The 60,948-nt window shown below is 34.8% G+C and overlaps 3 protein-coding genes and 1 pseudogene across 4 annotated transcripts in view; 2 read left to right on the top strand and 2 right to left on the bottom strand.

Moving 5' to 3' along the window:
- Positions 1–3,466: 3,466 nt before the first annotated feature.
- Positions 3,467–4,502, top strand: LOC120157055 (thioredoxin-like protein CDSP32, chloroplastic). Its single transcript, XM_039168316.1, has one exon. It carries the CDS (start codon positions 3,518–3,520, stop codon positions 4,424–4,426), a length of 909 nt encoding a protein of 302 aa, XP_039024247.1. The 5' UTR covers positions 3,467–3,517; the 3' UTR covers positions 4,427–4,502.
- Positions 4,503–4,930: 428 nt separating this feature from the next.
- LOC120157044 lies at positions 4,931–9,141 on the bottom strand (annotated as a pseudogene).
- Positions 9,142–31,053: 21,912 nt separating this feature from the next.
- On the bottom strand, positions 31,054–33,159 carry LOC120157029 (probable nucleoredoxin 2). 2 transcript variants are annotated; one of them, XM_039168295.1, is made up of 3 exons: positions 32,961–33,159; positions 31,845–32,330; positions 31,054–31,746 (listed from the first exon to the last, which is right to left on the bottom strand). In XM_039168295.1, exons 1-3 carry the CDS (start codon positions 33,102–33,104, stop codon positions 31,117–31,119), a joined length of 1,260 nt encoding a protein of 419 aa, XP_039024226.1. In that variant the 5' UTR covers positions 33,105–33,159; the 3' UTR covers positions 31,054–31,116. The 2 variants fall into 2 exon arrangements, with proteins under 2 accessions (XP_039024226.1, XP_039024231.1); XM_039168300.1 differs by having other exon boundaries at positions 31,845–32,327; positions 32,961–33,156.
- Positions 33,160–60,853: 27,694 nt separating this feature from the next.
- LOC120157020 (protein Abitram-like) overlaps positions 60,854–60,948 on the top strand; it is a 1,908-nt gene continuing 1,813 nt past the window's right edge. The window contains exon 1 of the mRNA XM_039168285.1: positions 60,854–60,948. This exon is cut by the window's right edge and continues 193 nt beyond it. Within this exon, the coding sequence (XP_039024216.1) occupies positions 60,928–60,948 (21 nt within the window). The 5' untranslated portion in view covers positions 60,854–60,927.

The following is a 60,948-nucleotide window of genomic DNA, read 5'->3' as shown; positions in this document are numbered from 1 at the left end:
GGTATAATATCAATACTCTCGAGGTATCGGTACCGGGTTTTTTCAAAACATCAAAAGTAATTTTGTATTGGTACTGGGAGTATCGATACTGAGGGTAGAATATTGATACTCTCAATAGGGGTATCGATACTGGAGCATTTTCCAAAACATTGAATGTAATTTTGGTACCGATACTCAGGGAAGTATTTACACCCTAGAAGGGGAGTATCGATTCTATCGTGAATATTTAGGCGGTAAGCCTAGCTTGTTGTAGAAGGAAGAAGGTGGGGTTTTTGTTGAGAGGAAAACTCTCCAATAAGAATACAAGTATAAACCTTAACAATTGTGTGATAACATAAGATCTTAATGAGGTAAGATTCCATTAGACTTATGCTTTGGTTTGATGCTCGGGAACTGATGAGGATATCCGAGTCACTTTATATGACGTTTGTGTGATAGAATGAGGATTATCCGGATATATCCAAACAAGTGCTTGGGCACTTAAAATGCTAGTTGGATGATGTCCTGATGCTATGAGACTCAAACACGTCCCAAGTATTTGATAGGAGTAGACTGGCTTGGCAAGGTGCCGACCCTATGTAACTTGGACCTAGCCTAAGATATCGTAAGATGCTGATGCTATGTGACCCATGTCTTAACTGAAATACCCTTAATAAGAAAATAAGGGTGTGAGTCCTGTGATGTTATGATGAACTCGAGCTACATCATGATGCTTACTTTCATTCTCTGATAAATGTACACATGATTTATAACTATGCACGTAGCATGCTCATATGTTGAATGCATGTAGTATAGTTGGGTTATTTGTGTGGCATTGAGCTTGTGAGCTCAGCTTATGGAATGTGTTTCTATGCGCAGGTTCGTAGGTGCCAATCCGAGGAGCTTGTCGTCAAATTCAGGAGTCCAGACTTGATCAGCTTCTAGAGTTTGTCGTGAGTATTACAGTGACATGTACTATCATAAACCTTTATGTAGTGTCTAGTCATAACTCTTTTGAATTCTATTATTATAGATATTATTATTGAGAGCTTCCCCGTATTTTGTAAACATACTAGATATATTTTACCTTGATGAGATTTATGGATGTAAATAAAATGTTTTTTAAAAAAATTAGTCACTTCGATGGTTACGTGTGATATTCTAATCTATTAGGTTTTTAGATTGTATCGAATTAGGGTGTTACATAGCCTACACATAATTAGGTTATTCTAAGATAAAATTGCTTCAGCGGTAGATTCAATTCTAAGGCTAAAATATAATCACGACTATGGATGACTATCTATATAGTTTATAGAGATGAATTAAGTGATTAACATTTTTTTGGTAAGGTTAAATAAAATTTGATTCAACTAAAAAATATATTTTTTTATTTGGTTCGATTTAAAAAATTATATTCAACTTAATTCAACTCGTAATTTTATAAATTTGGTTCAAAAAATTAAACTTGAGTTCAATTATAAAATAAACTCAAGTAACTCAAAACTTTTAGTAATTAGTAGATTGATTTTTAAGTCTGATTCGAGTCTCTCAACTTTACATGATATATGATTATATAAAACCATTTAAATTAGGATCAAATAGTATCATGAAATTATAAATATTTACAGAAATTTAACTCAAAATTTTATTTAAATAAAATTTGAGTTATAAAACATGTCTCGTCAATTTAATTAACTCAAAATGTTTTAATTCGACTAAATTGAATACTTACCCCTTATTTTCCGGCATCCCAAACAGCATAGAATAGCATATTTTATGCCTACCCAAACCTAACATCGGCTTCAAAATTTATTCAAATCCATCTATATTCAATTATAAATAATTAATTAAAATCAATGTTTAGTTTGTTTATATTATTTTTCAGAAAATATTTATTTTATTTTTAATTCAGCATTTAACAATTTTATTTTGTTTCTTTATTTTTAATACATTAAAATTTTAGTTTTGTTTTAATACTTACATTATAGAATTATATGTCATCATAAATTTAATTAATTACATCATATAAATGATATAATATATTAAAATATAAAAAGGGCCCGTTCAAAAGTATAAGGCCCAAATGTTGTGACGTCTAAGACCTAGGGTGGGTTTTAAAGTAAAAGTTCGATACTAAGGCCTGCGATTTCCCCCGAAATTTCAAAGTTGAAATTAAGACTCAAATAGTTTATATAGGATGAGACATTAGAGTCTTTAAGCAATATCATGGGATCGAATACTAGCGTTTATGTATTTAGTAAATTTGGTTAGGAGGATCGCTCTCATAATGTAACTCGATAAAATTCGATCTGAATTAATTGATTAATAAATCAAATATCAATCATTAATTAAAAAAAACCCCAATGGTTTATTTAGTATAGGAGCCCATTCGATTTCATTTTCACACCCTCAGATATTTGAACTCTCACCTCTTAACAGCAACCTCAGAATGATTGGACAAGCATAAATCAACCCAAGTGATGAAAAAATCTAGGTCAATTTTTTATTAGTACCTATACTATACATATGTTATGAATTTAATCTATGTACTCTGATTTAGTCAGTTTTAATCCCTCTATTCCGATTTAAATAATGTAAGAATAATATGATTAAATTATAAAGACTCAAAAGTATCAAAATGAAGAATTAGGCTTACACCATAAACAAGTATCTAAAGTATACCATATTTTTCACCTAAGTACATAAAGTATTTTTGGTCAAAATACTTTAAGTTATCATTTCAATCAAAATAGATACATAAAATATTTTTTTGGTCAAAATAGGTACTTAAAGTATTCAAGTATTTTTATATAAGTTCTAAAAAGTTGACGTGTGATATTAGTAAAATAATACTTTAAGTACTTAAATAAAAAAGATAATATATTTTAGGTACCTATGTTAACTAAAAATATTTTAAATACCTACTTCGACAAAAATGATATCTTTAAGTACTCACTTTTATTAAAAAAATACTTTAATTAATTAAATAAAAATAAAATACTCTAAAATTTTATTTATAATATAAAAAATTAAATCTACAACTTACAAAGAACAGTCGCATTTACTTTAATATAGTAACCTTTATTTATAATTTATTTAATGACTATTTCAATTTATTTTACACAAAAAGAAAAGTAAAACTACTACATAAATCCAAATCCTACTGTCCTTAGCACAAACGTAAAATCAGGAAACCACTTACAAAGTTACAAACAATAGACTTTATAATTATTAGAATACATGATAATAGTAAATTAGAATATATAGATTAAATTTAAACTTTATGTATAATACAATGGCTAGCACAAGAATTTAACCAAAAATTAACATCCAAAGTGCTCAAAACTCAAAAGTCATGTCCAATGATAATGCAGAACATAAAAACAAGAAGATATGTGGATAAATGAACCCAACTAAACCAAAAACGAGTGGTTGCCATTTTTGGTCGACAAGATTTTTAGTGTATTTACATCCTAATCCCTAAACCTATTCTATTTCCCAAGAAGCCCAGTTGAGAGCTTTGAGAAGAGAGACTTCAATGGCTGCTGCAGTCACAAATCTCTTAACTAAGCCACCACCATGCACCGGTCTTCATTTCATCCCGAGAGCCACTTGTCTTAGCTCCCATGGTTCTTTTCTTCCACCTTTCGTTTCAAAGCCGAGACCATTTTCAACGAAATCACTCGAAAGAACCAAACCCCCTCGATTCATCACCAAGGCGACGGCTGCGCCGGGGACAAAGAAATCCCCGAGCGACGAGAGGGTGAAGCAGGTCCACAGCATGGAAGAGTTCGACGAAGTTCTTAAAACGGCTAAAAACAAGCTCGTGGTGGTGGAATTCGCGGCCAGCCACAGTTACCACAGCAGCAAGATATACCCATTCATGGTGGAGCTCAGCAGGACCTGCAACGACGTCGAGTTCATCCTGGTGATGGGCGATGAATCGGACAAGACGAGAGAGCTCTGCATAAGGGAAGAAATAAAGAAAGTCCCACACTTCAGCTTCTACAAAAGCATGGAGAAAATCCACGAAGAAGAAGGGATCGGGCCGGACCAGCTGATGGGCGACGTGTTGTACTACGGTGACAGTCATTCGGCGGTGGTTCAGCTCCACTGTCGGGAGGACGTGGAGAAGCTGATCGAAGACCACAAGGTGGACCACAAGCTGATAGTTCTTGACGTGGGGCTCAAGCATTGTGGGCCGTGCGTGAAGGTGTATCCGACGGTGATTAAGCTGTCGAGGCAGATGGATTCGGTGGTGTTCGCGAGGATGAACGGTGATGAGAACGACAGCTGCATGCAGTTCCTCAAGGACATGGACGTTGTGGAGGTTCCAACGTTTTTGTTCATTAGAGATGGTGAGATTTGTGGAAGGTACGTGGGGTCTGGGAAAGGAGAACTTATTGGTGAGATTTTGAGATACCAAGGGGTTCGTGTTACTAATTAAGATTGGAAATTCTAAAACTATACAAATGTTGGAATTTATGCATTTTCACTAGTGTAAAACCACATCTTTACTTTAACTCTTCATCATTAATTATTTATTTCGGGTTAAAAATGATTTGAAATTTTGCTTAAAACAGTGGGACATATCTTCATAGAATATATTCGAATTGAAAAAACATTACAATTGATAAACATAGTTTAATTTTAAATTCATATTCATTTTCTGCTTAGAACAACATGGACAAGAAATCGCCCTTAATAATGCGGAAAATTCGTCCAAAATGATATACATAATTACAATATATAATGTTATAAGGGCCATTTTTGTAGCAGTTTGATAAGTTCAATAATTATTTTATAATATTTGATGACCAAAAAGATATTTTGACATAGTTCCATGACATCTAATGTAATTTATCATATTTTTCATGTCTAGTTTATGTTGGACAAGCTTGTGTCCAACACCACGGATATATAAGCTTAAACCAACTCGAGTCTTTATTTTTTCCTTGGCAATTCAAGTCTTTAACAATAGGTTTGAATGACAAAATATCGACCTGAAAATAATGCCCTAGGAAAATCTTATGCGTTCTCAAAATAAATAATACTTAAATCTAAAATAATCACAGGGCATGAAACTTGAATGAAACATATCTCGTCCATTGCAGTAGTAAAGAAGCCATTCACCAAGACTGAGTTCGGGTTGAGACCGTGCAGCAAATGCAAGTGCTTTTATCGGTTCGGCTTGTTGCATTCAAGCTTCACGACTGTAGAATGCATCAAGCGTCTTCGCAGGTATACGATGCAGAAGTTCACGAGGAAAGATACGAAGCAGTGTCCATGCTAGATCAAGTGACTGGAAGATGTTGCGAGTATCATAAGCACCTTGCGTGACGAACTTCCTCTCAAATTTGTCCAGGAACTCCAGATAAAGCTGTAGCATTGACAAGAAGGAGAAAATCAAAATGCAATCTCAACACAACTTTATGTTTGATACAGCTGTGCATAGTGTCAACTACCCATCCAAAAACACGAGCGTGCAAAGTAGAGAGAAAGAGAGAAGCAAACCAGATCCTCAGAAGAAAGTGCTTCCTCTCCAACCACAGCTTTCATTGCTTGAACATCTTTTCCGATAGCATAATTCGCATAGAGCTGAAATCAAGAATAGCAGGGTTTCAGTATCAATATTAATAATACTAATATTTAAGCTAGAGGGACCCTTGTTAACCTGGTTGGACACATCAGCATGATCTTTACGAGTCATCCCTTCTCCAATAGCACTCTGAACATACACAACAGAAGGAAAAGCTTAGCACAAACTCCTAATCTGTGCAGTTTCTTGACTCTCATGCAAGATGAAATGATAACTAGTATTAGTCGTACCTTCATTAATCGAGAGAGTGAAGGGAGTACATTAATTGGTGGGTATATCTGTTCAGAAAATATATAATAATAATAAGTTAAAAAAATTACACTTCCAAACTTAGACACTGGCTTTTCATATGGAAATCAAAACCATTTGGCAACTTAGAACTCATTTAGTATGCTCAATTTCTTATCAATTCAATACTGCTGACTATTTATTATTCGTACAACAATTTTTCAGTAATGTCAAAAATGCATATCATTTCAGTCACCTGTCTATTGTAGAGCTGTCTATCAATGTAAATCTGCCCTTCAGTAATATAACCGGTAAGATCAGGTGTAGGATGGGTAATATCTGGTTAACAGAAAATAAACAACCAAATATTATATCAGATACCCAATAAAACTAAAAAGAATACTGTACTGTGCCAGTATGCCTCTTACCATCATTAGGCATGGTCAGAATAGGAATTTGGGTGATGGAGCCTTTTCTCCCTTCTATACGCCCCGCTCGTTCATAAATTGTGGCCAGATCAGTATACATATAACCAGGATATCCACGCCTTCCAGGGACTTCTTCACGAGCAGCAGATACCTAGAGGCAAAGGCACACACAGAGCATGATGAATGATGCAAGTCTAGCATTGGTGGTATACACTGCATTGTAATGGAGTATCAATTTATTGGTTTGTCAGATTTAAGTAATTCTAAGTCCCTGTCACGTGGATTACATTCAGTTTCTAAAGTCACTTTCCAGCTCCAAAAGAAAAAAACATATTGAAGATCTTAAGAAAACAATATTGCCTTTGACTTTAAAAGTATAGAGACATTCGAAAAGCACAAACAAAACACTGTTTGTCAATAAGCAATAACTTGAGAATGAAATTGTGTGCCATATATATCCTCCCAGCTAAAAATTACATAGCATATGTACCTCACGAAGAGCATCAGCATAAGAACTCATATCTGTCAATATAACCAGAACATGTTTCCACATTCATAGCCAAATACTCTGCAGTTGTGAGGGCAATTCGAGGTGTGATAATTCGTTCAATTGTGGGGTCATTTGCCTGTAAACACATTAAACAGAGCAGTTCAAGAGGGGGAAAGGTCATCTTCAATGGGAAAAGGGAATTCAAAATGACATGAATATATAACTTGAATCAATTTAGTGAATAAGAAAAATGCAGGGAGGATTAGATCAATTAATGGAGATTACCAGATTCAAGAAAAGGGTCACTCTCTCCATTGATCCATTTTCCTCGAAATCCCTCTTAAAAAATTGAGCAGTCTCCATATTCACCCCCATAGCAGCAAACACGATGGCAAAATTGTCTTCTTCTTGGTGATCCTAAAAGTTCAATCCACAGAATGGGATGATCACAATTTGAAAGTGGAATAAAAGAAATGAGCAGGCATCTAGCTTCCAAAAAATGTGTATTGGTTCCTTTATGCACCACAAACAAAAATCATTGACATCCAAGAATAAACCATGAACATCAAGCACACAGTCATGTCAACTATATAAAACCAATAGTAGGCTACAGTATAGACATACATCAAGGAGATTATCAGACTTTTCCAATCGCTTAACGAGACCCGCCTGACGACAGATTTGAGCAGCTATCTCATTATGAGGAAGACCAGCAGCAGAGAAAAGAGGAATTTCTGTCCACGGGCAATGGAGTTCATGACATCAATTGTTGAGATCCCTGTCTGAATCATCTTCAGGGTAAGTCCTCTCACTAGGATTGATAGAACTCCCTGAGAAAGACAAGGAACAGAAATTAAAATCAGTAACATAAACTTACTCATCTGTTAACTACCAGAATACCAACGTTTGCTGAATACAATTACCAGAAATATCTAGATATGCCTCAGGCAAAATAGGAGGGCCATTATCAATGGGTTTTCCAGAGCCGTTAAAGATGCGGCCTAGCATATCAGATGAGACAGGTGTTTTCAAACCTGTAAAACATACATTAGAAGTGGCTCAACAGTCGAAAGCCAAAAGAAAATGACTAAACTGACAACCTTACTTCTGTAAAAGGTTTAAGATCCCAAACAATGATGATTCAAGACGTCAATAATGGATGGTTAAAAATTTTCCCTACTTTAGAAAGATCAGCCTCATTCCTTTCTTAACCATAAGATTTCTATGAGAGCTCCAAGAAAATATCAGTCAAATAAGGAAAACAAAAAAGGTTTAGCATCAAAGAACACAAAGTCATAACTAACATTTCAAAATAAAACACTGAGGTTTGAAAGATCCCATGAAGGTAACAATTCTATCTACCATCCCAGTTTTACAAGCCATGACAGAATGAAACCTACAACACCAAAGAATGGCAGACTTATTACCTCTCCTGTAAATTGCACTGTTGTGTATTTGTTATCAATTCCAGATGTTCCTTCAAAAACCTGTAAAGGGAGGGAGGGGAAAGAACAAAGATGCCGCAATCAAAACAGATTTAAAGCCATTCCAGATCCAATTCACACCAAATGCTCTCAAGATTCATATCTAATGGTAATGATATTATTAGATTTAGTAAATGATATATACACATTTCCACCACTATGTTATTCTACTCCACTTTTCTTGATCCACCAAACAGCAATCAAATCTTAGGACCTCTCATCCTATAAAATATGCCAGGACAAACACCTGCACAACTGCTTTCTCTCCATCAACTTCCAAAACTTGACCTCTTCGAGTTGTTCCATCACCTAAACGAATATTGACAATCTCCTGAAACTTCGGACCCTGAAACATATAAAAAATTTATGCATTATATTATCATACAACTAGCTATTAACATTGAAGACAAACTATAGAGATATGAAGGAGCAAACCTACCTTAACTTTGTCAAGAATGACCAATGGTCCAGCAACGCCAGACACGGTTCTATACTCTGCAAACCAACAACCTCGATTTAAACTTTTAGATAATCATCACACCAACAAAATAACAACAAATTCTCACCAAAGCATCCCTCCAGCCTCAGATCATATCAATGAAAAAAAAACAGGAAGTAGTTGTTTGATTAAGAAATTAAAGAATTAAATATCCACCTTACGTTCAAGATTGTGTTAATACACCGAACCATTGAAGACATATTTCATGAATTTAAAAGTATTACATAACCAACCGACTAAAAGATTAAAAACAGAACCACTCCAGAATCATAATTTTTTTATTTGATAATAGATCGAAAAAGAAATCGAGATTAGGAAATGATCAAAATCCAGATTGAAGGCTTTGAATGTAAAATGAATAGGATACCCATTCCGATCTCCAGATTTCCCTCCTCCATGTCAACGAAATTCTTCTCGCGCCCATCTTTGAGTTCAAAGCTGGTTACAAATTTACAGACATCAAGAAGAAGAAAAAAATAACCAGAAACCTATATCACTGAATCGAATAGTCTTTTAAGCAGATCAAAAGAAACTAGAAAATTCGAAATCGTTGTTTCATATCCAAACGCGCTACCGTCGTTTTTTGGGTGGCTAGTGATTGAATCGAAATCAGCAAAGGTTTGACAACACTACATTCTTACCTCGATTACACTCTGGAAAGAGCTAATGAGAGAAATTCATCCAAAATGAGAAGATATATCAAATTTGAGTTGGACAGGTCCACTGCGTAAATGATGATAAACTGTGAACGAGTGAAATGAAAATTAAGGGTAACCACTGACCACCAACTACGATGAAAAAATATTTTGATATTTTATATTTTAATTTGATTAAATATATCATTTAATTATTTAAATTGTTCAATAAAATTATACTACAACAACAATAAAACTCAATTTTCATATGCAATAAGGTAATATGAGGTAGAGTAGTAGACCGTCCTAAACGCCAGGTAAAGAGCAGTTTCTGTGGAAGACTTCTGACAGTCAGAAAATTAAAAATAAAGATAAAATACAATGAATTTATAAATAAATAAATACATAGTTGAACAGACTTCATATACAGTCTTCATATGTGCATCTGTAATGGGAAGTAATCCCCGCAAATAAATCTCTGCGTAAAAATCTCTACATATAGACAGAAAACGTAAATCCCGGCTAAATTTAAAAAGATGAAACATGAAGAGAATGATACACAGTAGTCAGCGATAACAAGCTACAAGAAGGTATAAAGTTAAATGGGTTAAAACCTAAACTAAGATAATACTCCGCTACCCTAATTCTAAGCTTTCATAAATTCCAATGACAGAACCGTATAAAAAGTAGAAGTCATGAAAATTACTACTAAGACATTAAAAAAGAAGACAGAGATGCTACACCCTATGGCTGTGGCCCACACTACTCGGCTACCATGATCTTAAGTATCCATACTTTCCTGTCAGAGTTCATGTCCTCGGTAAGGGCTAAATCCTTCAAATCAGATCTCAAGCAGTTTATCCACTTCCTCCTTGGTCGTCATATCCTTCTGGTACCGTTGGTTGTAATTGACTTTACCCTCCTGACCGCATCAACGGTTGTCGCCTAAGGACATGTCCAAACCACCGTAGTCTTCACTCCCTCAATTTTTTGAATACATGCACCACCCCCAAGGACATCCTAATTGCAGAGTTTGATGTCATGTCCCACAGAGTCCTACCACATACCTATCGAAGCATTCTCATTTTTGCGGCCTCCATCCTCCTTGCGTGATCCTTCTTGATTGTCCAACATTTTGATCCATACAACATCGCTAGTCTTATTGTCATTCTATAAAATTTCCCTTAAGTTTTAGAGGCACTTTCTTGTCACACAAAACTCCAGTAACAGCCCTTCACTTTAGCCATCTCGCCTTTATACAGTGTGTAACGTCATCGTCTACATCCCATCTTTATGTATCATAGACCCTAGGTACTTGAAACAATCCTTTAAGGGGAGAACGTGTCCTTTGATGCAAACTTCTACATCTTCATCGTTTTGATTCCCACTGAAGTTTGAACATAAATACTTTGTCTTTTCAATATTGATCCTTAGACCTTTTTCTTCCAAAACAGTCTTTCAGGTAGTCAATCTACTATTCAGCTCATTTTTTGTTTCAACAACTAGGACAATGTCATCAATAAAAAGCATATACCTTAAAATATCGTCTGGTGTCGCACAATAGATGTCGTCCATAATCAAGGCATAATGAACTTGAAACACAACTGCGAATACAACACAAAATTATATTATGTCAAAATTTAATGAAGATAATAATCTGTCAATTAATATTTTAGAATTATACATTTGATCATGTTACTCAAAAAATAATAATTTAATTAAATACAATATATTTAATTATCTAATTAAATTGTGACGCGAAAACAAATTAAAGAAATTGGGCATTATAAAGAATCAAACCGAGGACGCCTGGTTTAATAGGCCAACCAGCAGCCACTGAACCAAGGGCACTCAATTGCTTAAATTTTACAACAAATAGTATATATCAAGTAAAATTAGATGAAAATTAGACATATATTTAATAAGTTGAATAAAAATATAATATATATTTTATTCTTTTATTAATTTGACTATATTACTAATAAAATATATTTTCTAAATTAATAAAAAAATTAAAAAAATTAAGTTAAAATAAAGATAAAATATATATTTTTAAATTCGGGATATGAAAGAATAAAATATATATTTTATTCTTTTATTAATTTAAAAATATATTTTGTTATTAATATATATATATATATATTAAAATTAATAAAAGAATAAAATATTTTGAAGTAAAAGTATATTATTACTTTAAAATAAAATATATTTTTAAGTATATTATTTGAATAGAATATATTATTTGAATATATATTTTAAACTTTAATAAGATATATATTATTTGTTGTAAAATTTAAACAATTGAATACCCTTGGCCGTGGCTGCTTGTTGGCCTGTTAAAACCTCTGTTTTGAAAATCGAATCGGACTGGCCGGTTCAATCGGGAACCGTTACTTAGTCCGGTTCAATCTAAACCGGTTGAACCGTTATTAGTGAACCGGTCAGAACCGTTGAACCGTTCGAACCGGACCGGCCAAAACCCGGAAAAAACCGGGATTTTTGTTTTTTTTTAAATAAACCAAACAACGTCGTTTGTTAAACGAGCCAAGTCGAACTCGAGTATTGCTGAGCTCGACTCGAACTTGAGAACTTTAAAAGTAAGCTCAACTCAACTCAAACTCACAAGCTAAAAATTATCAAATTCAACTCAAACTCGAAATATAATATTGAAATTTGAACTCAAAAAAAAATTAGAAGCTCGATTGAAGCCTAAAATTAGAGCTTGATTGAAGTGAACGAATAGTTATATAATTTTGTTATGATTTTTTTAACCCCAAATTTATTTTTTAATTATAGTTATATAATTATATTTATTATTTAATATGTTTTACCTTAAATATTATGTTGTAGTTAATTTAAATCATTTTGTTTCACTTGATCTTATGGTTTTTAACTTATATATGCTATGACTTGCTTTGAATATAACTTGTGATATAAAAAATTATTTTTTATTAAATATTTTTGGTATTTTTATTTAATTTTTTAAATAATTATGACGTCGTTCGGTTCTTCCGATCGGTCAGACCGATTCGACCGATTGAACCAGTGAACCGATAACATGATCGGTTCGCTAACCGATCCGATTCTGAAAACCATGGTTAAAACAGGTGTCCCTAGTTTGATTCCTTACAACGCCCAATTTCTTCAATTTATTTTCTTACAAACATAGGGTGACACGTTTCCCTCCGTCTGTAACAAAACAAATTGAAGAAATATAATATTAATCGTTATTTCATTATAGTTCAGATTTACCTGCAGCATAACAATTTTATATAATTTAAAGCTTTAAGAGAGATTTACAAGTGGCTAAATTTTATTTACTATATGTCTATTATTTTTAATCTATTTTATTTTATATATTATTGATGGAGAAATAGATTTTTCCTTCTTGTTTCTTCAATCATGCACGTGGCAACAAAGATGAGGTTTATCCAGGGATGAATTTTTGGTCATCTCGACTAGAAACTTAATAATCCTAATTCGACTCTGATTTTAATATAATTTAACATATTTTAATCCCGACCCGACTTAAAAATTTAGCAAAAACTTCAATTAAACTCGTATTGATCTTAAAAAATAATTAGAACAAATAAACGTATTATATAAAAATAACTAAAATAAAAACAATGTTTTAGTAAATAGATTGAGACACGTATAGAGGGTTTTTAATAAAATATAATTCGATCCGATTCTAAAACTTTTAACAAAAAATCTGTCTCAATTTGCTCCAATCCCGAATATAAAAAACTCACCTCGATAAGGTCATATTGAGTTGAAATCCGTCGGAGACCGGAAAAAATATTATTCTTAATTTTGTTTGCTCTTATAACATGCCTTTTTATTTGTTAGATTTGATGCTACTTTTATAGTTACATTTATTTAGTTATCTTATTAATTTATCTTTGTTTTAAGCCCTCCGACTTGTTATCTTTTATTGATAATCTTATTGGTATTTCTTTGCATCCATCCTTTTCTTCAAATTGTTTGACATGCTCTATAAATGCAACTGTTCGGATTTAAATTCTTTAAGGAGAATAACAATCCCCACCACTACTAAAATAGCTTAATAATTCTTTAGTGAATGATTTTTGTACTTAATTGTTTTAAAGAAAATAATCCTTTTACTTTAATTCTATAAAGAAATTTATAATTTATTTTTATTTAATAAAATTGATCTGGTTACAAAGAGAATGACGAACTAATAAAGCATTTTAAACCCTCTTGGAAAGGGAATTCCCCTCGCATCAACTTCCAAACACTGAAGAATTTCTGCAGATGGTGGATCAAATATCACAAGTTCTTTTCGATACTATATATAACCCATTTTCGAGAGAATGTATATACAAAAATTTCTTTTACGAAGAATATGTTGAAAGTTTATCTCCCAATGATAAGTTCTCAAACTTCGAATATCCGCGATAATTGCTTCCCATAGGGTGAATATTCACACCGCCGGTGTCGCAACGATCATTCGAGTGACTTATCATGTTTCGACTCAAAGAAGGCTTGATATATGAAGATCTATTTGAAAATCTTTTTCTTATTCATTGATTCTCTCCTTAGATAAGATTTTCAAAGAAAACAAGACCGAAATCCATCAAAAATTATAAGAACACAAATAAATAAAATATAAAAAGAAAAAATATTTTAAGAAAAAAATACCCTCTTATTACTCTTAATCTGTAATTTACACTGATTTAGATGATTCCTCTCTCCCTCCATTTTTTGTCTCATTTTTTCCTTCCCCTTTTTCCTCCTAATTACATGAGTGCCTATTTAAAGGTCTCAAACAATCCCTACAAAAATCATAGTATTTTTTTTGTTAATACTATAGACACAAATTAAAAAAAAAATATCTTACCATAATACAAAAAATCCTAAATCACCCTTAATTAGGTAAAGGAAAATTTAAAGTTTAATTTAGTTACAAATAATTAATAAAATAATTAAAATTTTGTAATAAATTAAAAATCTCGTATTAGACCCACAGTCGGTTTTCTACACGTGTTGTCTTCTCTAAAATAAGTATATCTTGAGTTTCTAATTTCTGATTGAAACATTTCAAAATTTATTAGAAAACTATCTGACAATCGGTTCTATTTCAAGAAGACATCATGCCTTAGAAACACTTGAATCCTATCCGAAAATTTATTGTAAATTACTTGATGTATTGGGCCTCAAAATCTACCTCAATAAAAATGTTTTTGAGTTTTGTAAATGTAAAGTTGGACGAAAATTGGGTACTATAACCAGCTTCTATAAGGAAAAAAAATCTTTAGCCCCCTTTTAGTGTCCATTTTGATGTCCCTCCAATGATATATTGACATATGGATCAACTATTAATTTATTAAATAAATTTTAACCTCCAATAAATTTACCGTTAATTCACCATTAACTCTAAAAAAGGAATCTTCCACAATAAACACCTAACATTATTAAATTCATCATTAAAAGGATATAAAAAAAAGCATTTAACAAACTCACCTCTAACGTTAATTCATCGTATTAGAGATGCTTTATCTCCAACAAGTTCGTCATGAAGATGATGATGACCACCATGACTGTTCTTCTTCTCTTCCTTTATAATACAAGGTATTGAAGAATTTGATGTAATTCCACTTATGGAAGCCATGACTAATGATGTCTTTCTTTCTTTTTGCGATTAAAGTGAGTTTATTAGCAGAAAGAGTTTTTTTTATTAAATTATTCTTTCCTAATGGGTGAGTTAGTTGTGGATGATTCCTTTTCGTAGTTAATGGTGAATTGATGGTAAACGTATTAAAGGTTAAATATATTTAACGAGTTAATAGCTGATTTAGGTGTCAACATATTATTGGAGGGGCACCAAAAGAAACACCCAAAAGAAACATCAAGAGGGTTAGAAGATGTTTGTTCTTCTATAAAGTGCAAGACCGCTCTAACATCCAATTCACGGCTCTATATCCATGATTGCATGCGACATTAAATTGATCCTAATGGTATGGAGTTCAGCTGCAACGCTTGCGTAAACTCCCAAATGAGTCGTAAATCCCAAAATTTATTCTCCAACTGTGCTTCTCACAATACCTCCCGCACCTGCAATTTCCGGATTTTCCTGACAAACCCTATCAGTATTTAATTTTATCCTTCCATGTCGTGGGGGTTGCCACACAATTTGAGGATGGATTATCGAGGACCAAATGGAGGTCATATTTGCTAGCAACACCTCCTCCATTGCATTAATGATATTGTGCCAAAGCCTAAGACCGTCGTACGTATCCTCATCTAGTTCAAAAATCATTCTACATCGCACTGTCCACAGCCTCCAAATGATAGTAGCAAACAGAATCTCCAACTCTTGTGTTTCGTGGTATCAAAATTATCTAACAACCAACTTCTCATGTCTTGGGAGAAAAAATTCCCACACAAGTTACTCGGGATACAACGACTCTAAATATCGCGGGTCATTGTGCAGTTCCTCAAAATACGACTCAAATTCTTCAATGGACGGTCACAGATGGAGCACCCAGCCGAATGAGCTACCCCCATGAAGCCCGACGAGCATTAATTAATAATCTATCTCCAGGCCAACCAAATGAAATATTTTCATCTAGTTGGGGTAGGTAGCTGTCAAATCCACACCAAGTTCTCATCCTCCATACCTTATTCCCAACACTTAAGATCCATATATGCCGAGCGGGTTGTGAAGACACCATTCGTGGTATATTTCCAGCAAAAAGAATCTTGCATGACAAAACGTCTTGGGATCGGATATCCCATAATTTTGTTCTCTACATTCATGAGCAGCTGTGCGAATATTTGTTTCCAAGTCCCACGTCCTCTCTACTGTAATGAACTCGCCAACTTTGGTAGACTCATCCACAATGGTGTGAGACATTTTGATATTGGCACATCGGCTGATCCAACCAATTATCCTTCCAAAAGGATGTGTCTTCTCGGCAAAACTCACGACATAATGGATTCAAAAAAAATATTTTACGAGATGATGCACTGGGCAGATTAATTGCTCGAATGGGGTAAATTCTACAGTGGCAACATAGGTCGCCATGCACGCCCGGCGTCCTTATAGGTCGCCATGCACGCCCGGCGTCCTATAAGGACGCCATGCACGCCCGGCGTCCTATAAGATTTGCTGCTTTGGTGGCCGCTGTTGCTCGCTGATGCTGCTTTGGTGCTATGCATGGGCCATGCACGAGGCATGGGATAGGTCGCATGCGCTTTGTTCACGTGGTCTGATCTCGGCAAACCTCTGCATGGGCCATGCACCAAGGATGACCAAGGATCGGTTCATGCATGGGGCACTCGGGGCGACCAAGGATCGGTTCTAGGTTGCCGGCGACATCGCGACATGGTAGGTCGCCATGGAGTCCCGACGACATGGTAGGTCGCCATGGAGTCCCTACGACATGGTAGGTGGTAGGGTAGGTGGTAGGTCGCCATGGAGTCTCCATAGCTGGGAGATTCCTGCATCGCGACCCAGCTTTAACTGTAGCACTCATGCATGCAACGACCAAGCTTTAACTGTATCACTCATGCATGCGTTGCATCCATAGCTAGCTGGGAGATTCCTGCATCCGTAGCTGCATGCGTTGCATTCATAGCTGTATGATTGCAGCGTTAATTAGCTGTTAAATACAACAAATATTGCTGTTCAATTGAAGACTTTCAATGCTCAATAGTTATACGATTCAATCCTAATAATATTTATTCAATAGTCAAATTTTAAAGACTTTGTACAACGATTTTTTGCTTTATATAAATGATATGGGTTTAGGATAGAAGGAGAAGAACAACCAGGAGTATAAGCATAAGCACATATAAACTTTGCCGAGAGAGGAAGGAAAAGAAGAAGAAAATAAGATAAAGGATCAAACATAGTTTGTGAGGTAATTTTTTATTGTTTAATTTAGTTTATTATATGAAATTATTAGTTTGTTAGTTTAGGGTTTAGGGTAAAACTAAAATCTAGTTAATTAGTTTGTTAGTATAAATTATTAGTTGGTTAGTTTAAGTTATATATTATATTATATATAAAAAATTAGTTAATTAGTTAATTAGTTTAAGTTATTAAATATAAAAAAATATTAATTAATTTGTTAGTGTCTTTAAACATATATTAGATTGTTCATTGAAGTTGAAGTATATTATAAAAAAATTAATTAGTGCTTAATTAGTGTGTTATTTTAACTAAGTTATATTATAATAAAGAAATAGTTTATTAGTTTAAGTTATATTATAATATATTAGATTATATAAAATTAATTTGTGGGAGCTATTGCTGTTTAAATAAATTAAACGGTTTACACATACAGGGCATTATTCCCAACATTTGCCCATGTTGAAATTGATTCGAATAAAGAAACAAAGAAGGAAAAGAAAGGAAAGGAGGAAGGCATAAATACGTGAGTAATTTATTATTTTTTGTTGTCTATTTTTTGTTGTTGTGTATGTGTAAATTAGTTTGATAGTAAGTTTATATTAGATTATATAAACTAATTTGTGCGAGATAATTTTTGTTTAAAAAAATATTGTGTTTAAAAATATTTAGTGTTGTTTAAAAAAATATTTTGTTTATTATATTGTATGTGTAAATTAGTAAGGAGTAAAAATTAATTGAATGAAATAATCCGGCCAACGAATTATTACGATATTTTGCCTAACAAATTTGTTTGATATTTTTAAAAAATAAAAAAAATTATCAAACTAATCATGATTATAGTAATAATAACTAAATAATTAGTATCAAATCTAAATCATTAAATATTTATAATAAATAATTATTAGTAATCATGACTAAATCATATTATTATTAAATCATTAAATATCAAATCATTAGATTAATAATAATTATTAAATCATTATTAATAATATTAGTAATTAATCAATTAATCAAGTTAAATAACAAATTTTATTTGATCATTAATATAATAATAGTATATTATATTATATTTAATGATTTAATGTTTTATGAAATTATCTTATCTAATATTTTAATCTAAATTAATTTATTTTTTTATTTGTAGAGAAAATGAGCAACAACTTTTTCACGATTATCTATTATAATGGACAGATTATGGAAAATGAGGTCGGAGTAGCTTTTCAGTCTGAAAAACCAATAAATATGATGTTCAAAAAAGACATCACATTTATAGAAATGAAGCATAAGATAGAAAGAAAAATTCGAGCTGCAGTTGATGGTTTGAGGTATAGGTTTATGATATGCCCCAACCCAGTCAAATATGCTGCAGTTCCACTTGAAGAAGATGATGATATTGGAACCATGGTTGGATTACATGAGTCAACCAATATAGCAGTTATTGAGTTATTTGTTGATGTGTGTAACATATGTGATGTTCCTGGGTCATCAAGAGGTGTGGCTCAAAATCCATCTGAAATGGCTTTATATAGTCAGTTTGAGGAGCCGACGTACAGGTTCCCGAACAGTTTTATGGCACTATTGGAAAGTGTAAATGAAGTCGGGGGGACATCTGCAACAGCAGAGTATGAGACGAGAAACATATCGAAATTGGTTGTTAATATTGACGCTGAAAATCGATGGGGAGAAATTCACGATGATTCAAGCGAAGATGAAGAAACCGAAGAACCCGTTTTGGGCGACGACGAAAATATTTTTGGTAGAGGTGCAATTGATGAAGTTCCGGCACCGTATGAAGCTACTCCTCACATGTACGAGATAGACTATGATGCAATGAGGGCACCTGAATTCCCAGACATGCCACATTTACCTCCGTACCAAATGACTGAATCATTCGATAATTCTGGTGAATTTTCAGTTGGGTGCAATTCAGAGGAAAAAAATGAAGCTACGCTGGCGATTAAAGAGTACTGCATCAAATGCCATGTTGATGTCCATGTTGCAGAGTCCAACCAGAAAACCCTATACGCAAAGTGTGTAAAATATGGCCCAGAGTGCAAGTGGAAGATCAGAGTGTCGAAAAATCAAAGGCACGATGTTTGGGTCATCACGAGGTACAATGGTTCGCACACATGTTTGCGAAACTCCATCGAACAAGACCACCGACTATTGGACTCCGATGTAATATGTGAATACGTGAAGGCGATGGTTGAAAAGGATCCAAGGATATCTTGTTCAGTGTTAGCTGCATCTATTCGAAGCCAATTTGGATATCAAGTAAAATATGGCAAGGTGTGGAATGCGAAAATGAAGGCAATGAAGTTGACGTATGGAGATTGGGATACATCGTACAATGAGCTACCACATTTGCTACAAGCAATGAAGCGATTTATCCCAGGAACTATAGTGAAGTCTCAAACCATGCCCGCATATGACGAAGAAGGTCAACTTCTGCCAGGGAAGAAAATATTTCATAGACTATTTTGGGCATTCAAGGCATGTATGAAGGATTTCCATTTTGCAAACGTATGATCCAAGTAGATGGTACGTGGTTGTATGGTCAATATAGGCATGTACTTTTGATGGCAGTTGCTCAAGATGGTGAGCGAAATATCTTCCCAATTGCATTCGCCATTGTTGAGGGAGAGACAACAGAGGCTTGGGATTTCTTTCTGACCAATCTACGTCAATATGTCGTTCGTGAAGATGGAGTTTGCTTGATATCCGATAGAGGAACGGGTATTTTGGCGGCAATTGAACGACCAGGAAGTCGTTGGATACCTTCGTATGCATATCCGACATTTTGTATCCGTCATATTGACAAGAATAGTATCGACCAGTTTCATAACGCACATATTCGTAGCGAGATAGTCAGCATGGGTAAGTTTTAATTTCAATATTTGTGTATTTTTTACGTGGTTTTTAATTGCGGTTTAACACAATATATTATGGAACAGGATACGAACTACGTCGACCAAATTTTGACAAGAGATTGGAGAATTGAAGGTATTTTACGATGATCAGCGTGTTTGGAAGTGGGCTTCAAAAATACCGCGGGAAAAATGGTCGCAAGCATACGATGAAGGTCGGAGATACGGACATATGACCACAAACCTTGTTGAGGCCATTAATTCGGTACTAAAAGGTACACGCCATCTCCCAATAGCGAGTGTGGTGAAAGAGACGTACTTTAGACTGGGTAAAGTTTGGTCGGACAAAGGCAAGGAAATTGAGAGTCTCATAAATAGAGGTAAAACTTGGGCTCCTACAGTGTGGAATCAATGGAAGCAAATGAGCGATTGGCAACATCAATGGTTGTTCATAATTTCGACCGAGTTGGTCATACTTTTGTCGTGTCGTGCATACGTCGTAACGTCGGAGGAGAAGACCAAACATTTAGAGTTGATTTACGACACAAATGGTGTGATTGTGGTCGTTTTCAGGCATGGAAATATCCATGTGCTCATGCAGTCGTTGCATGTATGTATGCTGGTGTAAGCGCATACACTTATGTTGATGAATGCTTCCACCTACGTAGGATATTAAATGTCTACAGCTATGTGTTCAGACAGATCCCGAATGAATCATATTGGCCCAAAAAGGATCATGATGAATGGCTACCAAATCCAATGCTTCGCAGAAGTCCAAAGGGTCGACCTGAGTCCACTCGAATTCATACCAGTATGGATTTTCATGCTAAAGAGAGAGGTCAAGCAAAGAGATGCGGATTATGTAGGGGTGAAGGCCATTCAAAAAACAATTGTCCTAATTACCAAGATATAGGCCTCATCATTAGTAATCATATATGTATTCTATGTATTTATTAATCATTATAAAAATGATTTAATAATGATTTAAATATTAATGATTTGATGATTTAGTAATGATTGATAATAATCATTATAGTAATGATTTGATAATAATCATTATAATAATGATTTAGTAATAATCATTATAAAAATGATTTAATAATGATTTAAATATTTAATGATTTGATGATTAGTAATGATTTGATAATAATCATTATAGTAATGATTTGATAATAATCATTATAATAATGATTTAGTCATAATCATTATAAAATAATTTAATAATGATTTAAATATTTAATGATTTGATGATTTAGTAATGATTTGATAATAATCATTATAATAATGATTTTATAATAATTATTATGTTATTTAGTAATTATTTATAATAATGATTTAATACTAATGATTTAATAATTATTACTAATAATTATAGAATACTAACAAATGAGTGTACAAGTGTGGATTACTGAGTTTAAATTTATACATAGTCGAATTTATTAATGATTTTTAATATTTAATGATTTGATACTAATGATTTACTAATTATTATTAATGAGGATTTATTGTTAATATTTAATTATTTGATACTAATGATTAAAACAGTTGATTTACTAAATATTTAATTATTTGATACTAGTAATGATTTGATACTAAACATCATTGTAAGGTTAAAAAAAGTAGTCTAATTTCAATAAATAATTTGTAATAAATAGCAAACGAGTTTACAATTATTGTCGATGTCGGGGTGTTGTTGAATGATAATGTCGGGGCGGACGTCTGATACGTTGTGGCCGTTGTGGCTCAGGAGTATTGTACCCATCCCCCTCATTCATTGGGGGTATTTGAATGTCATGTGTTCAAAGTCATACGTCGACGAAAACGTAGGAGAATAGATGGGTGCTCAGGCTGCACAAACTCTGGTATGTATGTCGGGCCAGTAGAATCATCAACTGCGTGATGCAACGATTGTGGTGCGCTATTATCCACATCGGTCATTTCCGCTTCAGTTTGTAGAGATGAACTCCCACTCCCACTCGGTAGAGAGTATTCAGCTTTACAAATCTTTTCTTAAACCTCAAAAATTGTCGCCTCTCTACTATTGTTGTGAGGAACGGCTTTCTATTATCCAAAAATAAGCAAGGTAAGCCGAAGTCTCAAAATTAAAGTCGTCGTCTTGAATGGCGTCAAGAGTTGGCATGAATGAAGCCCTATTGTTCCAAGCATTAATGTAGGTTGCATGCTTCTCAACCCAATTAACGCTTTCTTTACGACGACCATCAAATCTGTGCAGGTCGTCATGCGTCTCAACCAATTCACTGGACGACGACCATCTAAGTTTTGGAGGAGGTCATGATCCCATGGACTCCGTGGAATAGGTTGGTGGAAGTGGAATTGCCTCAGCACTCTATCCCCAAATTGGATCTCAACAAAAGCAAAATTGATCAATGGTGTAACAGCACACCAATATTGAAACCCATCTAAAATATCGTGCGGTATCAACGCAAATAATTCTTCATTCATGTATGGTCTCCAATTAAACTGTAAAATTACAAAAACAATAAAATTTATTTAAATCAGATAATATAGTTAATTTAAATAATAATTAAAAAATACAAATTATGCATACCTCCTTTTGGCCTTAATGTCGATCTTCAACCTGAACTCTTTAATGTTGTGTGCACCAACCCTGTGCCTTCAATTTTATGCTCCATCTGTATATCAATCAAAACAAAATAGAGACATTTTGTTCAATAATTTTAATCAAAATAAATATTTTTTAATTAATATTTTATATTAAAATAGAGGATTCATATTACCTTCCGGCAAGTGGAAAGTCAACCGCAGTCCGACTAATCGGTGTCAAAAACGGAAGTCTATGCCAAGCCCATGATTGTAGCAGCAACAGACATCCACGATTTCTACTGTATTATTATCATTCACGACTAATGACGCCTTGCACATCTCACGATACAAGAACGCCAATATCGCCGAACCCCAGCTATATTGCCTACAATTCTCAAAATTTGTTAAAAAAAGAAGATACTGAGTGTGAACATAACTACGGATTATCAGGCATCAAAATTCCCCCAATCAATTGTAATATATATGCTCGTGTTGCATATATAATTTCGTGCTCCGTACTATTTGATTGAAGTTGAAATCATTCTTCAACCATGACAACCTCACCCGCCACCCTTTACACTCTGGTGGTACGGGCGCTTTCCCAAGAAACAAGTTGCAAAGTTGTTCCACCTTATTAAACTCATGTGACATTACCACCGGCATCCCATTAGTTTGGACCCCGAGTTGCATTGCCACATCCTCCAAAGTTATCGTGCATTCGCCACACGGCAAATGAAACGTGCGTTTCTGGTCTCCAGCGTTCAATCAACGCACTGATCAAACCTGGGACCAACTTGTAATCTCGCACAATGTGATATACCAAAATCCAGCCTCTTGCAAATTTTCTTCTATTAGTGGGTGTGGCTTGGGCACTTTATGTAGTCGAAGACGAAGGACTCGCTGCTCGTCCTCCTACAATTAAATATTTCAAAAAAAATTATCACAATCATAAAATAATATTCAAATATTATTAATTATAATTCATTAAACAAATATTTTATTCACCATTATTCCCAAATGACTTGAAATATGTTCATTGTCAAGCCTCAACAGTGGAATTTGGTCAGCCATTGGAATGAATCTGTAAAAAAATTAAACAACAATATTTAAAAAATCATTTAATATAATCTAATATAAACTAACTAACTAATTTACAACACTAAACTTTAATATAATAACTTATAATATATAAACTAATAAACTAATAAACTAACAAACTAAACTTTTTAAATATAAGTTAAACGTAAACACCAACCCTTAAACACTAATAAAATATTTTTTTATATAACTAAAACTAACTAATAAACTATTTTTTCATTATAATATACTACTAATAAACTTACTAACTAATTTTTTATATAATATATATTCAACAAACAAATATAACTTAACTATTAACTAACAAAAACTAATTAAATAATTTTTTTTATATAACTAACTATTAACAAAAAAACTAATTAATTATTTTTTAACTATATAACTATCAAACATATACTAATTAAATAATTTTTAATTTATGTATACTATAACTTAAACTAACAATCATATAACCCTAAACTAATAAACTAATTAACATTTATAATAATAAACTAATTTAAATATAAACAAATTTACCTTATCTCCCTTTCTTCTTCTTACTTTCCTGATACATGCATCACAAGGTTCACATCAAAGGAAGAAGTAATAACTCTTCCAAATGATCCACTCGTCCAAGCTTTGGAAAAGAAGATCAGAACAGCAGCGCACTTGAGATGACTTTTTGAATGGGATCCTGATATTATTTGGTCGACATGTCTTCTGGAGATACAACCGTCTGTCTCTTATTTTTCTAACGGTTCTTGAATCGCATCAATCCGATATCGGGAACTCAAGATATGGTCATTTTACTGAAGACGGTGCATGCAGGAAATCCTATACGGGATTAATACGTTATTTTGTAAATATTACGAATTTTCAATATTTATATTGATTATTTGTAATATAATTTAATATAGGATGATTAATTATCTTTTAGGATCAGATTTATTATTTTATTAGGAATTAAGGTTGGGTTAAAACAATATTTTTAGTTATTATTATTTTATTAGGAATTAGGGTTAAAACATGTTTATGTTTAGTTTATTATATTTTATTCTTTAGTTATTTAGGACCTTTAGAATTCAGCCCCTATATAAAGGAGGCTTCATTCAACTTTGTAAATCAGATTTCTTTGATTAATAATACAACGAGAGTTCGTTTTTGCAAGTGCTGATTGCCTTGTGCCTTCGAAGCTTCTTCTCCTTGAGTTCTTTCAAGTTCTTGTGAGGGAGATTAATCTTCACACTCCAATTTGCCTTTTCATCGCGACTAGGAGGGTTGGTTAGAGCCATTTATCGTGTTTGCCTTTTCATTGCGACTAGGAGGGCTCGATAGGACACTTATCCATCTATTATCCACATATCCATCCACGCCATCAATCATCTTTACCGTTCACCTTCATAAGGGAGATCTTTTGATTTCTTTATTATCTTATTTCATCTTCATTTATTTATCTTTTGTTTATTTTATTCTTATCGTGTTGTCTTGATTCCAGCACATAAAAGAACCCTACTTGCTATCGTCACCTTCCCCTATTCGTTCCCTTTGTTCTTAATCGAGTCTAGAGCTTTCTAGGTTTGATTCTTCAACAAGAGCAACGTTCATCAATCCGCCACCGCTTCCCTATCAATTGGTATCAGATTTGGGCCGATTCTTGGAGAGAAACAGGCAATCTTGCTTGTTCTTGCACACAAAACCGTCAAGGTACCCCAACGGAGCTAGTTCACAAAAGATTCAGCGTTTCAGGTTCTTTTTATTTAATTTTAATTTAGATTTAAATCCTTCTTGTTAGTTTGCTATTTTTTTCCAAAAAAACAAAAAAAAACAAAAAACAAAAAAGGCAAAAAAAAAGGCAAAAAAAAAACAAAAAAAGAGCCAAAAAAAGCCAAAATTTCAAAAAAATTGCAAACGAAGGTATTTAGGGCTGATTTTATCCATATATCATATTCATTATAAGATTAAACCCAAGTCCAAATTTCACCCCAATTGGAGTTCATTGGAGCCTTCAAATACATCATTCAAGTTTCATCGGCAGATTCGGTTTAGAATCTTGTCGAATTTCTTGAAAATTTTACAGGAGGAATTTCGTGGTGAAAATTTCCAGATTGAAAATTCATATATTTAAGATCATTCAAACAAAAATCAGAATTTTTGGAGATCAAAACACCTTCGAACAAAGCGATCAAGAAAACAGATTGTTTGAGGACTCACCGTTCAACAGAGTCTACTGGATACTACTGAAGGTATTTGGTTCTGAAATTTTACAGGTGGTTTCTTGACGCATCAAAAGACATTCAAGAATTTTTCCAGAATTTTTTGACACCGGTAAACCCCTCAAAAACGTTGCTCAAATTGATCCAGCGTTTTCCAGGTTTCTGGGTTAATTCTTTTTTTTCTTTGACTCTTAGTGCTTTAAGTTCTTTTGTTTTTCCTTGTTATTGTTCTTTTGCATTATCTAACACATTATCTTCCTTGTGTTAGTAGGACTAAAGAGTTTGCATTCTTCTTCCTTCTTTGCATTCTCGTTCTCTTGGAGTCTAACCTTTGTTTGGCCTCTTAGAGCTTTTAGGTTTTCTTATCGCCTTTGCTAGTAATCAAACTCCGATACGAACTGTGAAAGACTACTTGGTAAAGTGAGTTTTAAAGAGTACAAGATCGGCTTACTTGCCTCTCGTTGTGTTACTTTCTTGGAGTGACTTGTGAGGTTTCTTGCTTTGTTGAATTTATTTTATTTTTATTTTACTTTAAAATTTTCTTTTGAGTGTTATGATTTCAGAATGGGCGACACTAACAACAAGACACTTACGGCTATCTTAGCCACACTTGCCCGACTCACGACTCAAGTTGAAAGATTTGATGAAATCGTGAGAGAACGACAAGAACCACAACTGAATCTACCAAACCATAATCCAAGACCAAACAATGCTGAACTTTTGGTACCCGAGAAAGAACAACCACGTTTCCAAGCACCCAAACTCTTTACAAAACCAAAGTTCATGATCCCGTCTTTCAAAGGAGACAACGATCCAACAGGTACATCGAATGGGAAGGAAAAGTTGATCTCATATTCGCATACCATGACTGCCCCCAAGCTAAACAAGTTCACCTGATCACCATACAATTTGAAGGATATGCTCGAACTTGGTGGATGCAAACAAGGAAAAAGATCCAGAACTTCCAAATTCCAACAATCACTTCTTGGACCGACCTCAAACAAACCATGAGGAACCGATTCCTACCGACACATTATACACGAGAAGTTAAACAACGACTACACCGACTTCGACAAGGTAGAAGTTCAGTTGAAGATTACTACAAGGAGATGCAGTCCTTACTCAATAGGACTAACATAACCGAAAAAGAAGAGGTCACCGTGTCAAGATTCATCGTCGGTTTAAACTCAAACATCATTGATCTTCTTGATCTACAAGGGTACAAAAACCTTGAAGACGCACTAAAGAAAGCAATGACAATCGAAGCACAAATCCAAAGGAGATCTAGATTCGGTGAACATTACCTAGGTACTTCATCCTCTTACCAAGGTAATCCTTCAAATCCTTCCTCATCTTCTACTCCAGCTTCTCTAAAAAAGCCAAGAGATGACAAACCTGACAAGGAGAAAGAACGACCAGCAAAGAATGACACACTTCCAGTCCCTAAAGATCAAATGATAATTTGTGAGGAGGTAGGGAAAGCAAAAAAGAAAAAGTTGAGAAAGAGGCAAAAGCAAAAGAGGTCACTAGTTATAAAAGCCAAAGAATAATGACCCATGGGAGGTGAGTGAACCTAAATGTGAGAAGAAAAGAGTGACTCAAAATCTATGTGTGAGCACAAAAGAATTGAGAGAGAACCTTATTTACAAACAACCTTGCATCCTTGTTCGCTTTAGGGAATCAATTGTTTCGATTTCTAACATTAACAAGGATTTGCCTAGTGTGTTTTCATCTCTTTTACAGGATTTTCGAGAAGTGTTAGGTGATATACCTAACGAATTACCACTGAAAAGAGGAAAACAATGCCAAATCAATCTAATTCAAGGTTCCATCATACCTCGTCAAACATACAATCTCGAAGAAACCAAAGAGTTGGATTTGTTACAAAAGGCTACATCCAGGAAAGCCTTAGTCGTGACGCCATCATAATGACGAAATATGATTTGAACACTCTTCAGGCTTTATAGTTCATGCACAGAGAATCCATGTAAATGATGAGAAAGTAAAAGCAACACGAGACTGGACCACACCATCTTCCATCGCCAAGAGTTGTCGAATAGTGCTAGGTGACCCTCCTGACGGGTTACCACCTGAAAGCCCTAATCACTATGCCATACCAATGAAGAGTCACGATTTACGAGAGTCCAAAGGTAAGGCTCGTGAAGTTGTCATCCATACTAAACACAACTCCTTTAAGTGCGTAACATACCGAGGTAAGCAAAACACAGTAGACGATACACTACCACGAAGGTATACTCTTACCTATCAAACTCATACTTCTATTCCGAGAATTGAACATATCAAGATGTATATCACGATAACTCGGATATTTCTGATATTTCTACCCATACATTTAAAGTGCTTTAATGAGCTTTATCTTGTATATGAGTTTCCTTGCCAACTAAACAGGTTATACAGTCCACAAATCTCCTCATGGGAATCATTAATTCATGAACCACACTTAGGAGACTTAAGGGATTACGTTAACAAACCAGTTGACATGGTTTTTAAACACTCATTCTCGCCACACACGAATAAAACCATGGAGAAATTATCTGAAATAATCATACAGAAAGCCAACAGTGACCGGCGCCATGTTGAAATTCAACCAAAACATCAGATTACAAGACTTGTATGCAAAAGAGGATTTCAGACTACAAGAAATCAGTTCCTACAAAGAAGAAACCTCGACTAAAATGCATAAAGACACATCACATTGATCCTGGTAAATGTTTCACAAGTTTTTATTTCAACACATCTAATTCTCTTTCTTTTGGATTTTCAGATTCGAGGACGAATCCTTTTGAGGAGTGGGGGAATGATACATGCACCAGAGTCCATAATACATGCTTCTTTGGACTAATGTTTCTACTCGAACCTATTAGAAGAACAAAGTCTCGAAGATTCAAAGCATATCTATTCGGTAAGCATAATGTGAATGAATTATTAAACTATTCTAATGTTGCTCCCTTTAATGTTTCAGATTCGAGGTCGAATCTTTTTGAAGAAAGGGAGGATGATACATGCATCACAAGGTTCACATCAAAGGAAGAAGTAATACTCTTCCAAATGATCCACTCGTCCAAGCTTTGGAAAAGAAGATCAGAACAGCAGCGCACTTGAGACGACTTTTTGAATGGGATCCTGATATTATTTGGTCTACATGTCTTCTGGAGATACAACCGTCTGTCTCTTATCTTTCTAAAGGTTCTTGAATCGCATCAATCCGATATCGGGAACTCAAGATATGGTCATTTTACTGAAGACGGTGCATGCAGGAAATCCTATACGGATTAATACGTTATTTTGTAAATATTACGAATTTCAATATTTATATTGATTATTTGTAATATAATTTAATATAGATGATTAATTATCTTTTAGGATCAGATTTATTATTTTATTAGGAATTAAGGTTGGGTTAAAACAATATTTTTAGTTATTATTATTTTATTAGGAATTAGGGTTAAAACATGTTTAGTTTATTAATATTTTATTCTTTAGTTATTTAGGACCTTTAGAATTCAGCCCCTATATAAAGAAGGCTTCATTCAACTTTGTAAATCAGATTTCTTTGATTAATAATACAACGAGAGTTCGTTTTTGCAAGTGCTGATTGCCTTGTGCCTTCGAAGCTTCTTCTCCTTGAGTTCTTTCAAGTTCTTGTGAGGGAGATTAATCTTCACACTCCAATTTGCCTTTTCATCGCGACTAGGAGGGTTGGTTAGAGCCATTTATCGTGTTTGCCTTTTCATTGCGACTAGGAGGGCTCGATAGGACACTTATCCATCTATTATCCACATATCCATCCACGCCATCAATCATCTTTACCGTTCACCTTCATAAGGGAGATCTTTTGATTTCTTTATTATCTTATTTCATCTTCTTTTGTTTATTTTATTCTTATCGTGTTGTCTTGATTCCAGCACATAAAAGAACCCTACTTGCTACCGCCACCTTCCCCTATTCGTTCCCTTTGTTCTTAATCGAGTCTAGAGCTTTCTAGGTTTGATTCTTCAACAAGAGCAACGTTCATCAATCCGCCACCGCTTCCCTATCATTTCCTTTCTTTCTCCCTTTCTTTCTTTCTCGTGAGCAATCTCTTCTCCCTTTCTTTCTTTCTATTATGTGTGATCTTTCTTTTATGTTCTTGCGATTTGCACACCCCCATATATAACCGGCTGCCTCAATTATTTCACCAACAATGGTTCAATTATTGTGCATGCATGGTCTCGTGAGCTAGGATCACATGGCATCAATAGCTGTAGGCATGCAGCGGGAGCAGGAGCACGTGAAGTTATCTTGGCATGCATGCAGGCATGCAGGGGAGCAGGAGCACGTGAAGTTATCTTGGCTGCATGTGCATGCATGGTCTCGGGAGCTAGGTGACGCCGGGGCGACCTACAAGGTCGCCGGGACTACATGGCGACCTACAAGGTCGCCGGGACTACATGGCGACCTACAAGGTCGCCCAGACTGCATGGCGACCTCTCCATTGGCTGGCTCGTTTGCATGGCGACCTCTCCATTGGCTGGCTCGTCTGCATGGCGACCTCACCTCGTATAATACTGCATGGCGACCTCTCCATTGGCTCGTGGCTCGTATATGGCTTGTATGGCTCGTATGTCACTCGTATGTCTCCCGTATGTCGCCTGGATTGCATGGCGTCCTACAAGATCGCCTGGATTGCATGGCGTCCTACGAGATCACTGTAGAATTCACCCCATCCCAGCAATTAATCTGAAATGTGCATTATATCGTGAATAAAAAAGTTCGAGAACATTTTCTCGTGAATTCACCCTGTCTTCTCCATTTTCAATCCGTCCAAGCATACCACTAGCTAATTCTTGAAGACCATACACCAAGTCTCTCCACGTATGCGACCAAGCCGACATGTTTCTATCACCTTAATAACATTTGTAACGAAAATCGAAAGTAATTTTTGATAGATAGTAAGATACAATTATAATTTCGGAATAAAAAAGGTTTTAAATATTAAATAAATAATAAGATACAACTTTAGAGTTAAAATACTTTTAACCATTAATTATTAATTAATTATAGAAGTATATGATTATGATGTTGTCCAAATTCATAGCATTAGCTCATTAGCCATAATAACATAAAGCTAAATCAGTAATAATTTTGGCATATATAAACGCCAGCTCAAAGCTCATCTGTGTTCAACCGAGCCAGGGTCCACAGCTCTCATGCACCTTGGGTGCACCTCGTAGCCACACCCCAAACACTGGTAAGCCCAACCAGAACCTTGCTCGTCACAATAGCAGCATATAAACGGCCCTCCTCCATTGCCTGCAGATACCAAAGTAAGCTCATGACGATGACCCGCATGATACTCGGTTCTAGGCAATCTCTTGGCTTCCTCCTCCATTTCTTTCTCCAGCAACTCCAGTTTCGCATCCGTGAAAGGGTATGCATTTTCCTGGTACAGATTTATAAGGTTCCTGCCTTGTTTGGTCATGGTTTTTCCGTCTGGGCCAATGATTATCAAGCACGGGATGCCTTGCACGTCGAAATATTTCACAAGGTTTTTTATCGTTGGTTCTCCGAAAGGCAACGCTAGCCATGGCATGGTAGCATAGTACGAGACGAAGGAGCTCTGATCTCGATCGCACGACACGAAAACGATATCAAAATCGTCGCCGCCGCCTTTCTCTTCCAAGCTTTGCCTGATTTTGTGGTAGATGGATATCAGCTTGGGAGTAAACTTGGAGCACGGAATGCACCATTGCGCCGAGAAATACAGCCCGACTGTCTTACCTATCAAGGAATCAATTGGCACCTGCAAAGTAAATAGATGAATTTATATACAAACTTATTCAAAATTGATAAACATTTACGTATATTAAATATCATGCAAATGAGGTATAAAGCACTGACCTTTCTAGTTAAGGTTGGATCCAAAAGATAGTCTCTTCCAGAGTTGGACAATAAATTAGTCAAGGTCTGACTCTCATGCTTCATCCTCTCTTCCCTTTGCAACTCCTCTAACTTCTCTTTAGTAAATGGGAAGGCTTCCACGCCATACTTGTAAATTAGTTCTACACCATCATGCAAAGTCGAACCATCGGGCTGCAAAATAATCAAGCAAGGAATGCCTTCGACGTCAAATTGTCGATTCAATGTTTTCTTTGTCTCCAAATCAGAATATGGAATCGAAAGCCAAGGCATGCTTTCCCGGTAACCGTTGAAGGCACTCAGATCTTCGTCTGATGACACGAAAACAACCTCGAAATTACACCCATTGCTCTTCAGCTGCTCGTACACGCCGACCAACAAGGTGTTGAAGTTTCTACATGGGGGATACCAGTTAGCCGAGAAGTAAAGCCCTATCACCTTGCCTTCAAGATCCGAAATCTTCACCTGCTATAGCCACTCACAGTTAATAAAAATTCCTTGTTATTTTGAACTCCCCAAAAAATTTGTAAGAGCGACGCGCCACCGGCTATGTGGTCATGTGTGTTACGGCTATAGCTTTGTCGTGAGGCTAAAGCGATGATACAGAAATGTCACATCTTCTCAGCACAACCGTTGCATAGGACCGTAACCTTTTATTTGACGAAGACAGGAATGTTTTTGGTTGCGACAAGGAATATCTCAGTCAGAAATCGCCGGCATATTTCCGATCATTTTCCCGATCGATCAACATATTGAGAGGGAAAACAAGGGAGGCTTGAACATAAGATCTACTTGATGCAATAATATAACCAGAAGAGTATAGCATACCAATCATCATATTTCATACATAAATACGTTGCTAACAACTAACAAATAAAGTTGAAAACTTTGAGAAAAATATTATCAATCAACGATAGTTCTAGACAGGTTAATTCCGGAAGAAGAAGATGGGAAAAGAAATGGATATTAAAAAGGTACAAAAAGCTTAGCCGAATAATGAATACGATTACAGCTAAAAAAACAGTAACGTGGTGAAGAAGAAGATAAAAGAACCTGGTCCTGAAAAGAAGAAATCAAACAAGATAAAAGGAAACCAACCTGGTCGGCTTCAGCAGTTGAGGAAAGAAGATAATCACGGTCTTTAGAACCCAAAAGAGAAGGAAATTTAGACGATGAAATCATCTGAGAATCGCCATTTGTCAGAGCTTCAACAAGATTCCCGGTGCTGTCGGACAAATCCATCTCCTGTACCTACTTCATCACTGCTCCTCTCTCTTCCCACTTATATTATTTATATTGCATGGAATCATATTCTTTATCATCAACAACAATTCAAATCCCTAAACTTACGGTTCACTCCACCAAAAAAAAAAACGGTGTCCTCAATGAATGAGTACATTAGCCATAAAGCTGCGGCGGCGCCTCGTCTTGACTTGTGTTTTTAATTAGTCGAGCCCGTCACCTGCCACGCGTATACCCTTTTGGTTCGAAACACAGGGTCTTTTTTTTTTTGCGATTTGACCTAACCCAATTTTTTTTTGAAATTCTCCCGTTCTAATACATGTTAATCGATATTTTCCGATGTAGCATCCTTTCGGCTGAGGTGGCACCAAGGCGTATTTTCGGGAACGCGTTTTACTTGGGTTTATGCTGAGTCGGATGCCACAAGTGAAAGACGCATCCCCGGGGACGCGCTTTACCTGGGTTTATGCTGAGTCGAATGCTTTTCTTATGCCCAATCGTTAATGAACCATACGTATTCCCCTTATTATTGAGATAATTTTTGAACTAAATTTTGATTTAAATATTTTTAATTAAATAGGGTGATATTTAGTTTATATTATATTTCATAGGTGGTCGATGAAAAGAAATAACCATAGAGATATACCTACTGGACTAGAGGAAATCTGTTTACTTATTGATACAAAAGCTGGGTATGAGGTATGTTTTGAAATCTGTTTAAATATGAATATTTTAATTTAAAATGTTAAATATAATTAGAATATTATATTTATTTGAATTGTATATTTATATTTCAGTTTCAGTGGATACCTTATGCGAGCGATAAAGTAAAGGCTTGCATCCCACCCCACTTGAGTGGGTCATTAGAGGTTTGGATGTCAATTGTACCTCTTATATGTTATGCTATTATTGAGTGGCATCAGTTGATTGCGTGCTCCGTCAATTTGGTTGTACGCAATATATTCCTGGAGCACCTAGGAATTTAGACGACATGCATAAAATCGATAGACGAGGCAAGAAACATGTTAACTGGGTGGTGAGACACAGAGATTGGATTGCGCTTTGGGAGAACCGGTATGCACAGTTGGCCCCTCGATAATTTTACGCTGAAACTGGTCATATGGTTACGGATAACTATATGGATTGGTTTAATGAAAATGAAAAGTCGTTTATACTTTCGGCTGAAGCACGAGGGGTTAATATTCCTAGGCACAGAGAGAGACGTCCACCGTCTCAATATCATCGTCCCCCGACGCGTGGACGGAGAGAAGGCGCTACCGGTTCTGCATTAGTCCAACCACAACATCTCTATCCACCGATGATGATGCCCAACCCTCCAGTTCAGATTCCATCTCCTCAGGGGTATATACCAAGCTCACCAGTTTATATGCCATCTCCGCAGGGTTACATTCCTAGCCCTCAGGGTTACATTCATAGCCCGTCAGGTTATATGCCTAGTCCGCAGGGTTTTATGACACCATATGGAGGTGCATATACGGCTATGTTTAATGATCTAACATATGGTTCATATGCATCTTATTTGGCTGGTGGTCATTCTCCACAGACACCTCAATCTCTATCTGGATCACAGACATCGATGCCAATGTTTTCACACTTTTCTCAATTTTCTATGAGCGGTGGGTTTGTTAGTAGCACTCCTCTAGGGTCCTTATTTTATACAGGCCCTTCAGCGTCATCTACAACAGCAGCCGAAGAAAATGTCGATGATGACGATAATAGTGAAGATGAGAAGACTGAAGAACAAGTTCCACGAAGAAATCCTCAGCGAAATAGACAATCACCGCCATGTGGAACTCATTCGAGAAGACGACATCGGTGATCCAGTTGTATTTTAATGTTATTTAAATAGTTATATTTCATAAATTTATGTAATTCGGTTATGTTATTTAAATGTTTCATGGTTGTTACAATAATATTTTTAATGTTATTTTTTATTCAAATTTAACATTAAATGTTTTAATATACAAATTATAGTATTCAAAAATTAACATTAAATTCAACTTAATATTCCAATTGTATTCAAAATTAAAAGTTGTATTCTAATTATAGTTCACAGTACTTAAATTGAAATTAAATTTATCCATACGTATGATTTTATCCTTAACATATACATTAAAACCAACTTATCACTTCATATTTATTCGTAAACACATGTTGATGCTCATTCCATACAATTTCATGCTCACAACAAACTGATCACTTCACATTTATTCAATTTATCCATAACATTTTATCCAATTTATTCATAACATTTTATCCAATTTATTCAAACTTCACATAACGTTTTAATTTAAGTTATGAACATCCAATTTCACATGAGTGACATAATAAGGCAATGATAACATATTATCTGACAAAATAATAGAATGCGCGCCCCCGGGAACGCGCCTTCACCACTTTGCCAAGTCCCCTCAAAAATAATAGAAACTGACATGAATAGTTCTTCGGGGGACATGAGTGATATAATAGGGCAATGATAACATATTCTCTGACAAAATAATTGAAGGCGCGCCCCCGGGAACGCGCCTTCACCACTTTGCCAAGTCCCCTCAGAAATAATAGGTACTGATATAAATAGTTCTCCGAGAGACATGAGTGACATAATAGGGCAATGATAACATATTCTCTGACAAAATAATGGAAGGAGCGCCCCCGGGAATGCGCCTTCACCACTTTGCCAAGTCTCCTCAGAAATAATAGGTAATGACATGAATAGTTCTTCGGGGGACATGAGTGACATAATAGGGCAATGATAACATATTCTCTGACAAAATAATGGAAAGTGCGTCCTTGGGAACACGCCTTCACCTGAATAGTACCCCGGTTATAGACACTATTATATGCAACATATTATGGACTTTCAAAACAAACTTCAGTTCACAAGCTTTCAAATTCTCAAACTCTAAATTTCTCAAAAATATCAATCCTATATTCTCTGAAAATGAGTCGTCTTTCTGCTGTTGTTTTATATGATGGAGAAATTAAGGAAGCTGAAGAGGGGGTTGTTTTTTAGTCAGATCATTACATCCTCTTAACCTTGAAGAGAAACATCACTCTTGAGGAGTTAATCACAAAAATTTCGTTAAAGATTCGTGTAGTTGGCCGGAGAAGACTATCTTCACTTTAGTATAGATTTCCTACTGAACTTTTTCCAATCATGTATACATCATTTTAACTTTCCAACGATAATGATGTTTCTATGATGGTTGATGCTCATATGGGGAGTTCACACTCTCTTATTGAAATGTATGCCACTTTTATTGAAGTTCATGCTTCTCATGGTCTATCATATTCCTCTCACTTTGGTATGTATATCATGTTGATCAAGTTGATAGCCCGACACAACTGATCTGTAATGATTTCATATCATTGATAGCAGATCCAACGCCAGATGCTATGCCATCAAGTTCAATAGGAAGACATTCATCAGTAATTACTTATGATCTCAACCCACGTGGCTTCACCAATAATCCATATGGAAACATCTCTTCTATTTCAAGGGGCAGACATTCATCTGCCAATGTTTTCGACTTACATATGGAAATGCCATCAAGACGGCAGTCTATTCACATCCCACATGATACAACGACCTCAAGTTCAAGTGGAGGACACGCAAGCGAGAATTTATTTGAACTCAACATTGGATTATCGGAGGAACCCTCATCTCCACCAGAAGAACCTCTTCGGGAGCCAGGTGCAGATGGTGCTGAAATGGGATTATTCGTTGAACCTGACTCACCACAGTTTAACGTATATTCTGATGATGATGAGGATGACGTTCCGATAAATACAACACCAGCTGAACTTTCTACACATACGTATGGTGCTGATTATGATGCAATGTACGAGCCTGAATTTCTGGATCTTCCTGATATTGGTAACTATGGACTTCAGTCATCAGTCAACGACGGTGATTTACATATTGGAATGGATTTCGCAATGAAGGAGGAAGCAATGATGGCAATAAAGAGTTACAATATTCGTAACTCAGTTCAGTCCCGAGTTGATCGATCTACCACGGAGAAATATGTCTGCTACTACGTCCAACGTGACAACGGATGTCAATAGATGGCCTTGTATCAAAGAGGAAGAGAAAGAACAACTTATATGAACTAACCAGATACAACGGTCTTCATACGTGTTGTGCAAGAGGTATAAACCAAGATCATCCCAACTTGGACTCCAACATTATTTTCCAAGCAATCATGCCCATTTTAAAGCAAAGCTCTCATATAGCTATTGCAGTGTTGATTTATGCTATATGGTCATAATATGGGTACACCGTCTCCTATAAAAAAGCTTGGTTGGCAAAACAGAATGGCATTTGCAAACTTCATGGCGAATGAGATTCCTCTTACAACGAGCTGCCCAGTTGTTTTCATGTTGTGCAAAGACTCAATCCCGGGACAATTATTGAGTTCGAAACTCAACATCATTACGTGAATGATCGAGTGGTTCGCGATCGCTGCTAATTCTACCGTGTCTTTTGGACTTACCCTCAGTGTATTAATGCAGTCAAGTATTGTAAACCAGTTGTTCAAATTGATTGTACTTTCTTGTATGGGAAATACAAGCAAGTTTTATTATTGGTTGTGGTCCAAGATGGAAACCGCAATATTCTTCATGTTGTGTTTGCCCTTGTTCAAAGAGAAGACACTGAGTCCTGGGCTTTTTTCCTTAAAAATTTATGTTTGCATGTTATCACCAGGAATGAGTATGCATTATTTCAGACCGAGGAGCCGAGATAAAAGCAGCAATGGAGTCTTTGGGTACAATATATAGACCTCTACATGTTCAACATCGTTATTGTGTCCTTCATATTGCTGCAAACTATTACGAAAAATACAAGAAGAACGATGAACGTCAGTTAGTCGTGCAGATGGGTATGTTACTTTTTCCCAATTTTTCTATCATTTTCGTATTACTTATTTATACTTCATATTAACTATTACACATTCCTAATGGCTTAGGTTACGAACTCTTACCTCAAAGGTTTGAGTCTATGCTACAAGAGCTATTTGGCAAAAATAAGAAGGGGTGTAAGTATATTATGGACATCAGCAAAGAAATGTAGACAAATGCGTATGACGGGGGGTATCACTATGGTCATATGACAACCAGCTTGGCTAAAGCAATAAATTTAACCTTAAATGGGGTGCGTCATTTACCAGTCACGGCGTTGGTTAAAACGACTTATTTTTGTTTGGGTCAACTCTTTGCAAAGCTCGGTGGACAAGCTTTTACTTGGATGCAAAACGACCATATTTGCCACCCAAGACTAGTAGTTGATTTACAGAAAAAAATGGCTACATCAAATGAGATGTTGGTTACAAATTTTTCTCGAACCCGTGAATTGTTTCGTGTAACCGAAATGCCACGTCCGCTGCAAGGGATTGAAGCTAACTCTTTCAGAGTTAATCTGCAAGAGAGGTGGTGCGATTGTGGTTTCTTTCAAGCACTCAAATATACATGCTCTCATGTCATTGTAGCTTGCTCACATTCGCATTCGGACTACAAAAATTATGTTGATCTCGTATACCAACTTTCACAAGTATTCAAGGTATATGAATTTGAGTTTCCGCCCATAGGAAACGAAAGATACCCAGATGAGATTCAAACTTGACTTACAATTGTACCATATCCATTGCTTTTGAGGGACTCAGGTCGTCCAAAATCTACTAGAATACATTGTGATATGGATATTCGGGAGAAGTCAACAGAACAAAAACGATGTGGGCATTGTAGAAACATCGAGCACAATAGAAAAAAAGTCCAGCTTTGTTATCATCACATAACCATTAACCCTTATGTATTTAATATTCTATTTAAATGAATGATTTTGTTTCTAATATTTAAATGTAATTGTATTTTCTATAATTTCTCAATGTATGTACAGCTAAATAATTTTTTAAAATTTTTATTTAAAAATTATTTTATGATATTTATTTAATATAATAATTAATATTATTTATTATAAAAAATAATTATTAATTTTAAAATATTATAATAATTCTACCTTCTAAGTAGAGAAAAATGTTAAATTAAACAAATTAAAAGTAAGACTAAATTGATAAAATATGTAACTATTAAAGATTAACTGTGTAATTATACTAATTTTAATAAATTATGCTTCAATATTTTCTTTAAATATTGATAACAAATTACTAGATTGATAACATTTAAATAATTAAGTGATAAAATTAATAGATCGATAATCAAATATATATATATATATATATATATATATATATAACAATACGTGTAATATTATAATTTCATACATTTTTTCTATAACTACAATAAGATCAAAGCTGGTTTTCATCTATTATTCCATCCGATTAATGTCGTGTGGAATGGGTGAATGCCAAAGTCCCTGAAACATATAACACTAAAACCTAAATTCGCTCCACCTTTAACACACATTTAAAAAATACATTCGATAATTCTTAAATTATAATTGAAACCCTTTACATAATATATTAATTATTTATAATAATAATAATAATAATAATAATAATAAAATCTTTATTATTAAAAGAAATACCAGCGTGGCATCTGATTCAGCAGAACCCATATAAAGCACATCCACGGGGATACGCCTTTCACACGTGGCATCTGACTCAATATAAACCCAGGTAAAGCGCGTCCCCGGGGATGCGCCTTTGTGCCACCTCAGCCGAAAGGGTGCTACATCGGGAAATATTGGTCAACGGGTGTTAGAACGAAATAATTAAAAAAAACGGGTCAGTTAGGTCAAATCGCCCTTTTTTTTACCAATTCTCCAAACAGTAGCGGATCTAGAAATTAAAAAATGTGAGTCCAAAATTTTAATGCTAATATTCTAAAAAATTTGGGTATGCAATTTTTTTTCTATTTTCATTAACAAATTAAACTAAATTTGACATTTTTCTCATAATAATGGGTGTACAGTGGCTCCCCTAGGGAGCCACTTATATCCGCCCCTGTCTCCAAATATTTCCGATCTTACACCTAGTTTGAAATAGGAATGATAAAGCACATTTTAGATACATGCCTTGCTAACATGGATGGAAGTCACGAGTCATGAAACGTATCTTTCTGAAGTTTTGTCAAAGCTGACGTCACGGTAGAAAAGCGTAAATTATAATCCACGCATTCGTGGAGTTTCTAACACATCAGGGAGGCGCGAATCATGAAGCTCTTCTTCAATTATTCTCCCTCAATTATTACCCCTTCAATTATTATCGCAACTTCCTTAAATCTCGAACGACTCATCCCTTTCCCCTATAAATACTCCCGAATTCAAATATCAAATCACATCAAAATTACATTCACATTTATTGAAAACACTTTGATATTTTGATAAATTGCTAAATAGTTTTTACAAATTTTAAGATTATATTCGATTCAGTCATTAGAATATATAAATTATTCTTTAAAGTCAAAATGTCAATTTTACTCCTCACTCTACTGAAAATTTGAGTCATATACTGGAAACATTTTTGAAATAATTTTTTTCTAAGGGTTTCAAACTTTAATCGAGTCAAAAATAATTTTTAAGCATAGTAGTATCGATACTACTAGAACAGTATCAATACTATTCAAGAAATATCGATACAGATATCAATGTTGAAGCCCAAAATAATGCAATAGTACCGATACTATCAAAACAGAATTCTAAGATGATACTGATACTATATATAGTATCGATACTACTTAGTGTAGTAGTATCGATACTCTTAGTGGTGGTACCGATACTACCTTTTTTGGTTCTGAGTCCATTAAATTACATTATACTAAAATGGTACTAATATTATGTACAGTATCGATACTACTGAATATAGTAGTATCGATACCCTTATGACAATATCGATACCATAGTTTCCCAACGGTCAAATTTTTGTATTTAATGTAGGAAGTATTGATACTGAGAGACCGAGTACCAATACTACAAGCTCTGAGCAACATTTAATGCGGGAAACTGCTCCCAGCGATTCTATTCACTCACACAACAACTCAAACGGTTGGAATTGATTGAGGGAGTATATAAACAATATCTCAAGTCATTTGTGAAGATAAGAGACAAAAAGAGAAAGTCATAAACAACAAATTTGAGCCAAATCAAGTCAACATTCTTTAATATTCTTTTTGTTTTCAAAGAAAACTTCTTGTACTCATTTGTATTCATTTTTCAAGTGTTCTTATTTGTTCTTGAATTGTGCAAATACATTCGTATTGAGGATTTTATAAGTTTGCAATTTGTAATTTTCTCTTTGAGATAGTGTCTCAATTCTTGATGAAGTTGTAAGGTTACACCTTATCCTCAAAGGTAGATACAAATTAGTGAATTTGTGGAAATACTTAGTGTGAATAGTTAAGGTAATAGATGTAGACTTTGGTTGATAAAGTCAAACCACTCTAAATTCTTGTGTTCATTTGTTTACTTTTTCTTTCAAGCTTCCACCTAATTTTTTAATTGTCAATTCACCAACTCTTGGCTATTTCATCTTTTTGATTGACTCAACAACATTCTTCTTTTTATAATTTCCTTCTATCAAGTAAATTTTGTTACAGTTTTTAGAAGGTAAAATTATTTTTTATTATATTATATTTATTTCATATTAAATTTTTTAACCAAATTTTATTGTACTTATTACTTTTTATTACTTTTTGCGGTTTTAAAATGGAAGGCGGGATAATATATCGAGACATTTTGCCGATACGATAACGATATTAAATTGGGTTATTTAAATTATTGTGAATATTTTTTAAATTTTTTAGTATTAGTTTATATTTTAATTCCTATACTATTTATTTAATTAGGATAATGATAGTATATTAGAAAAATATTCATTTTTTCAGATATAAGACTTCTAATATTTCAAACTCTCAAAATAAGGTGTATTTCAGCTATTATTTACTATGATGAAGAAATTCGTGAAGATGAAACCAACATTATCTTCACATCAAATTATTATGTCACCTTATCCTTAAAGAGAAACGTCACTCTTGAAGAATTTATTATTAAAATTTCAAGGAATGTTCATATTGAAAGTATTAGAAGACTGTCCTCATTTTAGTATGAATTTCCAACTGCACTATTTATGTTAACTTATACAATGTTTGAACTCTCCAATGATGACGATGTTGCTATGATGATTGACATGTATGACACATTTGTTGAAGTGTCTGCGGTTCGTGGTATGTCATTATGCTCCCACTATAAACTGACTCAACAAGCTGATTAAGTTGACAACCCAACTCAAGTAATGTGTAATGATTTTAACTCGTTAATGGGAAATCCACATCCTGGTATCATCTCATCAAGTTCAATGGGGAGACATTCATCAACAACTTGTTACGATCTCTACCGAGGTGGCTCCACGAATAATTCGTATGGCAACATTCCTTCCAGTTCAAGAGAAAGACATTCATCTACCAATTTCTTTGACCTCAATATGAATATGCCATCGATACAGAAATTTGTTCAGTACCCATTTGATACGATGCGTTCAAGTTCCAAGGGAGGCATTCTAATGCGAGCTACTTCGACCTCAATATGGAGATACCTACTACACATCACTCAGTTTAAAACCCATCTGACACGTTACCTTCAAGTTCAAAGGGAAGGCATTCAACTACCAGGTTGTTCAACCTAAGTATCGGCATCACAAAGGAACCATCATCTCCACCAGAATAACATTTTTGTGAGCCATGTGTGGATGGTGCTGAGACTGGACTATTCGTTGAGCTAGAATCATCGCAGTTCAACATGAACTTTGATGATAATGTTGTAGATGAAGTTCCCACGAATATGGTACACACCAAACCTCTAGCACACATGTATGAAGTTGACTATGATTCAATGTACGGGCCAAAAATTGTAGATACGCCTAATATTAGTGACTAAGGATTTAACTTAGCAATCAATAATGGTGAGTTATATATCGGAATGGAATTTTCATCCACAGAAGAAATGATGATTGTAATTAAGAATTATAATATTCGTAATTTTACGTACTTCAGAGTCTACCGATCCACCACCAAAAAGCATGTTTGTCACTGTGTCCAACGTGATAACAAGTGCAACTGGATGGTTAATGTATCAAAGAGGAAGAGGAAAAAAAAACATATGAGAACTAACAATATACAACGATCCTCATACATGTTGTGCTAGAGGGATCAACCAGGATCATCCTAACTTAGACTCTAACATTATCTGTTAAGCCATCATGCACATGGTTAAAACAAGCTTCCATATAGCTATTGTGGTGTTGATTTTAGCTATACAATCTCAATGTGGGTACATCATCTCCTACAAGAAAGCATGGAAGACAAATCATAACGCCATTAAAAAACATCACGGCGAATGGGATTCATCTTACAATAAACTACCAAGCTGATTCAGGGTAGTGCACAGACTGAATCATAGGACAATAGTCGACTTCAAAACTTGCCATGTATGCCACAATGATCGAGTGTTTCACGATCGATGCTAATTCTACCGACTTTTTTTGAACTTATCACATTGCATTAATGCTGTGAAATACTGCACGCCCGTGGTCTAAATTGATGGGACATTCTTATATGGAAAATACAAGCAAGTTTTACTATTGAAAGTTGTCCAAAATGGTAATCAAAACATTATTTCAGATGTTTTTGCACTTGTTGAAGGTGAAGATACATATTCTTGGGTTTTTTCCTCATAAACTTACGCTTACATATTGTCACGAGAGGAAAAAAATGCATTATTTCAGACTGCAAAGATGGGATCAAAGCAACTATGGACTTTTTGGGTCAAATGTGGAAATCACCCCATGTTCAACATTGGTATTGTATATGACATATTATCGTGAACTATCATGAAAAATTTAAGAAGAATGATGAACGCCAATTACTTGTGCGCATGGATATGTCATAATGCCTAATTTTATTTCTTAATCATTTTCATTTTTTATAGGAACTTAATAGTAAGTACAACATTCGACGCGCATGATACGAACTATTACCTCGAACGTTTGAGTCAATACTTTAAGATTTGTGAGGAAAAAAATAATAATACAATCACATCAGCCTTATCAACAGAGAAATATGGACAAATGCATACGATAATGGATACCGATATAGACATATGACAACCAACTTGGATGAGACTATCAATTAAACCTTAAAGAGGACATCATTTACCAGTGATAACTTTGGTTAAAACGACACATTTTCGTTTGGGAGCATTTTTTTTTGCTAATCTTGGGGACAATCTCAAACTTGGATGCAAAACGACCATGTTTATCGCCCAAGATTAGTTGCAGATCTACAAAAAAGGATTGATACATCAAATATAATGTTTGTAACAAGTTTTTCTCGAACCCATGAATTATTTCGTGTCACAAAAATGTCAAGACCTTTTTTATGTGATTGAAGCTAACTCATTCAAAGTTAATCTACAAGACATATGGTGACTGTGGGTTTTTTCAAGCTCTGAAGTATCCATGTTCCCATGTCATAGTAGCTTGCTCTTATACCCATCAAGATTATAACCATTTTGTGGATCTCGTATACTAATTTTCATATTTAAGGTATATTAATTTGAGTTCCTCCCGATAAGTAATGAAAAAGACCCAAATGAGGTTCATAATTGACTTCCAATTATACCAAGTATGTTCTTATTGAGAGAGGAAGGTCGTTCAAAATCCACTCGAATTCATTATGATATGGATATTCGAGAGATGTCCAAATAAAACAAAAGATGTGGGCAATGTAGAAAACTAGGCCATAATAGGAAAAATGTCTATCTCTTTTATCATCATGTAACCGTTGAGCATCACAATGTAATTGTAGTTTCTGAAATCTCATTTTATGTTATTTCATTTTTGTTTGCTTTCAATTAATGTCATTTGAGCATCAACAAGTAATGGGCTACTCAAGTGAGAATTAAATAAAAAAAAATTACAAACTAAATAATAAAAATAATTAAATATAAACATTAAATATAAACGTTACAATTCAAATAATTAAATAATATCAACATTAAGAAAATAAATAAATAAGAAGTTCATAATTCAATACATTTACTGATAAACAAAGAAAATAAATGGCTGTCCATTTTTCCCATATGTATGGGGTAAGGGGGAGGTAAGATAGTAGGCTACCCCCAACACCAGGTTGAGAGCAGCTTCTGTAAGAGACCTCCGAATTATGAAATGCCCTCTGTGGAACTCGATCCCACGACCTCAAGGTTAAGAACCTTGTGCTCTACCAACTGAGCTGGATGGTCATTTCACTGATAAACAAAGAAAATTAGATAAAAACATTACAAACTAAACAAGTCTATCTATGTCTGCATCTTGAATAAGTTCTACAGGGCGACGACTATCTATTTCGATGAGGGTTTCTTCATATAACTTGTTCTTCATTCTCACTTTCATCATCAACAACAACAATAGTAACGACTACATTTTATTGATGAATGACAGATGACGATGTAGCACATCTACAGAATAATGACCCTGGAGGTGAATGACTAACCATCCCATCGCTCATAGAAAACTGTGAAAACTGTAAAAACATTAACATCGATGACTGCGATCCATACTAAGCCTAAGGTGTGTGGTGAATCGCCATCTACCAAATAAGTAACATATGAAACCCACGCTGAATCTATAAGCATGCCAGTATAATATCTGCCAGGAGGTGTCATAATACCCTACGGTGGTGGCATTTGAACTGGCTACGGTACCATTTGAAATGGCTGCGGTGCTATTTGAAATGACGATGTACCCATGTATAATGGCAGGTTATGAATATAAATCGGTGTAGAAGGTGACTGCTATAATGGTTCCGATATTACAACTGAGGATGAGTCGAAAGAACATATTATTCGTCTATGAGTCAGGGGACGATGATGATGTGACGGTGGATGCTTTTCTCGATGCCGATGAATGCTCTCTCTTCGTGCTTCATCAAAAAGTAGAATGACTTCTCGTTCGTGTTGAACCACTCATAATAGTCACCTGTAACCGAATAAATATCCACATAAATTAGCTTCCTATAGGGAATGTATCCACGTCAATCCTCCTAGATCATTATCCACTCGCTATGCCTCAACAACCAATTGACATCCTTTTTGCCCTATCTATTGACGTTATGCATATTGTTGAGATTCTTAGGTGCTTCATGAATTTGTTGTAAGAAACCAAATTGGCAGAGCTCGCGATCAATAGGATGCCACTAAACAATAACATAACATATAAGAGGTACCACCGCTATCCATACATCTAATGAGTTATTCAACTGAGGTGTGATGCAAAACCTCATTTCTTGAGTAAAATAGGAAGCTCATTCAAACTAAAACAAATATATATATTTTTTATCAAAATAATATTCTAATTATATAACGATAATTAAAGGTAAATAATAAAATTTAAATACATACTTCGTATCAGTCTTTTGATCAATGAGTAGCCGAATTTCTTCTAATTCATTTGGTACATCACGATGATTTCTCCTTGTACATGATTACCTAATCAATGTAAAAAAATATTTCATTATATACTTAAAAAATATTTATATACGAACTTAATATTGAAATTACATCAACAATAACGAGAAGACTAACAGGTTATTCATGCCTGGACATAAAAATGACATACGATACCACGCCTACGATTAGAGAATAATATGACATCCACCGATACCTTTTTTCGATAATAAGTTGTCTGACACATTTATCTATACAGAGATGCTAAAACTACAGAGCCCCAACTAAGTTCGACGGTAACGTAAAAATCTTCAAGGTGAAGTAACCACATATATTGAACTTGGTTGAGAGATTTATTGGACATCGAGATCCCTCCTATGAGTTGTAATATGCAAGCCCATGCAAATATTTTAGCATGTTCCTCGGAATAGTCTTCACTTAAATGTTGAAAATTTGTAGTCAACCATGATAACGATATTCGACCACCATTGAAATTAGGTGAGATACCTCCAAGATACTCCTCGTACAAGGAATGCCATTTACCATCAGCCACACCAGAAATAACATCCCTATCTACTGGAAGCCACAAATGTATGGAAACATCCTCCATCGTAATAGTGCACTCCTCACACGAAAGATGAAATGTGTTTGTCTCTAGTATCCACTTCTCAATCAGTGCAGAAATAAGGTTTGATTCAAGGTTACAATGCTCTTCATATTTTATCATATAACCGAATCCAACCTCAGCTAAATACAGTCAGACACAACTCGGTATCTTTAACTTGGCGTTACAAATAAATAAATCTAATATACGATCATTCCCATAATTAAATAAATAGTATAAAAGTTGAAATATAAACTAATACTAAAAAATAAAAATAAAATGTTCACGATAATTAAAATAACACAATTAAAAATTATTATTGTATTGACAAAATGACTTGAAATATGATTCTCATCTAAATGCAACAACTCAACTTCTATTTTATATCTGCAAAATATAATAAGAAAATTAGTAAATTAAAAAATAATAATAAAATAGTAAACTATTAAATGATTATAATATAATAAAAAATTTATAACTTTTTAAAACGATAATAAAACTTACTTAAAGCTTGCTACTATAATTGACAAGGAATAGAATAAATTTTTTTGATGTGGTTTGAGTGTTGTATGGGAGGGGGACGGGCGGTTGAGCTATATTAAAGGGGTATGTAATAATTTAATGGGTGGCGTAGATCATGATTTGTATCTTCCGCCACATGTCAAATTTCTCGTGAAGGCATAGATTATGATATGTTTTTCCATCGTAGCGTTAGTTCGGACAAAATCCTAAAAAGACACGCTTTATGATCCGCGCATTCCGTCCATGTTTACAAGACACATGTGCTAAAATGCCGTTTTATTTTCACTCTATTAAAAATAATTTTAGATCGATAATATTTGAAGAAACAAATGACATATAATTATTTATTGCATGGATATTTTTCGTGTGAAAACGCTAGGTAAAGTCCCGTGTTTTGTCGTAAAGCCATAGCAGACACTAGACACTTGTTCTTCTATCTCCCATCCTTTTACATTTATTATTTTATTTTATTTTAGTCTTTTTGTACCCTCCCAATTTATTTAGATTCGAGATATTAATGTTTAATAATCACATATATTTTAATATAAAATTTAAATTATAAATGTCGCGACCGTCTTTCGGTTGTGGGCCCTGGAATTGGGCTTCGACGTGAATAATTGGGTTAGAGTCGTCACCGACCATTTTAAAAACATTTAGGTAGGTCGGACACCATCTTACCTGATCTGCGTTGTACCAGAAACGTGTCGGGTTCGGGAGTCGGTTACAATCAAGGAAGGATTAACACCCTTGAACCGCCCTTTCGGTACCAATTAATTTGTCGGTTGTCTTTAATTGCGAAAAATTAAATTTAAATTGAAATTTTAAAACGTTCGATTTGAATAATTACCTTTGATCGATTGAATAACAAAATAAATGAAAAAAAATTAAATGAAAGTGAGTAGAAATAATAAATGATAAAAAATAATAATAATATAATAAATGAAACATAAACGCCAATAGTGGGTTAAATTCCTGCTTCTAACTCTGTGGCATGGCAACATTCAAAAGCTCCCAGTATTTAGTCCAATTCAATTCTTTTGATCATAAACCTCCTCATTCCAACCGTGCCTAACAAAGTTGGAGTCTTTGTACCTTTCCCAGGGAACCTCAAATGCCATATCAGTAAACATGGTGTCACTATCCATCCACCACAAGAATTCAACTTCAGGATACGAAAGCAAAAGCTTACGAATCAACAGTAATTTCGCCCAAAACCAAGGTTTGGGAGACGACCCAGTGACTAAGAGAACATTCGGTTTGTTTGGACCTCGTCTTTACGGCCTTAACCATCACTCACCCACTCCTTTTGCTTTGCAGATTGCTTTAAAGCTGTGAAAAGCAGGGGATAGAAAGCGCGGGGGTTTAATGTGAAAGGTTTGCGGATTAAACTTTGAAAGTGAATTTTGTGGGGTAAAGGTTGAATCGGAGAATCTTATGCTACACGGGAAAAGAGACACCGAATTTCTTTCCATCCCCTTTGATCGATTGAACTCGAATAATAAAACGGAGAGAGACGTCGCATTCGTCGAAATGATCAACATGGAATTACAAATTTGGGTTTCGAGGAGGGGATTATAGAGTGAAAGAACCGATGAAAACAACCAAGGTTTCTTCGAGGTTCTCCCATGGCGGAAACAAAGTTCGATAATGCTGGTCTTGGCAACGAGGAAGAAAGAGAACGTGAAAGGAAATACGAAAACGGAGAAACAGATGGTTTGGGAAAGTTTTAAACTGAGAAGTGTGAAAAAATCTGATGAATAAGGGAACCCAGAAGCTTGAAAAAGATCATCGAGGCGGGCATGGATCGGTTGAAGCAAAGAAGAAGATGAAACATATATTTGCGAAAGAAGAAGTGAAACAGAGTAAAGGAAAGCAAGAAGAGCAGGTGTTAGAGTGAAGAAGTGGTAATTTTGAAGAAAAATGAAGATCGATCTTCTCAAAATGCTGGTTGATTTCTCCATTTGAGTTCTTGGGGTATTATCCTCCATTGATGAGAGAAAGAACATGCCCTGTAAAGCCGTGATGCTTGCCCCATTTATTCAAGTTTTCTTCTCCTTTGAAAATGGTTGCTGGAAATGAAATGAAAGCTTAAAAACCAGAGGCTCCCCTATTCACGTGGCCCCCCAAACATTATTTAAAGCTAATTTCATACACTCCAAATCCATGCCATTTGCTCCCTGATGCATGTGGTAGTGGAGTAGGTGGGTAGGTGTGTAGTTGAGATAATAGTGGGGTAGTGGAGCCTGCAAAAAATAATATTAATAGTATTAATAATATAATAATAATACTAAGTAATAATAATAATAATAATATTATAATATATTATTTAAGTCCGGTCAAAAACGGGTGTCTACAGCTGCCCCTTTTTGCACATTCTTGTGTTAGCAAGAATAGGGCAAAGACGAAAAAGACAACCAGTTTTTGTCTGGTGTTCTCAAATGTGATTGAGCTTCCTGGAATTGGGCCTTTGTCTTCTTCTCGGTTTAAAGATTTCGGCTTGAAAATTCTTCCAGAAAACAATTTATCGCTGTCATCGAGCTGAATGAAATCGAACTCGTCAGGTCTTTGGTTGGCAGATAGCCCTTCTCAACTTAAGCTATGCTGCAAATGATGTGCCTTGGAGCTGAGCGTAGTCAAACTCGAAGGTCTTTGGTTGGCAAATAGCCCTTCTTGCCTTGAGCTATGTTGCAAATGATGTACCTTGGAGCTGAGCGTAGTCGAACTCAAAGGTCTTTGGTTGGAAGATAACCCTTCTCGACTTAAGTTATGCTGCAAATGATGTGCCTTAGAGCTGAGCGTAATCGAACTCGGGGGTCTTTGGCAGATAGCCTTCTCGAGTTGGATATCCTTCGTCGTGAAGTTGAAAGTTGTTTATTGACAACCAGCGGTCCCTTCGTCGTGAAGTTGAACTTGCGTTGTCTTGAGTCCAATATCCTTTGCTATGAAGTTGAAATTGACTCTGAAATTGGGAAATTGTTTATTGACAACCAGCAGTCCCTTCGTCGTGAAGTTGAACTTGCGTTGTCTGGAGTCCAATATCCTTTGTTGTGAAGTTGAACTTGGCTCTGAAATTGAGAAGTTGTTTGTTGACAACCAGCGGTCCCTTCGTCGTGAAGTTGAACTTGCGTTGTCAGGAGTCCAATATCCTTCGTTGTGAAGTTGAAATTAGCTCTGATATTGAGAAGTTGTTTGTTGACAACCAGCGGTCCCTTCGTTGTGAAGTTGAACATGCGTTGTCTGGAGTCCAATATCCTTCGTTGTGAAGTTGAAATTGGCTCTGAAATTGGGAAATTGTTTATTGACAACCAGCGGTCCCTTCGTCGTGAAGTTGAACTTGCGTTGCCAGGAGTCCAATATCCTTCGTTGTGAAGTTGAAATTGGCTCTGATATTGAGAAGTTGTTTGTTGACAACCAGCGGTCCCTTCGTCGTGAAGTTGAACATGCGTTGTCTGGAGTCCAATATCCTTCGTTGTGAAGTTGAAATTAGCTCTGAAATTGGGAAATTGTTTATTGACAACCAGCGGTCCCTTCGTCGTGAAGTTGAACTTGCGTTGTCAGGAGTCCAATATCCTTCGTTGTGAAGCTGAAATTGGCTCTGATATTGAGAAGTTGTTTGTTGACAATCAGCGGTCCCTTCGTCGTGAAGTTGAACATGCGTTGTCTGGAATCCAATATCCTTCGCTGTGAAGTTGAAATTGGCTCTGAAATTGGGAAATTATTTGTTGACAACCAGCGGTCCCTTCGTCGTGAAGTTGAACTTGCGTTGTCTGGAGTCCAATATCCTTCGCTGTGAAGTTGAAATTGGCTCTGAAATTGAAAAGTTGTTTGTTGAGAACCAGCGGTCTCTTCGTCGTGAAGTTGAACTTGCGTTGTCTGGAGTCCAATATCCTTCGTTGTGAAGTTGAAATTGGCTCTGATATTGAGAAGTTGTTTGTTGATAACCAGCGGTCCCTTCGTCGTGAAGTTGAACTTGCGTTGTCTGGAGTCCAATATCCTTCGTTGTGAAGTTGAAATTGGCACTCGAGCAATATGTGTTGTTTCGAGAGAAACTTTCAATCTGTCGAGTTGGTCGAAGTGTAACTTCTTACTACAGAGTTAATCAACCACCATCCTTCTTTGAAGGCGCTTGAGAATCGAGTATCCTTCATCCTGAAGTCAAAACTTGACTCTAAAAGCTACAAAAACGTGTATGCTAAAATGATGAATGTGATGCACCTAAGTATGTTTAAGATGCATGCAATATGAATGAATTATGTGTTATCTTCTGGATGGAGTCTCGTGCTTTGTCTGTCAATTAGGTCCTTGAAATCGATCGTGCCCCATTTGCTTCCCGAGCTTTGGCTTTACAGACCTTTCATATCTGAGACTGTTCTGCTTGAAAATGTTTTTTTTTCCTTTTTCTTGTTTTAGGAGATAGACATGATAAAAATGTTGTAAAATATTGTTCGCAATTGAATCAAATTGTAAATATGAGTTCAAAAAATATCAAAGGAATCAAGAGCTCTTTTAATGCTTTCAGAGTTACAAATCTTTGACAAATGTTCAAATGGATGAGTTGGCTTTAGGTTAGCCTCCTTTCTAAGGTTTTGGTAACTCAAAATGTCATTTGTTTTAAATATCGAAATATGCTTTGGCATTTCATTTGGGTGCGGACATAATGACGCAACCAGGATGACCAATTACTAGACATTTTATTTCGGTCCTCTGAAATCTTCCATTTGTTCAAGCTTTGTAGGCTCCTCCAACAAAGGCAGTGCAAAAAAATATCGGTCTAAAAATGAAATTCTTGAGTGCTCGTGTGTAGTCGACTATAACAGGTGTTCCTTAACTCCCTTAGTCCATCATTACCGAAAATTTCTTGTTTAGATAAATTTGATTTAATTTGCCTTTATCTGGATAGCCGAATCCATAAAGCTTGGGCGTTCAACCAATTGCTTTAGAGGGACAGCTTAATATTATAATCACTTTTATCAGGTTTAACTGAAGGGTTCATCTCATCACAGAATCTTCAGCCTGACAAGAGCAGTGGAGCAAACACCGAATTGCCAAGTGTCCGAGCAATGTCATGGTTTGAACGTAATTTACTCATAAGGCCAGGGCTTTCAAGTTTCCTCTATAACCAATTGCCTTAGCGGAATAGCTCAGTTTTTACAGATTTAATTTCATAAGATTGTCAAGAAGAACCTGTTATAGCCTATGTGTTTGTTGAAAGTCAAAAATTTCATCTTTAGAGTTCAATTTTCAAGCAACTGACCTAAACTAGATTCACATACTCGACTCTTTCATTTGTAAAGATCATCATCGTCATTGAACATCTTAAATAAAAAACATATTAATTGTGATATGCAAATGATGCCCCATGTTGTCCGTACCTTATGAAAGGAAAATGTTGTATTAGTTAATTGTAAGAGCAGGGTACGGTGTTTGAGGGTATATTTTGGGTAAGGTCAAGGTCCTTGTTTTAAAACATGTTACTTTGTCAAAGATCCATAACTTTGAACCATTCATAGAGTTTCTTAATTCAAATGATATTCAAAGAATTGCAAGTTTGCAAATGTGATCCATTGCTTAACATCTTTAAAGTAACATAAATTTATTTAAAAGTCCTTATAAAAACTTGAGAAAAAAAATGAAAAAACAAATTCAAACAAAATGTCTCAAATGATGAAATGGTCTTCCTCACTTGGATGCCCCCAAGTTGTTGAAGTCGATCCGATTCTTATTACGTATTTTCTGTATGATTCTCTTGATTGTGGAGTAATTCTCGATAGTGTGCCCTGGGACTCCGCTGCAATGAGAGCGTTCTCATCATACTACCTGGGGTACGGGGCTTCATGGATTTCTCTGGATATGGTGGCACCACATGTGCGTCAAACAACTGTTGGTAAAGCTCCTTATATGTCATAGGGTCGAAGTGTTCTCATTTTTTGATGAATCATGTGAAGATAGTTAATGTGAATGTAAAGAAATGAACAATATGCAAAATGTTTAAATGCATGAAGCATGAAATGTCTGAGGCATTGATCCGAAAAATGTGCCTATTATTCTGAATAATCCTTATTGGGGACAAAAATGTTACGTCTGAAGAGACAAAAACTTTTTGATGGTATAGATCCCGCACAGCCTCTGGCAAGTTGATTCGTCTTCCGCTTCTTCACCGGTCACCGGTTGAATATCCTGTCGAACCGTTCCAGCTCCTTTGGCTAAACTTGTGCGGGTGACGAGTTGCTTGCCCAAAAAAGGTCTCGAATGACTGCATCTCCGGCCTTCACTCTATGCCGAGCTCGTTCCAAACGAAACTGTATTTGGAGCCTTCCATTCGAAGTTTGTCGACTTGTTTTTGGAATTCATCAATAATGGTCTATAGCTTAGCTAGGGTTTCACCATCTTATTCTCGTAATTTTCGAAAGGATTCTCCGGGTCAATAACCATTTCCTCGTCTTGCCCCTGCAACCTTTGCCTCTAAGTATTCTTTAATCCCGGTTGGACTTCTGAGCTTTTTATCTCGTTGTATTATAACCCCTTTGTATTATAACCCCACATGATATCTACCCCACATGCTTATTATTCCTACCCGGACATGATCTCTATCCCGCATGATGATTTTGAACAAGTCCTAACCGCATAAATTTCTAGTTCACATGCTTTGAATAGAAAGTAAAGCAGGAAATAATTCCAGCATCCTAGGGTTTGAAATGAGGTTTTGGGGTAGGCTCTAACTCCTTCAAAGTCTCCCAGTTTAGGTTCTAAAACACGGTACCCGAGTTCTCCTTGCTGGTGCCCCCTTGGGCTTACCAGACCCTTAGTCCTAAACCCATCACAGGCTTGTGTAGACTAAGTTAAACTCGAGAGGAAACATTCCCTTATGCCCGCACGGTGAATAAATTCACACGAATACATAAGATATATGAATCCCGAAGGCTACTTGCTAGGCCCGCACGGTGAATAAATTCACACGAAGGCGTCGCTTTCACCCCCACTTAAATAGGGTTTGGAGCTCGGGTATAGAGCCTGAGATGAAAACTTTGAAAAATCTGAAATCATTAAAAAATGTTAGTACAACTATTTATTTGAAAATAATCAAAGATAAAGAATTGGAATCGAATAAATAATTTAAAATTTAAATTTACCGTTTTCGCATAAAAGACAACCGAAAATTAATTTCGGCCTGACTCACTTACCTGTCCCCAGCAGAGTCGCCAAGCTGTCGCGACCGTCTTTCGGTTGTGGGCCCCGGAATTGGGCTTCGACGTGAATAATTGGGTTAGAGTTGCCACCGACCATTTTAAAAACATTTAGGTAGGTCGGACACCATCTTACCTGATCTGCGTTGTACCAGAAACGTGTCGGGTTCGGGAGTCGGTTACGATCAAGGAAGGATTAGCACCCTTGAACCGCCCTTTCGGTACCAATTAATTTGTCGGTTGTCTTTAATTGCGAAAAATTAAATTTAAATTGAAATTTTAAAACGTTCGATTTGAATAATTACCTTTGATCGATTGAATAACAAAATAAATGAAAAAAAATTAAATGAAAGTGAGTAGAAATAATAAAATGATAAAAAATAATAATAATAATAATAAATGAAACATAAACGCCAATAGTGGGTTAAATTCCTGCTTCTAACTCTGTGGCATGGCAACATTCAAAAGCTCCCAGTATTTAGTCCAATTCAATTCTTTTGATCATAAACCTCCTCATTCCAACCGTGCCTAACAAAGTTGGAGTCTTTGTACCTTTCCCAGGGAACCTCAAATGCCATATCAGTAAACATGGCGTCACTATCCATCCACCACAAGAATTCAACTTCAGGATACGAAAGCAAAAGCTTACGAATCAACAGTAATTTCGCCCAAAACCAAGGTTTGGGAGACGACCCAGTGACTAAGAGAACATTCGGTTTGTTTGGACCTCGTCTTTACGGCCTTAACCATCACTCACCCACTCCTTTTGCTTTGCAGATTGCTTTAAAGCTGTGAAAAGCAGGGGATAGAAAGCGCGGGGGTTTAATGTGAAAGGTTTGCGGATTAAACTTTGAAAGTGAATTTTGTGGGGTAAAGGTTGAATCGGAGAATCTTATGCTACACGGAAAAGAGACACCGAATTTCTTTCCATCCCCCTTTGATCGATTGAACTCGAATAATAAAACGAGAGAGACGTCGCATTCGTCGAAATGATCAACATGGAATTACAAATTTGGGTTTCGAGGAGGGGATTATAGAGTGAAAGAACCGATGAAAACAACCAAGGTTTCTTCGAGGTTCTCCCATGGCGGAAACAAAGTTCGATAATGCTGGTCTTGGAAACGAGGAAGAAAGAGAACGTGAAAGGAAATACGAAAACGGAGAAACAGATGGTTTGGGAAAGTTTTAAACTGAGAAGCGTGAAAAAATCTGATGAATAAGGGAACCCAGAAGCTTGAAAAAGATCATCGAGGCGGGCATGGATCGGTTGAAGCAAGAAGAAGATGAAACATATATTTGCGAAGAAGAAGTGAAACAGAGTAAAGGAAAGCAAGAAGAGCAGTGTTAGAGTGAAGAAGTGGTAATTTTGAAGAAAAATGAAGATCGATCTTCTCAAAATGCTGGTTGATTTCTCCATTTGAGTTCTTGGGGTATTATCCTCCATTGATGAGAGAAAGAACATGCCCTGTAAAGCCGTGATGCTTGCCCCATTTATTCAAGTTTTCTTCTCCTTTGAAAATGGTTGCTGGAAATGAAATGAAAGCTTAAAAACCAGAGGCTCCCCTATTCACGTGGCCCCCCAAACATTATTTAAAGCTAATTTCATACACTCCAAATCCATGCCATTTGCTCCCTGATGCATGTGGTAGTGGAGTAGGTGGGTAGGTGTGTAGTTGAGATAATAGTGAGGTAGTGGAGCCTGCAAAAAATAATATTAATAGTATTAAAAATATAATAATAATAATAAGTAATTATAATAATAATAATAATAATATAATATATTATTTAAGTCCGGTCAAAAACGGGTATCTACAATAAACTTTATTATTTATTTCATTACTTGATAGTGAATGTGTTTATTATAATTCTTTGTTTTTATTATTTAGAAAAAAAAGGGATAAAGATAAAATTAGTGCTTCGGAATGATGAGCTAGACGGTGAGACGGCTGCAAGGCTCTAACGAAAACAGCTTTAAATTCCCAAAATAACGGGGCCCACTTAAATGACACTTGTCGATGTTTAAACGGAGGACCTTCATAAAAAAGTAGTTGTAATAGTCCACATTCAACCACAGATGTTTGTCTATGATTGGATAAAGTTTTTCTGAGAAAAAGCTTTTCTTCCGTTTTACCCATTTCACGTTGGGATGATAACAGTATTAGTATAAAATTATGGGAAAGTGTTATTGAAAATATTATTATTTTTGATAAAATGTTATTTAAAAATATTATTTTTTATTAAAAATATTAATTTGAGTGTTAATTAAAATATTTAATATTTTTAATAAAGTGTTATTTAAAATATTATTTTTATTAAAAATGTTAATATTAAACGTTACTTAAATATTATTTTTTTCTACTGAAAATTAAATAGTAAAATTAATATTTTTGATAAAAATATTAATTTAAATAATATTTTCGATATTATTTTTATTTAGCAGTATATTAAAGTTATGTACAACATAACTACCCCCAACTGCTTACGTATTCAAATGTTTAGGTAAAAATGTGTCAAGTTCATTTTTAGTTTCAGAAAATAACTTTCTTTACAAAAAAAATATTAGTTCTATCAAATTTAAAAGTGAACAATAAAAAATAATTAATGACTGAAACATTGATAATCTGGAGGCAGTTTAACTCCGTAATGATGCAGAGCCTTCGACTACAAGGGAAATTTTACTGTGCGATACTTTAATAGAATATTAAAATAAGAATATATCAATTTTATTATTTTAATTATTATTAAAATAATAAAATTGATAAAAATTACTAAAATATTATTATTTTTACTTAAAATATTAATTTTTTTAACATTTTCGATAAAATTGTCAAATAATAACAAAATCGCTAGAAAAATAATAAAATCGGTAGCGCTTTATCAAATCCGATAAAGAGCCTAATAATAACAAAATCGGTAAAAATAATAATATTTTTGATAATTTTTACTGGTTTTATTATTTAAATAATAATAAACCGGTATCGCTTTTTTTAACCGTATATTAAAGCTGTCGCACGTGATCATTTCCCCCGACTAGAATAATAATTCTCGAGGACCCGAATCGCAAGATTAAGGAGGAAGTCTCACGTGCGGTATCCTAATATACAGTTAAAAAAAGACGTTACTGATTTTGTTATTTTTTTAACAAAACCGGTAAAAATTATCGAAAATATTATTATTTTTACCGAAAATATTATTATTAGGCGCTTTAATGAGTTTGACAATATATCTGGTAGAAAAATAATATTTTAAGTAGTGCTTTATCAGATATATTATCAAACTCGATAAAACATTCGATAATGTTTTAGATAAAAATAATAATATTTTAATAACTTTTTACCGATTTTATTAAAAAATAATAAAACTGATAAAACCTTTCATAAGAGTATAACTTCCCAAGATTAAGCCTATGCCATTCTCAAGTTCATGAAAACTCTCGACACCCCCAGATATGCAACGAGTAGAATCGTCTCTGCCATTCTTAAGTAAATATTAATTAAGCTAATAAAATAAGATCATCGGTCATAATTTTCCTTTGATGAGAGAGCGAACAATTTTTTTGAGATGGTAGGGACGATGCCACGTGTAATAAAAGGACAAGTGTCATGTGATATTTTAAGGGGGGAGTGGGTTCGGTTCAATGACTTCAATTGTTCAAATCTCCACAGCTAGGGGTCCCACCGAAAAGAAGGTCCTAAAACATCGCGATAAAAGAAGCCGCGTGTCGAAGGAGCTACCGTTTTTGATGGAGCTGCGTACGTGGGGTGCAAGCCAGCGCGATTGGCCTTCGTGTTGAGTTTGTTTTGGGACACCTGGCGCTATTGTACGCAAGTTTGGTAATATTCCAGTGCTTGAATACCTTGTGGGTCTTTACTGGTATAACATGATTGATTTTTTTAATATATTTTTATGTGCTTAAACTATAATGCTAGTTGATTTTTTACGTCTAATTTTTTTACTAAAAATAGATAATAGTATACTTTTGGGTATTTAGATTTTAACAATTATTATTTAATATGTGTCACATGTATAAAATTTAAAAAGATATATTTTTATGTGCCTAATGTATATTTTAAATTGACTTTTGGTATCTAAAGATTTTTCATTAAAAAATAAATATTTAATATTTTCTCTGTTACGCGCCTAGGTGTCTATCTTTATATTTTTTATTTTTAATATTAAAAATATTAAAAATCGAATAATCCAGACCCTCATCGTGTCGTCCCTCTCCCTCCCATCCCCTCATATTCGACGACGATAAAGGGTCACCATTGGCTGAATTTTATTCAGTGTAGGGTGAAAAACTCTATTTTGGTTTACACTCAATGTATGTATTTTTTATGTATTTTGGGAGACTCCCATATTTTTGTAAACTTTGAATATGATTTCGACTATGCTATGATAAATGTCTTGATGTTATGAACGTTTTGAAAAAAATTTGGGTTAACCATTTCGGTGGTTTTATGTGGCATCGTAATCCATTGATCTTTGGGTTGGATTGGATTAGGGTGTTACACTATTCATGAACGTGAATCACATATCTAAATATAATCCAAGAGTCTAACACAGAGAAGATCTTGATAACAAATAAGTCATCTAGATCAATTGTGGTGATGCCATATTCACCCTTAAGAGAAAGGATAAACGAAAATAATGACTAAACGGCCAAAATCGTTTCATAAAACAAATGAACGTGTCAAAAAATAAAGGAAAATGCGCCATAAAATAGAGAAAAATATGTCATAAATGCATAATTATTAAAAATTAGAAAACAAAAAAAATGAAAAAGAAAAAGAATTAACGGCGACACAAGAAAAAAAAATAGAGAAAATTAGGATGAAAAACTCTACCTATAACAAATTTTTTTTTGGGTATCACCACTAGTATCCGATCTATTGGTTAATTAATTCAGATCAGATATTACAGAGGCAAGAACAACCTTCCAACCTAGTTTGCTCTATTCCCAAATGTTAAGATTTGAACTCCTGACTTTACTTAAGGAATTTAGTGTATCATCTCCTTAGACCAACTGGTTGTTGATATAACACGTATTTTTATTCGTTCAAGTTTATTTTAAATTTAAATCATCATTATTTAACTTTTTTAGAAGCAACTAATTTTATTCAAAATATGAAATATCTCAAATCATAATAAAAATTACAATCACAATCGTAAATTAAGTACATAATTAGAAAAAATTCCTATAGTCATTGAAAAAAATAGCAACTTAAAGTCACATAAAGATTATATAAGGAAAGATTAAAAATCTAACCAAGAAACACGAAAAATAGAGATAAACATATCTGATTGTATCGACATACAAGTCATAAAAGGAGATCAGACTCGAGCGATGTGAAAAACTATCCACGAATACAAATCAGGTATCCAAATCCAATATGAGGGTCCAAAGCAGGGAAGATCAACAAAATATCAAATAAACGTCATCTTGATCAGTCGTGATGATGTCAAATCAACCCTTAAAAAAGATAAATGAAAGAGGTCAAACGACCGAAAAACATGTCAAAATGTAAAAGAAAATGTGCCATAAAGACAGATAAAAACATTTCATATGAGCATACTTATTGAAAATAAAAAATAGAGATACGATAAAAGACAATAAAAAGACAATAAATGATATTGGCAGTAGACAACCAATATTAAAGTTAATACCGTCACCGACCAATAAAGATAAAAAAAAATATATACACTACGAGAGAAAAACTAATTTTTCCAACTTCAAATTGCGTTATTTAAATAACTAATTTTGATGATGAAATAAAATTGGATTTAATTTAAATTTGAACTGTTTGGATTTTCAAAATGGATTTGGAATTGAAATGTTTAGGCCAATACTAATGAAAGAATGAACCCACTAATTTGGATTTGTGGCTGTTTAGGGCCCAAGCAAGAACTCCAATCTATGAACCATGAATAATAGTGAAGATCTCACTGGAGGAGCAAACATTTCAAAATTGAGAAAAAGAAAAGTGAAAAACCCTCACTCGCTCCCCACATTTAATTCCATCAACGTCGGATATCATGGTCGACCAAGCTCATAAG

This window comes from Hibiscus syriacus, unplaced genomic scaffold (assembly GCF_006381635.1).
Source record: "Hibiscus syriacus cultivar Baekdansim isolate YM2019G1 unplaced genomic scaffold, ASM638163v2 tig00002840_pilon, whole genome shotgun sequence".
Taxonomy (NCBI): Eukaryota; Viridiplantae; Streptophyta; class Magnoliopsida; order Malvales; family Malvaceae; genus Hibiscus; species Hibiscus syriacus.
This window is presented reverse-complemented; position numbering and strand designations above follow the sequence as displayed.

Bases quoted from the DNA above. Each gene is read 5' to 3' on its own strand.
- LOC120157055 (XM_039168316.1), top strand. From the start codon at position 3,518: ATGGCTGCTGCAGTCACAAATCTCTTAACTAAGCCACCACCATGCACC.
- LOC120157029 (XM_039168295.1), bottom strand. From the start codon at position 33,104: ATGGATTTGTCCGACAGCACCGGGAATCTTGTTGAAGCTCTGACAAAT. The intron at 32,331-32,960 runs GTTGGTTTCCTT...GAGTGGCTATAG, and splicing joins CAACTGCTGAAGCCGACCAG to CAGGTGAAGATTTCGGATCT. The intron at 31,747-31,844 runs GTCAGTGCTTTA...TTTACTTTGCAG, and splicing joins ATCCAACCTTAACTAGAAAG to GTGCCAATTGATTCCTTGAT.